This window comes from Callorhinus ursinus, unplaced genomic scaffold (assembly GCF_003265705.2).
Source record: "Callorhinus ursinus isolate GAN/ISIS: 27379988/994484 unplaced genomic scaffold, GSC_fseal_2.0 scaffold22, whole genome shotgun sequence".
Lineage (NCBI taxonomy): Eukaryota > Metazoa > Chordata > Mammalia > Carnivora > Otariidae > Callorhinus > Callorhinus ursinus.
Genome location: NW_027397084.1, coordinates 11,318,039 through 11,389,678, shown reverse-complemented (window position 1 = coordinate 11,389,678; position 71,640 = coordinate 11,318,039). Strand labels below are relative to the sequence as shown.

General features: G+C 44.8%; 2 protein-coding genes and 1 long non-coding RNA gene across 4 annotated transcripts in view; 2 read left to right on the top strand and 1 right to left on the bottom strand.

The window, feature by feature from the left end:
* Nucleotides 1–5,560, top strand: part of ELOVL5 (ELOVL fatty acid elongase 5) — an 83,661-nt gene extending 78,101 nt beyond the window's left edge. For both annotated transcript variants that reach the window (XM_025890366.2, XM_073905100.1), the window contains 2 exons: nt 2,278–2,412; nt 3,702–5,560. In XM_025890366.2, the coding sequence (XP_025746151.1) occupies nt 2,278–2,412; nt 3,702–3,842 (276 nt within the window). In that variant the 3' untranslated portion in view covers nt 3,843–5,560. The remainder of the gene's footprint in view (nt 1–2,277; nt 2,413–3,701) is intronic.
* A 6,163-nt stretch (nt 5,561–11,723) lies between these two features.
* Nucleotides 11,724–44,460, bottom strand: LOC141374839 (uncharacterized). Its single transcript, XR_012381980.1, has 4 exons — nt 44,347–44,460; nt 19,707–19,813; nt 16,540–16,675; nt 11,724–12,168 (listed from the first exon to the last, which is right to left on the bottom strand). It is a non-coding gene; the product is annotated as an uncharacterized lncRNA (long non-coding RNA).
* Nucleotides 44,461–65,673: 21,213 nt separating this feature from the next.
* Nucleotides 65,674–71,640, top strand: part of GCM1 (glial cells missing transcription factor 1) — a 42,894-nt gene continuing 36,927 nt past the window's right edge. Inside the window, exon 1 of the mRNA XM_025890627.2 lies at nt 65,674–65,803. The gene's annotated coding sequence lies outside the window, so the exon portion shown is untranslated. The remainder of the gene's footprint in view (nt 65,804–71,640) is intronic.

Here is a 71,640-nt window from a genome sequence, read left to right as displayed (position 1 = left end):
GAAGGAGCTGTGGGGTAGCAGGAGTCCTGGGTGCTTGTAGCTATGAGGCAACGAGGATGTCAGTAAGATAGGTGCCTGGCAACCTCTCAGCCCCCATGCAGTGAAGCACCTGTTGGCTAGGAGGGCACCTGCTCTGCTTCCCGAGGTTGACCGTGCCAGGGTCACCCAGCAGCTGTTGGCACCCGGTGATCATGTCCTACCGTCCTTTCTGAAGCTTCCCTGAGTTGTCAGGATATGACGGACGCCTGTTTCTCTCCCGTTGTGAATTCTTTCGTGAACTAATTGCTATTACTACGGATGTGAAACACTGACCTTGGTTGAGTGTATTCTGTGTCAGGCACTCATGCTAAGTAAGCAGGTTTATGTGGACTATTCCAGTAGCTGGATTTCATGTTGTTATCCCCACTCTGTGGATGGGGACACTGAGGCAGTAGTCCAAAGCCAGCTGACTAAGGGGTTTAGACAGTAAAGCCTTAGCCCTAGCCTTGCTTTATCAGCGTATTTCTCTAAAGAAACCAAGCTCATTCCAGTCTTTCCAAGTCAACTGTGATTTTTCAATATTTAAAAATAACAGTCTGGGAAAAAAAATCTGAGAAGATCCTCTGAGCTACTTATGTGTTTGGCATTTCATTATCACCTCTTTGCCGGCTGCTCTGTAGTTCTTGTTAATTTTTTTTCCACCCACCTATGAGGCAGGAAAATTGTTCTCTAACCTTCTTGTTACACTTGAGAAGTGATGTGGAGATCGATTTATACCACACAGCCGTGGCCCTGCAAAAGCAGAATTTAAAAGAACAGACTGGGGAAGTTGGTTTCCCATTAAGCTCTGCCCTTTGAGGCAGAAGATTGCACCCAGTTTGCCTAGATTTATTGTAAGCATCACTCCTAGTTATTCCTTAGCTTAGAATACTTACCTTAAAAAAGAGAAGAAGGGGGGAAAAAAATAGTTCTATGGAGAAACCCTGGGGGCTGGGCCAGAAATCCAGTGGGCAGAACCCTTCCCCCTAGTATTGTTATTCCTCTTGAAGACTCACCCTTCAGTAGCCACACCTCATTTTAACACCTTTCAAGCAGTTGTTCTGTGATCTGTCATAAAAAAAAAAAAAAAAAAAAAAGATTTATTCATCAGAAATAATCTGGACTTAGCATTATATCTTGATAGAAGTTTAAATCTGTTGACCAGCCTTCTTCAAACCAAAAGGGTATATGGATAAGAAATAGGAAAAGTTGGGGCACCTGGGTGGCTCAGTCAGTTAAGTGTACGGCTCTTAGTTTCAGCTCAGGTCATGATCTCAGGGTTGTGGGGTCCAGCCCTGCGTTGGGCTCCATGCTCAGCGGGGGTTCTGTTTGAGAATTCTCTCCCGCTTCTTCTGTGCCCCTCTCCCTGCTCACACTCTCTCTCAAATAAATAAATCTTTAAAAAAAAGAGAGAGAGAAATAGGAATTGCACATCCCACAGCGACATCACTGGTTCTCTTTAAACATATACTGCAGGGGCCCCTGGGTTGCTCAGTCGTTAAGCGTCTGCCTTCAGCTCAGGTCATGATCCCAGGGTCCTGGGATCGAGCCCCACATCGGGCTCCCTGCTCGGCGGGAAGCCTGCTTCTCCCTCTCCCACTCCCCCTGCTTGTGTTCCCTCTCTCGCAGTGTCTCTCTCTGTCAAATAAATAAAATTAAAAAAAAATAAATAAACATATACTCCACACCCTTCCTTTCTCCCTTAAGAAGATAAAGCATACAAAAAAATACTTTGCATCTCTATACAAAGTCCCTAAAGTTTGCGTGTTTGGGGGCAGGGGGGAGATAAGTTTTCCTTTGTTCCCCAGCTTTACTGAGCTATACTAGACCTGTAACGTGCTGTGAAGTGTATGGCGTGCTGATCAGGCGTATGTATGGATTGTGACAGTAAGCTCAGGTCACAGCCACAGTCGCTCTACCTAGCTATAGGGTTTTTTCTTACAGTGAGAACTTTTAAGATCTACTCTTTGCAACTTTCACGTATACCATGTAGTATTGTTAACTGTTCTCGGAATTTTAGAGAAGGTGGTTTAAGTAGTAGGAAGGGGAGAAGAATGTATATGACAAAGGCACATATATAGTTTAGGAGAACTTTATGCATAAATGTCTGCTTCGTGTTTGTGAAGGGACTTTGCCTCCAGAAAGGCCTGTGAGTGTTCGTTCACGGACTCGGCGTGCTGGATGGAGAGCCCATCTGGCGTGGCGCCCTGTCCGTGGGCTGTGGCCGTGCTCCTCAGCTGTGGCCCTCTCTCCCACCAGCTGCAGTTTGTGCTGACAATCATCCAGACCAGCTGCGGGGTGCTCTGGCCGTGCACCTTCCCTCTTGGGTGGCTGTACTTCCAGATCGGATACATGATCTCCCTGATCACTCTCTTCACAAACTTCTACGTTCAGGTAGGTTTCACTCTTCCGTGGCAGTTGGGACTTGTGGCCTTTCCAGCAAAGGCCCTCCTCTGTTCGTTTAAGGGGGACGACCTGTAGAACCCCTGCTGTGTGGCAGGCCGCGGGCTCTAATTTAGTCACAGTGACAGTCAGCCCCTACCTTTGGGAGGGGGACTATTGCCAACATAGGAGATGTTGAAGTCTGTCCCACACTTCCGGGGTTCTAGATCTTTGGCAGGGGAGCTTGGGATTCATGTGGGAAAGCAGAGCTGTTCGGCAAGCTTTGTGTTGCTTTGCTCCCAGCCTAGTGCAGACATGTGATGGGTGAGTTCCATCAGGAGGGCCTCAGCCCTGCTGCCCTGAACTCTGGGGCTACATTAAATGTCCAGACATGTCCATCAACAGCCTTCAGCTGTAGTTCCGTCACACCTCCACTGCTCAGGTTTGGGGGCTCCGTTCATTCCCGAGTGTATGATGTAAGGTCAGTTTTACTCACAGAAGGGTCCAAGTAGGGCAGATTATCTCCATGGGTCACTTTGCAGTTCCCCATTACCCCTGGACGAGGTGTGTTCCTGCTCCCGTGGGCAGCGCCTGGTTCTGGGCAGGCACCAGAGGTCAGGAGCCCGGGCAGAGGCCACAGACGTGGTAGCAGTGAAGTCCACTTGGTTGAACAGCCACCTGGGGGCGTCACCACATTGCCATCCTTGTGCCCACCCGCACCTTTGGCCCCACATCCTTGGGTGTGGCGGCACGGTCGAGGGAGCTCCCGGATTGCCGCGCAGGCGGTGTATGCCCTTCTTTGGGACATTCATCAGGCGTGAGGGAGGGTAAAGGATAGGACCCGACAAAACTGAAATCATACTATTTTAACTGCTTATGGAAGCGTAGCACTTTGTACATACGGGCCAAAGCAGTTGCTGAAGTCGCGAGCAAATTCTGAAGGTGAGAGATATGAGTGATGGGGAGAGGTACCACAGGGAAACTGGTGTGGCCATGTAGCCCCAATCCTCTGCCATCCAGATACAGAGAGGGCACAGCCAAGTGAAGTACAATTTGAATTTTTCTACTTCGTTTGTAGAATAGCCCTTATGTTGCAGCCCATTCCCCTGTGAACTTACCTCAGGCTACGCCTCAAAAAGGGAGTGATTGAAACCAGTGGCAAAAACGTTCCCAGGGTTGCTTGATGGCAGACCTTACATCTCGGTGGCAGCAATCTAGGCTTAGAGTTAGGCAAGCGGGGTGCCCCGCAACCCCCAGCAGAGCACCCAGTCACACGGCCCATCTGCCCTGATGCATTTCAGACTTACAACAAGAAGGGAGCCTCTCGGAGGAAAGAGCACCCGAAGGACCACCAGAACGGGTCCGTGGCTGCTGTGAACGGACACACCAACAGCTTTTCCCTGGAAAACAACGTGAAGCCGAGGAAACAACGGAAGGATTGACGCCGAAGAGTTGAAAAACTTCCAAAACCCATCGTCTGATTGTAAGCACAGTATGAGTTGTGCCCAATGCTCGTTAACAGCTGCTGTAACTAGGCCAGCCTACAATAGCACGATTCATGTAGGACCTCTTTCATCAGTTCAAAACCCCTAGAAAATGTATACAGATTAGACACGTAGGCATAAGATTTTTAACATTTCTGGGCTCTCACCGACCCCTGCGCTAAACTGTGGAGGGCGTATTATTGTAGTATACAACACTGCTGTTGCCTTATTAGTTATAACATGATAGGTGCTGAATTGTGATTCACAATTTAAAAACACTGTAATCCACACTTTTTTTTTTTTTACTGTAGATCATGCATGTGATTGTAAATTTGTACAATGTTGTTACAGTAGACAAACACACATGCCTTAAAATTTAAAAAGCAGGGCCCAAAGCTTATTAATTTAAATTAGGTATGTTTCAAGTTTTTATTCATTTTTAATAGCTCTGTTTAGAAAAAAATCAAAGACCGTGATTTATGAAAATAGCGTGTGACACATAATTTCAAGTGACTTGTACATGTGAAATCAGAAACAGCACCTTCAGTTTTATAATATTGGCTTTAAATCAGGCAGACTCAAATCTAGTAGAAGGTCAGTTTAACTTTTTAACAGATCTTATTTTTTTATTTTGAGTGCCACTATTGATAATGTAAAGGGGGGGCTCTAAAGCAGTCTTGATGAAACCTAAATATATATTCTTTTGTCTTCAAGATTTTGGAAAGTATGTAGGATGCATAGGACATTTAAAATTTCTGAAGTGCTAAGTGTTTTTATACAGGAAACAATGCCCGCTTTGCTTTCCACTCGTGAGAGAGAGGATGTATACTTTTCAAAAGAGATAATTGAATATTTACCATTTGACAGAATTCCATAGATGAGCAATGGGTGCAAATTTGGGTTGGTTTCTGTGCTGCTCTCTGTTTTGACACAAACTTCTTTTAAAATGTGCCTAGCTTATAAAAATGAATGAAGGGGAAAAAAGGGACCTTAAAAAAAAATTAAGGTAAAATTAAACAGATAGCTACAATGTAAGAGAACTGGGATATTGGACAGAGATAATTTGTTTAGTGTAAATCTAATAGTACCTGTAATTTTCTTTTTCTGCTTAGGATCTAAAGACTGTGTAGAACTGCTTATTTAAAAAATGAGACTGCTTATCATAAAATCATGTCTATCACCCTTGAGGCCGTGGTCAAACAGATAAGGGGGCTATTGTGCGTGTCATTTTAAAGTGTTGGAATTTAGTCTCTGAATACCTTCTCCACTGGGAGAAAAAACAGTCATTGAACCACTCGTGACACATCTTAGAAGGTCATTGACAATGTATAAACTAATTGTTGGTTTGATATTTATGTAAATATCAGTTTACCATGCTTTAATTTTGCACATTCATATTACAGGGAGCTGATTGGTTCTCTTATTAGTTTTGTGGGTTTTCTGTTTGGAGGGAGTCACAGCATCTGTTTACATTTACCTTATCAAATCTAGAATGTGTATATTTGTAAATGTATGTCTTCCTAGGTACTAGTTTGCAAATGTCTTTACATATTTCAATACAGAAACTATAACATTCAGTAGTGTGCTGTCAAAGTGTGCTTTAGCTCATCTGGATATACCCACACTGTTAAATAATGTCTAAACATTAATCATTAAAATGTTTTTGATTACCTGTGCTCATGTGTTTATATGTTACTGTTTATATGCTGCCATTTCGGACAGGCAGGAGAAAAAGCCACTCTCTCCACCTTCTAGGAGCTCACCCCAGTGCTCACTTCGGCAGCACATATACTAAAACTGGAGCTCACCCCAATAGATGTAGGTAATTCAGTGGGAAAGGGTATTCTGTAGCTCAGCTCACACGAGGAGGGACCCCCACATAGTAAAACATGGTGGTGGTTCCACTCTAATTGTTTCCTCTCTGCCTTTTTCTGGCGCCCCAACCAAAGGTCCCAGCTTTCCAAACATACCCCTTCTTCCTCTTTTCTTCCCCCCTCCCCCCCCCCCCCACGCACACACCTTTAGGCTGTTGGTTGCTTTCCTTTCCTAGGTCCAGACCAGAGGTCTGCAAATTTTTTCTGTAAAGAGCCGGATAGTACGTGTTTTTGGCCTTGCAGTCCCTACGGTCTCCACCCCACTTTCGACTGTCGCCACTGTCGAGTGCAAGTCAGCCATAGACCGTATGTGTATGGATGGGCATGGCTGGGTTCCAATAAAGCTTTACTCGCAAAACAGAAGGGCTGTAGCCATAATTTGCTGACCCTTCTCTAAGGTAACAAGAGCCCATCTTATTCCCAAAGCTCTACCACTTTCTTTGCCAAAGACTGTTTTCTGCCCTTCCCTCCATCCCCCAGCCTTCCACAGTCTGACTTATGGTCCAACCATGTATGCATGAGCCATGACCTGAATGGCCCCCGTCCTTCCATCTCCTGCATAACACATGGTCCCTGGTGTAGGCCGGATCTTATATTTTGAGTGCCTTCTAATTTGTCAGTATCACCTTAAAAATGTCACGTGAAACTGCATTTAATTTTGGGGGTGCTGTCTGAAAAGTACAGAGGACTCCTGGGGTTTTGGTGGTGATAGTCATATCCTTGCCCTTCCTCTCTTAAGTCCAGCACACATTGAAAAAACAGGACCTAAAAAAAGAAAGAAAGAAAGGAAAAACAGGACCTAGAAATCAGATAAATGAAAATCAAAATAGTTCATCTCTTACTGGAAAGACTGGATTGGTGATGCTAATACCACAACAGCGTTTATTACCCTAGCCAATAACCCTATTGACGCAAACTGACCAGGGCTGGCCCTCGCACACCAGTGGTTTGTGGCGTTTGTTGGTCTGGTTGATGAACTGGTTATTAAAGTATTTTGATTATCAGCCCAGTAATGGACCCGCCATACACTTCAAGCTCCCCTTACAGTGTCGTATTCTGTCCTGATGACGTTGCTGTGCCAAGAAAATGCCGTGCCGAGAAAATTGTATCTCCCCATGTTGGCAACCAGAAGGTCGCCCTCCTCCCCTCAGAGAAGTGAGTGGGTCAGAGGGCAGAGCAAGACCGGATGGGTTCCCATCCTTTTCTCTCTCTTACAGGGAAGCAGAAGGGAAGGTTTGCCACCTGTATGGGAAGGGGAGGATTCACATCTCCCCTCTTTTTAACAGCCTTGCCGTGCATGCGGAAAGGCATTGTAGCCTAATGTGAAAAGCACAACTTGGGGGCCTGATTACCTGGTTGGACTTCTACCTGTGTAACTTGTAGGCAAATACAATACAGAAGCCCTTGGAGCCACATCAAGCACAGAGTAAACTCTCAGTGTTAGTTATCGCCTTCAAGATTGTGTTCTGTTCAATCCACCCCACCGGTCTCTTAAAACTCTCGACTATTGTTTTGTTATTTCCTGGGTTGGCTGCTGTAGTAATCCTGTCAAGAAAAACAAAAAAGGAGGTTACTCTGGTGTGACACTACATTGAATCAAGAGCTGGAAAGAAACCAGCAATTGTTAGGAGTCGGAATGTTTATCATCTATATCATTCCAGATTTTGCCAGCGTTTTACATAAAGTTCACCATTCTGGAGTTCCTAGAAGCTACTTTATTTCCCCCTTGGGAAGGTAGGGCAGTGCTTCTCAGGATCTGGTCCTCTGTTGTTCATGGTTTCTCCCGAGTTCTGCCACGTGATCTTCTTTGAAACAAGTGTCTCCCACGATCCTCCCACTATCTCCCCTATCAAGTACCATGCAGATGTTTCTCTGCGCTCTCAATTTGGAAGATCCTGCCCTCGTTGGAGAAAATAGGACCAAGATAGTGGTTACCTTAGTCGTTTGCTCTCTGCTTTCATAGCACTGCACCATCGGCCACTAGTTCTCATTCTAGACACCAACTGAAAGCTCAGTTTTTGTCATCTTTGACATTTTTATGAGCTTCATTTCCTCTTTTCCAGCATAGGGATGGCACTCACCCAAAGGGAGAAATTTCCCCGGGACCAATTTTTGCTATCGTTTTCGAATGATATCTGGACCCGCCCTGTGGTCTAGGGTTGTGGCAGATGGCTCAGGCTCTGCGGTGGATGTTGTAGGAACAAGCAGAGTGGAACCCAGTACCTGATGAGGTAGTGATGGCAGAGAACCAATCACACGGTCGTCAGGGGTTGTCCCCTTTTTCAGATCATCCAGACTCTCGTGAATGGTGCTTACTGCCCCCTCTGTTGCCCGTTGGTGTTCTCGTGTTGACCAGACCTCTGAAGAATGTTAACCTGGCTCACTGGGAGAGTGCTTGGTGCACAGGGATCTGTGAGATAAGGCTTCCGTTCCTAAAGGAGCCTTTGTTAGATTGGGATCAAACACCCGCACAGATGATTTCACAGGGGGCTCTTAGGTGAGTTCCCATGAGGTGGATGTATCCAACTACTGTGATAGTCCACGGAGAGAGAACTCTTCTAGCAGGGTGACCGAGAAGCGCTCTGGGAGGGTGGGGGCTTTGTCCGAGCCTTCGCAGACCATCGAAATTTCAGGAGGTGGTGACAGGGTCATCTGGGAGACAGAGTTGTGGCTGTAGGAAAGTACAGGAGTCCATGGTTGACACTGCGAAATGGCACGGCTGATGGAACACAGTGTGTGAGAGAAAGTGCTTATTCTTCCAGTAAGGTCAAGTGGGAAGAGGGTGGAATTTGGGTGTTCCCATGGATGAAATGTGTAGAATGTGGCTAAGAGTTCCCACAGGGAGGGAGTAACTAGACCTTCTAAGGATTATCCCTAGCTATGCCTCCTGCCCACCTGCCTTCCTGTTCTCCCTTACCAGCACTGAGGAGGAGCCCGAAGTGCTTCTAAGGAGCCTTGGGACTCACCTGTTAGTTAGAAACCGATGGGAGTCTGTCGAGCAGATTCAAAGGGGGCCTCTGTCCTTGTGAAAAGTCCTTCTAGCCAAAGAACTGGCATTTGAAGTCTGAAAACTTGGGATACCTAAGGGAGTGGATCACAGGCGGGATTCCATGTTGGCTTGGAAACAAATTCTTAAGTCATTGTGTCAGCACATATTACGACTGGCATTCTATGTTCAAATAACAAGCATAGATGAGGGTTTCCTGTGACTGATGAATGTGACAATGTTTCAGCCAAGCTAGCACTTTCCAGCAATTTGTATGCCTTCCCCTTGACAGTGTTCCCGGTGAAACAGGTACCTATTTGGAACAAATCATCAAAACCAGGTTCCCACAACCTCATGCCCTCCTGCACCCCCTCATGAAGTGCTCCAGCTGGTGGTCCTTTGTAAGGCTATGTGACCAGGTGTATCAGAGCCCCTCCTGCCTGCCCGTGGGTGCCCTCTGCTCTCGGGGCACTGGGTAAAACGGATGAGAAGACCAAGGTCAGGAGTCATGTGATGCCCTTACAAGAGAGCAGTCAGATCCAAATCTTCAGCTTTCCTAAGGGATTGGGAAGAGGGAATTGTGGTGGCCCCAAGCTACACTCTAAATCCCACCCTTATTTTAGAACTGGGTGCAATAGGACACATGTCTTAGAGCACAGAAGGCACTCTTGCCTGTGCTAGAAGGGGTCCGTGTGTATTTGGAAGCGGCACAGCGGATGTGTTGGAATCCAGGCTTTGCCATTTAGTGTGGGATTGTAAGCAAGTGACCTCACTCTCCTGAACTTCCGTTTCCCGCACTGTAAAGAGAGAGAAAGATGCTTAGCACAGATGGCTGAGGTGAACTGCAGAGATGAAATAGGTTCTAGCACAGAGCTTTACAGTAATAGTCACTTATTATCAAGGATGAAAGACCACACAGGTAAGTAAACCAGAAGAAGGTGCACGCTGATCAATTTTGTATCAGATTTTAAATCTATTCAACACAAATTATTTGCACTAAGTTATCCTTGGTTGAAGCTCAGTTAATAATAGCTTTTGGTAAGAGGACTCAAATTTCTTTAAAAAGTAGATGAATTGGACATTTAAATTTAGTGGCATCACAAAACGATATTAAATAGGAAAATTGTCTTTTACAGCATGTTTTAAATTTACTACAATACTGAAACTAATTCATGATTTAAATGTGGCTTTTTATGAAATGAGATCAAGGAATTCGGCAACCTCTCTGGCCCCAGACCCAAGTGGGCGCCGACTGTGTCCCTGGACCTGTGGTGGGATTTGCAGTGAGGTTTCTGAAGAAGCAGAGGCAGGGAAAGATTAGGAGAAAGCCCAAAGTTCAGATAAAAGGATTAAAAGTGAACCATGGGGGCGCCTCCCTGGCTGTCATTAAGTGGCTGCCTTCGGCTCGGGTCATGATCCCAGGGTCCTGGGATGGATCCCTGCATCGGGCTCCCTGCTCCGCGGGGAGCCTGCTTCTCCCTCTCCCTCTCCCCCTGCTTGTGTTCCCTCTCTCTGTGTCTATCTCTGTCAAATAAATAAAATCTTTAATATAAACAAACAAACAAATAAATAAATAACAGTGAACCATGGGTACAAGGAAAGCACCAGAGGAGCACTGTTCTGGAGATAGCAGTTTTTCTTTTGATCAGAGTGAAGTAGAAGTGGGGCTCTCACCAGCCTTCCAAATCCCTGAGGGCATTCCCTGCTGGTTCAGGTGTCCTGGAAGGGAGTCAGGTGGGGACAGGGCCATGGTCTGAATGTGCGTGTCCCTTCTCCCTGCCCCCACCCCCATCCCTGCCAAATTCCTGTGTTGAAGCCTAATGCCCAATGTGATGGTACCAGGAGGTCGGGCCTTTTTGGAGGTGATACTGTCAGGAGGGACAGCTCCTGGGATTGGGATGACTGCCTTGTGCAAGAGACCCCCGGGAGCTAGCTCCTCCCTTCTGCCACGTGGACAGTGAGAAAATGACCATCTGTGAGGAAGTAGACCCTCCCCAGACACCTCATCTGCTGGTGCCTTGGTTGTGGACTCCCCAGCCTCCAGAACTGTGAGCAATACATGTTTATTGTTTAAAAGCCACCCAGTCTGCTGCGTTCTGTTAACCCCAGCCTGAACGACCTAGGCCACGTGCCGAGCACCAAGCAGCAGACTGAGTGAGGCCAGAGGCGCTTTCCTCCCTCTATCGAGGTATTGACAGCCATCATTCTCCAGATGAAGCAGCGTCCCAGAGACGATAGGTGACCCTCCCTTCTGAGGGAAGCCGGGCCTCTGGTAGGAATGGGCTCTCCTGTTCCCAAGTGGATGCTGGCCCTTAGAGCTCACTATGCAGGGAGAGGCCCCTGCCCAACAGCAGCCCCTCAGACCAGCTCTTCTCAGCCGCAATTAACGGCTGCATGTATTCGAATCGTGCTGGCTACTTCCTTTCCAACCAGGTGAGAATTTGCCCACAAGTTATACCCGTGTGGTTTATATTATTTGGAAAATACCCATTGTCTAGTGAGGGTTTTCAGTTAATGGATTAATGTTGGGAGAGTCACTCAAAGAGATCCCCAAATATTAAAATGTCTCATTTAAAGCTTTGGAATAGTTAAAGGGCTTTTACTTATTTGTACCATTTCTTTCATTCTGGGATGCCACTGAGTAAAAGAAACCGCCAAGTCATAAAAGTTAACACCAAGTAACATCTGTGAATTTAATAAAATTTTTTTCCGGATAAAATATGTTCATAAAACCTTTTTTAAGATTCTATTTATTTGGGGCGCCTGGGTGGCTCAGTTGTTGGGTGTCTGCCTTCGGCTCAGGTCATGGTCCCGGGGTCCTGGGATCGAGCCCTGCATCGGGCTCCCTGCTCCACGGGAAGCCTGCTTCTCCCTCTCCCACTCCCCCTGCTTGTGTTCCCTCTCTCACCACGTTTCTCTCTGTCAAATAAATAAATAAAATCTTTTAAAAAAAAAGATTTTATTTATCTATTTGAGAGAGAGAGCATTGGGGAGGGGAAAGGGGAGGAAGAGGGACAAGCTGACTCCTCCCTAAGCAGGGAGCCCGATGTGAGGCTCCATCCCACAACCCTGAGATCATGACCTGAGCTGAAATCAAGAGTCAGCCGCTTAACCGACTGCACCACCTAGGCGTCCCCTGTTCATAAAACCTTTTTTAAAAAACTAACAGTAACATATATTTCCTTAGACAACTACATAGCATTTATCTTTTTCAGCATCACAGTAAAACTTTTGAGTCTAAACTTCTCCTGGACACTGAAGAAAGACAGTTCCAAATCATTCCGGCCACAGGTAGGTATACAGCATCTTGGCCATGGACTCCTGCTTCCTCCAACCCCTCCAGATTCTTCCTCTGCATGTGCCCACTCCGCTCTAGGCATTTTGCCCGTTGCTGGGGAAACAACAATGAAAAGATCACCTCATTCTGGAAGAAAGACAAAGACAAAATAATTACAAACTGTGGTGACTCTTCTGAAGGAAACAACCAAGGTACTGTCGTTGAGAATAATCTCTGTTATAACCGAGATCATTTTGAGGCATATGGAAGAATATTGGCATATTTACCTATGTGTTTAAATCGGCGATTTGTATTTTCCTGAGCTGAATAACCTATCACTGGATGTTTCATGCCTTCTCTAGAAAGTCATCTGGAAGCTTGTGATAGCACTATGTGTTCCCCTGAGCCGTAGTCCTTCCCTGCGCATGCGTGAGTCCAACGCCGGGCTCTGATGATTCTGTAAGCACTCACTCCAAGACTGGCCCATTCCTGCTGCCCTCAGTTGCGTTGCCGCTGAGTGACAGATGGGCTTCTACACTGACAACGTGTCATTTTAGCCCTGCATCACAGGCTGATCTCTCTGAAGATTTTTTTTTGTTTTTTAAGATTTATTTCTTTATTTCCGTGGCGGGGAGTAGCAGAGGGAGAGGGAGAGAGAATCTCAAGCAGACTGCCGGCTGAGTGCAGAGCCCAGTGCGGGGCTTGATCTCACAACCCTGAGCCGAAATCAAGAGCCAGATGCTTCTCCAACTGAGCCACCCAGTCACCCTCCCCCTGAAGATTTTTTAAAGTCACAATTTAGGATCCAAATTAAAGTGAAATCCAACGTGAACAGGTAGTGCCGATGTGAACCAATGATAAATGGGTCAACAGGTGCTATTCGTGCATGGCACAACCTGCTCGGCCACTGGCAAGTTTCTTTAATGAGAAGAATAAGACAAATCTCCATTTCAGAAAGTCCAAAACGGTGTGTGTATTTGTGGCAGGGGTGCCTGCATGATCTCCATTCTGGGAGATGCAGTATAGATTCCAGAGAGCCCACTCATTTCTAAGACACTGGAGGGCGGGAACGGCCTCTCATCTGTGTCTACATCGCCAGTACATCTCCAAACACAGCAGGTGTTTGATAAATGCTGTGATGAATGAAAGTACTCAGGAAGGATTAGTCAGTGTGATAGTAAAAACAGGCTTTCCAGCCAGCTGGATCTGAATTTAAATCCCACCACCACTCAATAATCATGTGTCATGGATTGAATGTTTGGGCCCCCCCCAAATTCATGTTGAAACCCTGCCCCCCAATATGATGGTATTAAGAGGTGGGCTTTGGGAGGTAATTAGGAGGAGAGGAGGTCACAGGTGGAGCCCTCATGAATGGGATTAGTGTCCTTAGAAGAGTCATGTCTCTCTGCTGTCTGCCACATGAGGATACACCAAGAAGTTGTGCAACCCAGAAGAGGGTCTGCAACCAGAACCTGACCATGCTGGCACTCTGGTCCCAGACTTCCAGCGTCCAGAACTATAAGAAAGAAATGTCTGTCTGTAAGCCACCTAGTGTATGGTACCTTGGTACAGCAGCCTGAATTAAGACACAATGTGACCTTATCAAATTATCTAACCTCCTCTAAAACTCAGCATAGTTCTCTAGGGTTGGAGAAAATACATATTGTTCACATGGTCTACAGGGGGTACTCAGAAGGAATTATCGCCACATAACAGTTGATGGTTATGTGAGGTGGCAGTGTGGCAGAAATAAAGTCTGCTTTCCTTAAAAATCTCATCTGTTTCCACAGTCTACAAAGCCGAAAGGCAACCGACGGAATGGGAGAAGATATTTGCAAATGTCTTCTCAGATAAAGAGCTAGTATCCAAAATCTATAAAGAACTTTTCAAAGCCAACACCCAATTAATCCAATCAAGAAATGGGCAGAAGACATGAACAAACATTTCTCCAAAGAAGACATACAAATGGCCAACAGACACATGAAAAGATGTTCCACATCACTCAGCATCAGGAAAATACAAATCAAAACCACAATGAGATACCACCTCACACCAGTGAGAATGGCTAAAATTGACAAGTCAGGAAACGACAGATGTTGGCGGAGATGCGGAGAAAGGGGAACCCTCCTACACTGTTGGTGGGAATGCAAGCTGGGGCAGCCACTCTGGAAAACAGTAGGGAGGTTCCTCAAAAAGTTGAAAACAGAGCTACCCTACGGCCCAGCAATTGCACTACTGGGTATTTACCCCAAAGATACAAATGTAGGGATCCGAAGGGGCACGTGCATCCCAATGTTCATAGCAGCTACAGCCACAATCACCAAACTATGGAAAGAGGCCAGATGTCCATCATCAGATGAATGGATAAAGAAAATGTGGTGTATATATACATACATATATATATATACATATATATACACATATACACAATGGAATATTATGCAGCCATCAAAAAAATGAAATCTTGCCATTTACAATGACATGGATGGAACTAGAGGGTATAATGCTAAGCGAAATAAGTCTACCAGAGAAAGACAATTATCATATGATCTCACTCATATGTGGAATTTAAGAAACAAAACAGAGGGTCATAGGGGAAGAGAGGAAAAAATAAAACAAGATGAAATCAGGGAGGGAGACAAACCATAAGAGACTTTTTTTTTTTTCGACCCAGAGAAAGAGACAGTGAGAGAGGGAACACAAGCAGGGGGAGTGGGAGAGGGAGAAGCAGGCTTCCCGCCGAGCAGGGAGCCCGATGCGGGGCTCGATCCGAGGACCCTGGGATCATGACCTGAGCCGAAGGCAGATGCTTAATGACTGAGGCACTCAGGCGCTCCCATAAGAGACTCTTAATCATAGGAAACAAACTGAGGGTTGCTGGAGGGGAGGTGAGTGGGGGGATGGGGAACTGGGTGATGGACATTAAGGAGGGCACATGATATAATGAGCACTGGGTATTATATAAGACTGGTGAATCACTGACCTACCTCTGAAAATAATAATACATTATATGTTAATTGATTGAATTTATTTTTTTTAAAGATTTTATTTATTTGTCAGAGAGAGAGCACAAGCAGGGGGAGCGGCAGGCAGAGGGAGAGGGAGAAACAGGTTCCCCGCTGAGCAAGGGGAGCACAATATGGGGCTTGATCCCAGGACCCTGGGACCATGACCTGAGCCCAAGGCAGACGTTTAACCGACTGAGCCACCCAGAGGTCCCGAATCTGTTTCCAATAGACCTAGGATTCCAGAGCAGCTCATCTGAATTATAAAACCACCAAGACAGTGGACCTGACAGCCGTAGTGACCAGGGTACAGAGACTCTCCCCAGAATGCCTCAATGCTTCCAGCCTGCTGGGACCTGAAGTAGTCTGCTGGGCTCAGGGACCGGAGAGTCTGTAGTGAATCAGCACATGGGAAAGAGCACAGTAGAGCAGACTAAGGGTCACTAACTTCCCCCTGCCTTCGGGCCACCTCTGGACAACAGCTTCACAGTGAATAAAATGCTAAGTCTTCCTAATGACTGATAGGCCCTCCCTGAGCTGGCCCCCAGCCTCCTCAAATTTTCCCCCACCCTCCAACAATGCATTCAGCCACCCTCGAGTCTTTGCCAGCTCTCTAATGGATCCTCTCCCATCTTGAGGTTTTTGTCCTTGCTGCTCATCCCCACATAGTTATTTCCATGACTGGTTCCCGCACTTAAATACCACCTCCCCAAAGAGGCCTTCTCTAACTACCAGGTCTAAAATATCACCGCCCCCCACTCCTCCCCTCTGACACATATACTCCATTCTCTTACTTGGCTTTATTTTGCTTTGTAACATTTTCATTATATTAAATATTTATTTGTCTCCCTCCTGGAAGGCAAAGACTTTTTCTCTTGCCGGGCACCTAGGAAAGTCTCACATGTTTGAATAAATGAACTTGTGAACGAATGAACCTGAGATGATTAGTGTCGTTGTCACCCACACCCTCCCGTGGGGGGGCTATAACCTTGTCTCACACAGGAAGGGCACTGTGTTGTTGAGAGCCCTCAGGTTATCAATACGACATCTTAATCATCTCAGAAAAGCGGGCCAGATATATTTTGGAACGGAGCATATGACAGCGAACAGTCAAATCCCACCAATGTTAAGAATTAATGAGCTGTCTGTTCCCTTATGAACTTAATGTACAAATTCTGCTGCTCTGTACCATTCAGATTTAGAACGGAAGACTAAAATAATTGTGAAGGTGAAGGACAGCATTGGGATCTATTTTTGGAATCCTGAAACAAAGATGTTTTGTTTTGTTTTTTTTAAAGCACTCAGTTGAGCATGATTTGATTTTATGAACTTTCTCATCTGCTTCTCAAATTCTAGCTTGGGAATTATGATCATCCCAATTTTTCTAGTTATTAGAACTCACGCACACTTAGTGCCTGATGAGAAAGGAATGGAGGGATGGTCGGTTTGTCCAGCAAAGAAATTAAAGAAATCCAGAGGTCACACTATCGTTAATTTTCTTTGAGCTTCTTACCACTTCCCCGGTCAGGCAGAGCCGGGCGGTGCGGTGCACCCACAGGCAAAGCAGTGCAGTGGGCTGCCGAAGAGTTTTATAGGCACAACTTCAGATATTCGAATGCTGATCCTTCATTCGCTGCTCCTAGAAAGAACTTTTCAGACACCGAGTCAAGACGCAGCACTCAGCTGCAGCCAGAGGGACCAGGGAGGGTCTGAAGTGAGTTCTGGGGTGGCCATGACGGGTGGCAGGGCAGGGCAGGGCAGAGAGAAGCCTGAGGAGCCACAGGGACGGGGAGGTGACAAGTTGGAAGAACAGAATTAAGAGCTCAGGGGAGGGAAACAGCCTTTACAGTGGGGACTCTGGAAATCCTGGCTTCACTTCTTTCCCTTCTCCGGCAGACGGATGCAAATCAAGCTAAAGCCTATCAACATACTCTGTTTCTTTCCCTGTTTTCCATCTTTTCTCAAACCAAGGCCCAGACAGACCACGGGGTGGAAACATCGCTGTATTTTTATAAGACCAAGCATTCCCATTGTGATGGTGTTTATAATTTAAAAAAAGGGTGACAACCTAAAAGTCCAAATGAGTAGATTGAGGGACCCCTAGGATGATGAAAACATTTTATGATGTGAGAAAATAATGACGGAAATAGTATTAAATGAAAAAACAAATTAAAAAAAACAAGTTATCAATCAGCTTATACCACATTTTCTTCCAATTTGTTAAAATACAGTCATCTGTATACGGAAAAAAACAGGAAGGAAACATCAAAATGTCAACAGCAATTACATCTCAGTGGGAGGATTACAGGTGATATTTATGGTCCCCTTTGTGTTTTTCTAACTTTTCCAAAGTTTCTGCAGTAAACATTTATTATTCGTATAATGGGGGAGTCATTACATTTTTGGGGAAGAATCGACCAGTTCACCAGCAAGTGATTCAACCTGTCTGAAAGAAATGCCTTTGCAACAATGGGAGAAACCCCCTTCCCTCTTGAAGATACTGTCTTGTTTTCTAAACCATGGTTTTCTAGAAAAAGAACCTGTTTATTTTAACGTTTTATTTATTTAAGTAATCTCGATGCCCAACGTGGGGCTCGAACTCATGACCTCAAGATCAAGAGCCACACACTCTTCCAACTGAGCCAGGCACCCCTAACATTTTTGTTTTAGAGGGCAGCAAGCAGCTATGAGATCTTGCACAAGTCATTAAATCATTTTCCAATGAATTGACAGCCCCTCCTGCGTGAGAGAAGATACAAGACAGTAGTCCACACTCTGTCACTTGGACCTGGGGCTGCTTTTCTGTTTACCTCACAAGATTATTTTTGGGTCTGCAAACCCCACATTCCATGGAAAGTTAGGTAGGGCTATTCTGTTCTCACAGAAATACAGTCAAGCCTCCTTCTTCAGCATAGGGCCTCTTTTACCAGAAGGCCAGAGAAGAGGCTGGTTGGGAGAGAGAAATCTCTGCAAGGAACGAACTGCTGGAGATGAGCCATGAGTCACTCAGTGAGTCACTGAGGAAAATGGCAGAGGCGGCAGGAAACATTCTCAGACCGGAGCCCACCGAGGTCTGCTGCAGGAATGTAAGTTCAGCCTTTACCCAAACACAGTGTGGGCTTCACAGCACAATATTTTGACTGCTCTGCCATCTGGCAGTATTGGTTTGCCGCCAGCCTGGCTCTGAATATCTCTTCCACGAGAGATTCTTGGCCATCTAGATACAGAGAAGGGTGACAGTTTGGTTCCAATACTCCTTGGCCGGCACTCAGGGTCATAGGTACGCAAGCTAGTCACACTGCCGGTGCTTGACGTGAGCACCCTCAAATTCCCCCCTTCATATTTTTGCCATCCTCCCCTGACTCCTGCTACATGCCATTCGTCACTTTCCAAACACTTTCTGGTAGTCATTTACAGACTAGTCAGAATTTGAGTCCCTGAATCTCTTCCCTCGGTAGTGTCAGCTCATTCCTTATGGTAGGATGAAAGACTTTGTCCAGTGCTAGGAAAACTGAAGGCAGTAGTGAATGAGGAAGAAGGATGAGGTCAAGCAAATTTAGGGGAAACATTGCTCACTTTCCCCCAGGGCAGAAGCACCTACTCTCCTGTTCACCTACTCTCCTACTCTCCTAGTCTGGTCTTAAAAGCAATGCCAGTGGTGTCTGCTTTGGGAAACACAATACCCAACTGAAACATTCATGGAAACGAGTAATTGCAGTGCTGAGGGCTTTCCTTGAAATTCCACAGATGAGGGGCTCCTGGGTGGCTCGGTTGGTTAAGCATCCAACTCTTGGTTTCGGCTCAGGGTCCTGGGATGGAGCCCCTGGTCAGGTGCTCAGCGGGGAGTCTGCTTCCCCGCTCCCTCTCCCGCACGTGCACGCGTGTGCTCTCTCTCTCTCTCAAGTAAATAAATAAATCTTTTTAAAAATCCCACAGGTGAGAATAAAATACAAACTTTTCACATGTGCCTGTGGCTCCACATGATCTGGCCCCTGCCCACCTCTCTGGGGTCCCCCCTATTCCAACCACATGGGGCTCCCTGAACAAAGCCAGCCCATTTCTGCCTGGAAATCTTTGCCCTTCCTGCTTTCTCTCCTGGAACTCTCCCTCACCTTATTCACGGGGGTCTCGTGGGCTAGCGTTACAAGACAAAATGCAGGACACCCAGTTAAATGTGAACTCCAGATAAATGATGCATAATTTTTTTAGTACTTGTATGTCCCAAATATTGCATGGGATACACTTAGGCTGAAAAAGTTGTCATCGCTTCTCTCAAACTCAAATGCAATTGGGTGTCCTGTATTTTTTTTTAAGATTTTATTTTATTTATTTGAGAGGGAGTGAGAAAGAGAGAGAGAACATGAGAGGGGGAAGGGTCAGAGGGAGAAGCAGGCTCCCTGCCGATCAGGGAGTCCGATGTGGGACTCGATCCTGGGACTCCAGGATCACGCATGACCTGAGCCGAAGGCAGTCGCTCAACCAATTGAGCCACCCAGGCGCCCTGGGTGTCCTGTATTTTTATTTGCGAAATCTGGAAACGCGACCTAGACAGCCTGACCTGCCTCCTCATCTAAACACCCCCGCCCCACGCACCCTCCTTGCCGCTCTCTTATTTCCTTACCCTGTTTTGTCTTTTCAAAGCACTTCGAACCCCGTGAAATTATATGTTATTAGCCTCACCCTGCTAGCTGGAGAGAAAGTTCCATTGTCCCAGGTAGAGAGAGGTCTTCTGTATCTCGTTCATGGCTCTCTCTCTACTGCTTCTCTGATAGCAAAGACCATTTCATCTGAATGAATGAATGAAAGTATAAATAAATGAGTGGGCTTTACCTCTATTTTCTGTAGGAAAAAGCAGATAACTTCCAGCACAGAGTTTTGAGCTCAAGGTTTTCTGCTCTTTGCCTCCTTAGCTCCCATGGCCGCCTCCCCCCGCCCGCCCCCGGAGCCCTGTCTTAGGGTAGGACGAAAGACTTCGTCTCTGGAAATGCCTGTCCTGCTCGCACCCCGACCTTCCTGCACACCTGCACCATTGCCTGCCCCCCAGAGCCGGCCGCGCCGCTCTTACCTGTCTTCCCTGACCTCAGAAATTGCACGGAGACTCATTAGTTTTGCATTAGGTCCTCAAAATGCATATGCTCCTGGGAAGATAAGAGGTTGTCCATTCTCCTGATGCAAAAGAATTGATCAGATCCTTCCCTGGGAGCGGGTTTTGGTTTAGAGAAAGGAGAAAGGAGGGAAGCTCCAGGGGGAGATTGTGTACAGGACACCTGGACAGAAGGCAGGGACTCAGAAAAGTGAGATCGGGAGTGACCTTCCGTTGGTCGCGGCCAGCACCTTCCGTCCGCACTAGCGCCTCCGAGCGCCGGCCTGTCCGCTGCCCGGCTCTCCGGTCCTTCCCCCGCCAGCCCCTCAAGAGAACAAGGGTTTCTAACCTCTTAGCTAGTGTTGCTTAGACCAGTGCAAAGCCATCTCTGGGAGCGAGGTTAGATGAGCATCTCTTGCTGTTTGGAGAGAACAACGACCCCAAGTCGTCCCCGGGCCTGGCTCTGGACTCAGGTCCCCCTCTGCACAGTCTCGGGGGACGGGGGGGGGGGGAGGGGGGCAGGGTCCTAAGTGGAACAGCAAGTGATTCCCAAGTGAGGAAGCACTGCAGTGGCTGAAAGATGAGGGGCACATTCCCTGAATCAACCAAAGTGCTCATGTAGGGCCTCCTTACTGATTTTGGTTTTCTTTGTGCACAACTTTGAATCTCTGTCTCATATTTGGGTCAGAGCAACGGGAGAGACACATGACTTGCTTTAAAAATTAGCCTCTGAACTCATTGTATAACAGCTCTGGTGTTCACTAAATGGAAGGGCTTCTTGAGAGGACAAGCAGAGCATTTGTAATTAAGTCTATCTGGTTGAATTATCTTGGAGAAAATCCTTTCGAGTCACCGAGACTCAATGTTTCCACCTGTAAAATGGGATAGATTTTGTTTGAAAGAAAAGAAATAAAGGGTAACAAAATAAAAGTAACCACCTCAACCGGACCTTCTTCCCCCAACCACCACCACCACCATCACCACACACACACACACACACACACACACACACACACACACACACACACACAGTATTTGGGTTTGTCAGCAGGTGGAGAACAGTCCCTTCTAATCCCCAAAAGACAAGACAAAAGTAGAGAAGGAAAGAAATGCTTGTTTCCAAAATCACACCGTCACCAGAGTCCAGTGTTAAAGTTCTGATAGCTAGCTTACGTGAGCTCAGAGAATATATTTTAAGTCTCAAGAACACAAACTTTTCTGTTTTTCCTGGGACAGTGAGATAGTCTTAACACAAATTCAAAATCAGCAAAAAGAAAGTAACAAGAATCCATCCCTACTACTGTCCTTCTCCAAGGACAAAGAGTTTCCCCAGATTTTTGATTCATCTTGGCAACATCTACAAATAAACCCGAATGACCCAGAGGCTAAATAGATGCAAAGAACTATGAGTGATTGTGTATGCCTAAAATGTTTCTTTATGACACAGAAACAGTGTTCCAATGGTCCACTGAGTTAGAAGAGTGGCCCATTGTAATTTATATCTCATTTCTGAGGCGGTGGTAAAGAGCCCAGAGTTGAGGAGAGGGTGCTCAAAGAATCAGGCCCCCCCCTTTTTAAGATTTTATTTATTTATTTGTCAGAGTGAGCGAGAGAGAACACAAGCAGGGGGAGCGGCAGGCAGAGGGAGAGGGAGAACAGGCTCTCCACTGAGCAAGGAGTCTGATGCGGGACTCGATCCCAGGACCCTGGGATCATGACCTGAGCTGAAGGGAAACGCTTAACTGACTGAGCCACCAAGGCACCCTAATCAGGCCCCTTTTTAAGAAGGGGGAAAAAAAATAAGAAGGGGGACAAAGACCACATTGCACACACAAAGCCACCAAGTGTGGGGTGTGTCACCTTTACAGCTGGGTCCATGACACAGCAGGGAGGTTTCTCTGTGTGCTTAAAAGAGGTCTTTGGAATCAGAGAGACCTGGGTTCAAATCCCAACTTACCAGCCATGTGGCCTTGGGCAAGCTACTTTGACCCCTTTGAACCTCAGTTTGCTCATCTATAAGATGGGGATGATAATAGCACCTATCTCTTGAGACCGTTGTGAGGTCTAAATGAGATAATGCTTGTGAAAGGGGTTTAGTAAAGGGCCTGGCATGTAATCAGTCCTAATAAATGTTCAACATTACCAGTAATTGTTGTAATTAGCCTAAATTCCTAAGGCTGCCATAACTAATCACCATAAATTTGGTGGCTGAAAACAAAAGAAATGGATCCTCTCAGAGCTCTAGGGGCCAGAAGTCTGAAATCAAGTTTTCGGCAGGGCAGTGCTCCCTCTGAAAGCTCTAGGGGAGAAACCTTCCCTGCCTCCCCCAGCTTCTGGTGGCTGTCAGCTCTCCTTGGCTTGTGGCCACAGTACTCCCCTCTCCGCCTCCATGTTCACATGACCTTCTCTTCTCCTTCTGACTCTCCTCTATTTGTCCCCTCCAAGGACACTTGTCATGGTACGGAGGGCCCACCTGGATCATCCAGAATGATTTATCTTGAGATCCCTAATTTAACACATCTGTTGAGACCCTTTTTCCAAATAAGGCCACATTCACAGGTTCTAGGGATGAGGATATGAGCATATCTGTTGGGGGCCATCATTCAACCCACTACAGTAATATCTATATGGTGACTTAGCAAGTAACACCGTGCTGGCCACAGACCCATGCTGTGGGGGGGTGGGGGGGGTCCAGGGCCTGGCCCTTTAAAAGGCTCTCTGTCACGTGGCTCTGAGCACTGGCTCAGTCCCACCTGTAATCCTGAAGGTCGGCAGTCAGCTAACACCATTCTGCTCCCTGCAAACCTCTATCGCTTGCCCTGTGTTCTGCAAACTAAAGGTAAGCACACCCAAAGCTGCAGACGTCTGTAGGGGGTTTTACTGCTGACATCAGATACAGACACTGCCTTGGAGAGGGTGGAGGATCCGGGCAGCAGAAGCTCCTGGGACGGTAGGGGGAGGAAAGATAACTTAGCTCTCCAGACCTTTGTCACCCACGGATTCTTGTTCTTCTCATTTTGTATATGGTTCTACAGTTTCTCGTGAATTAGCACAATATTCACAAACGGCTCATGTTACCCTCAAATGTGTGTGCATGTAGGTGCACACATAATGTGCATGAAACACGACATCAACCCTTTACAATATTATAGAAACCTAGATTTTTTAAATGATATTGTTCTAAAGGATTTTTCAAATCATGACAAATTAATTTATAGGATGAACTTTAAATATTCGTGTCTGTGATAATGGCACTATATCATCGGGTGACCCCATTACAATGCTTGATATTTAAGATTAAGAGTTTTATTGACAATTTCAGGGGCACCTGGGTGGCTCAGCTGGTTAGCGACCGACTCTTGATTTTGGCTCAGGTGGTAGTCTCAGGAAGATCAAGCTCCGCATTGGCAACGTGCTCCACGTGGAGCCTGCTTAAGATTCTCTCTCCCTCTTCCTCTGCCCCTCCCCACCACACTTGCTCTCTCTCAAATAAATAAATCTTTAAAATAAAAAAAGAATTTTATTGACAATTTCAATTGCCACTGCCTCTGCAGAGCAAAACTTACCCGAATTGAAATTTTTAAAAAACCTAAGATACAAGAAAGTAAATCTAGTTGGGTTTTACTGTCAACAGCACACAAATTATGTGAAAATATTGATTATAAGAATATAATGATTTTGTTGAGATTAAAGCAAAAAATATTAATTTTATGGATAAACATGTAATCATACATGAATTGTGTATGCCTTTAATGCTCATCAATTTAATTTATTTATTTGACAGAGAGAGCCAGAGAGCACAAGCGGGGCGTGGAGGCCAGAATGGCAGAGGGCGAGGGAGAAGCAGGCTCCCCACTGAGCAGGGAGTCCAATGCGGGGCTCGATCCCAGAATCCTGGGATCATGACCTGAGCCGAAGGCAGACGCTTAACCAACTGAGCCACCCAGGCGCCCCTTTAATGCTCATTTAAACGTGTCATAACAGAATGCCCACAAGTGTGCAATAATCGCAAAATTGTCATTTTTAAAATTTTTGCAAACTTTCAGTCATATAAAACCCATAGATTTCACTTTTTCCCCCCAATTTTGTTGCTATGAAGATATATTTGCCCAGGGGCAAGGATGGAACAAATTTTATTTAAATATCAGACCTGGGCTCTTTGAGCCTCCATGGGTACTCCAGCCCCAGGCCCTGCAAATGGTAACAGCTGGCCTGACTCTGTGTTTCAGGGTCTTCGTCTATAACAGGGGAACATCTGCATTTAATGAAGGTTTTCTTGATTCAGAATCTCTCTGTCCTGGGGCACCTAGGTGGCGCAGTCGGTTGAGCATCCAACTCTTGGTTTTGGCTCAGCTCCTGATCTCAGGGTCCTGAGATGGAACCCTGTGTCTGGCTCAACGGCGAGTCTGCTTAAGATTCTCCCTCCCTCTCCCTCTGCCCCACCCCACCCTACCTGCCCTCTCTCAAAAAAAAAAAAAAAAAAAAAAAGACTCTCCCTGTCCCTCGGCAGAATGACAGCTAGCCCATCCAGGAAGAGGGTTAACGCTGCTGGTCTTCCCAGGTCCTTGAAGGAAGTTCACCAGAATGCAGGTAGTAGATCACGGTTTGCTTTGCGGGATGGCATCTCCTAAACTAGAGGCCTTGGACCACCAGTGTTTAATAGTTTGGAGTGCTGTCAGAGGTCTGCCCTCACTCAAAAAGCACATCTCCCTTATTTGTCTCTGCATCCACTTCACCACTTAGGACCTAAATTTATAAGTGAGTAGTCCAGACACAAAAAGGCAAACAGGTACAACTTCTAGCTATCCATTCTGCTTTTTTCTCCCTTAGAACATTCCTAAACCACCTTTCACTCACTGCTTCATAATCTACTGCCTCTGTTTCTGACAATGAGTTGTAGGAAAATTCTAATTCTGATGGTAAGAAAGTTCAGGACCTGTCATAGCTAGGGGATCCCAATGTCCTGTCTGATTCCAAGGCTAACGTGTGTCTCCTGTGATACGTAAAACGCAGCATGCGACACAGAGCTTGACCTTGCAGCCCAGGGGCTCGGCAGGTGCTCACTGTGCAGGGTGCCATGCTGAGGGGGGGCAAGGCTGCAGATTAGGTGCACCTGCTCTCCTAGCCCTGCTCCTAACCCACCCAGAGGGACACCCCCTTTTTTTTAATTCATCCACCAGGGGTACACCTCTTCTAAATTGCAGAAGATCATTTGTATAGGTTTGAGATGGCCCAGCTTGCATCCAGAGTCCACAGTCCTTCTTTTCTCCCTCTTCTACAAATCAGAGGTCCTAGAGGACTGGCAATTAATCCACGAGTAAAAGAAGTTAAGAGATCCCAGGCTGTTTATATTACAAACAAGTATATCACCTGCCCAGGTGAATTACCTTTTCTTTTTTAAAGATTTTATTTATTTATTTGACAGAGAGAGACACAGCGAGAGAGGGAACACAAGCAGGGGGAGTGGGAGAGGGAGAAGCAGGCTTCCCGTGGAGCAGGGAGCCTGATGCGGGCCCGATCCCAGGACCCTGGGATCATGACCTGGGCCGAAGGCAGACACTTAACCACTGAGCCACCCAGGCGCCCCGTGAATTACCTTTTTAAAGTCTGTGCTTGCATAACAAATAGACAATAGCCAGAGTGCAATACCTAAACAAATTATGCTTGAGCTTTTCTGACCTGGAGGCTGCCACGGCCAAGTTAGAGACCAATGTGCAAACAAACTGGATGTTCCTGGTGGCTCCCTGCCAGTCCCCCAAGGTCTGGCAAAAGGCCCTGGAGAATGTTCCCTTGGTTCATGTCCTGAAAAATCTCTCCAGGCTCTCAGGTTCCACCCACTGGCTCACTGCTTCCCCTTACCTGTTCTCAGTCTATACCAGTAGTTCTCAGGTGGGGCAATTTTGCCTCCTTAAGGGACACTTTTGGCTGTTGCAACCTGAGGCAGGGGCTCTCCTGGCATCAGATGGGTAGAATCTGGAGATGCTGCTAACCTTCCTACAATGCACAGGATAGTCCCCCACATCAAAGAATGATCTGGTCCAAAATGCCAATTGTGCCAAGGCTGAGAAAGCCATGGCGTACACTCTTCACTTGGATACTTTTACTTGAATTTGGTTCTTACCATCTTACTGACCCTTGCATGATGCTTTAGCCACCCTTGGCCCCAAGCCCACTCTCACCTTGACTGTAAATGCCATGTTTCTTGCAGCCACTAAACAAAGACAAGGCTGTCTTCCCCTCACCATTTCCTATCAATTCTTTCAAACACTATCTGGGGCTCTGTGATGACCATTCCACCATCTTCCACCCCTGAAAGTCAAGCAAAGCCATGTAGGACCAACTTCGTTAATGCTAATGAAGTTTTGCTTTTTAAATGGTGTGAGTTTTAGGTTTTTAGTTCTGTTTTGTGAAGGTATGCTATATAACAGCGACAAGCAATCCCATGCTAAGCCTCCAGTCTTTGCTCTGGCTTTTTCACAAAGGATTAATGTGTATCTAACACAGTTTATTTTTGTTCATGTTGTAACTTATCAGCTTCCTTGGATTTTTTTTTTCTGTATCAATCCTGTCTACTCCTTTTTACGCCATAAATTATGAAGCCTAATTTCAATTTTCCAGGAACATGCTTTAGTTTCTCAACACCTACACTTCTTTATTTTTTTATTTTTTATTTTTGGGAAGTAAGAACAGTTTATTAAAGATATAGAGAAGTGTAGATACAGACAGAACTTCAGGGAGACTCAGAAAGGAAGGAGAGTGAGTCTTCTCAACACCTACACTTCTGGGGCGCCTGGGTGGCTCAGTCATTGGGCATCTGCCTTTGGCTCAGGTCATGATCCCAGGGTCCTGGGATCGAGCCCACTTCGGGCTCCCTGCTCAGCACCTCTCCCACTCCCCCCTGCTTGTGTTCCCTCTCTCACTGTGTCTCTCTCTGTCAAATAAATGAATAAAATCTTAAAAAAAAACCCTACACTTCTTTTTTTAAAAAATACCTACACTTCATTAAACAAAACATTTCATCCATGTAGAAGGCAGAATAATGTTCCCCTGGCCCCCAAAGAGCACCCTAATCCCCAGAACTTGTAAATACGTCACCTTACATGGCAAAGGGGACTCTACAGATGTTAAATTCAGAGGGGAGTTAACCCTGAACTATCTGGGTGAGTTCAACCTAATCACAGGGTTCCTTAAAAGGGGAGAACCTTTCCCAGCTGTGGTCAGAGAGGAAGATGTGACAAGGGAGAATGGTCAGGGCAGTGTTGCTGGTTTTCAAGATGGAGGGCGGGAGCCATGAGCCAACGAATGTGCGCAGCCTTCAGAAACCAGAATATACATGGAGGTGGATTCTTTCCTAGGACATCCAGAGAGGAATACAATCTTGCTGACACCTTGGTTGAGCCCAATGAGACCCATATCAGACCTCTGACCTCCCAAAACTGATAAAAATTTGTTGTTCCTTTGAAGCCACCAAGTTTATGGTAACTGGTTAGAGCAATCATAGGAAATTAATGCAATCCCACATTCTCCATCCCTCATATTCATTAAGGTATTTTTCCCCCATAAAACTATTCTCTTTAAGATTTTATTTATTTATTTGACAGAGAGAGACACAAGCAGGGGGAGTCGAAGGCAGGGGAGAGGGAGAAACAGGCTCCTGGCTGAACAGGGAGCCCGATGCGGGGCTCCATCCCAGGACCCCAGGATCATGACCTGAGCCGAAGGCAGATGCTTAACTGACAGAGCCACCCAGATGGCCCCGCTCCTCATAAAACTATTCTTGGCTTCTAGGGACACCTGGCTGGCTCCATCAATAGAGCATGCAACTCTTAATGTAGGGGTTGTAAGTTCAAGCCCCATGTTGGGTGTAGAGATTGCTTAAAAATAAAATCTTAAAAAAAAAACCTATTCTTGATTTCTAAAAGAATTTTTCTTATCTTAAATTATTCTCCATACTTCCCATGTCTCCTATTAACAAAGATAATTCAGACATCCCTTCCAGATGTTTCTAGGAGCTGTGAAGTAGCAAACATTTTAGTTTGTTGGGATGCAGCCTGATCTCCTACAGATCTTACTTTGCAAATAAGAACAGGACACCTCTGAGAGGGCAAGGGGCTTGTCAAGTTCATGGAGTTACCAGACAGCAGACAGGCACCACACCCCATGTCCTGACTCACCAGCTGTTCCTTTTCTTTTTTTTTTTTTTAAGATTTTATTTATTTATTTGACAGAAAGAGACACAGTGAGAGAGGGAAAACAAGCAGGGGGAATGGGAGAGGGAGAAACAGGCTTCCCGCTGAGCAGGGAGCCCGATGCGGGGGCGTCGATCCCAGCCATGACCTGAGGGGAAGGCAGACGCTTAACCACTGAGCCAGCTGTTCCTATATTCATTTCCTTCCTCTTAAAAAAAGAGAGGACTATCCCACTGATTCAAGAAGAGCCTATTTGCTTTTTCCATTTTGGGGGGATCTGATAGTTGATGCTGAATAGATCAAAGTTTCCTGGCAAAAGTCTGGTGGAACTTAATTCAGGGAGATACTCCAGGGAAATGTTTAAAAAGCTTCTGTGGTCAAATAAGCTTGGGAAATGCAGCATGTTTATCCCCATCTTGGAAAGTCATTACGCGTACCTAAACATAGAAGACTCCTCAAAAGTCCTGTTAGAAAGAATCAAGTTCTTTTTTTTTCTTTTAAGATTTTATTTATTTATTTGACAGAGAGTGAGCACAAGCAGGGAGAGTGTCAGGCAGAGGGAGAGGGAGAAGCAGGCTCCCTGCAGAGCAAGGGAAGCCCATTGTGGGGCTTGATCCCAGGACCCCGGGACCATGAGACCACGATCCGAGCCAAAGGCAGTCACTTAACTAACTGAACCACTCAGGCGCCCAGAAAGAATCAAGTTCTAACCTAGAGCTTGCCCTTTTCATATAATATGTATGGGCATGAAACAAGAAATGCCAGTAGAGATAATCTCTCCATGTCCTTTGGCCCTTCACCTGTTGTGTGGTTGCTTTAGACCATATATGGACTTGGCCTGAGTACACTGTGTGGGATCCTTTGAGAATCAAGCAGGTGAATGCTGAAACAGAGCCTACTGGTTTCCACCCATTCTCCCCTTCTTCCTCATTAACAGAAGCTCATTTTATTTGGGTAAACAAGTGTTGAACTAAAACTATTTGATTTCTTAGGCTCCTTTGAGGCTGAGTGTGGCCATGGGACATAGTTCTGGCCAATGAGGATGGAACATAAGTCTATAAAGGGACTTTCAGGAAACCTCCCACATGTATTTCCTATTTATCTGAGAAAGAGAGAGAGCGCAAGGAAGGAGCAGAGGGAGAGGGACAAGGAGACCACCTGCTAAGCACGAAACCAGACGCAGGGCTTGATCCCATGACCCTGAGATCATGACCTAAACCAAAACCAAGAGCTGGTTGCTCAATCCACTGAGCCACCCAGAAAGCTACCCCTGCATTTCCTTGTTATCTTCCCTCTTTTTCCTGCCTACAGTGACAGCGGCAATACCTAAGGTGCAGCAACCATCTCCTGACCATGAGGTCTATAGCCATTTACCAAGGGTGGCAGAGAAGAAAGGAAGAGCCTGAGCCTCTGATCATGTGATGTCATCTCACTAGCCCTGGACAGCTTCTGGTCTTCCTGAGAATGTGAGAAAAATAATTAACTGCTCTCTGGTCAAGTTCTGGTAGCCAACACTATTCCGTGCATCTAAATATCTTTCTGACTGAAATCGTGTTTCAATATTTATTTCTGAGTACCATGGAATCTGGCTCTATGAGTATTGTCTTGGCTTTCTTTATGAAAGGCTATCATTAGGAAGAGTATACGTTTATGAAGCAGTCCAGCACCAGCCCCATGTCACCCAAGTCAGTGGTTTTCGAAGTGTAGTCTCGGACCAACAGCATCAGCACCACCTGATCTTACTAGAAATGCTCATCCTCAGGCCCCACCCCAGCCTTACTAAAACAGAGGATCTGGGGCTGAGGCCCAGCCATCTGTGTTTTAGCAAGCATTCCTGGTGATCCTCACGTACAGTAAAATCTGAGAATCACTGACAAGTTAACCGCATCAACCTCAGTGAGTTCAAACCCAACCTGGGTGAAACCCTTTGAATGAAATAATTGAGTCTGAATAGTAAGACCCATGCCAACAGCTAACAAAGCAGAGGCTCTCGGGGAAGAGGTGTCTGGCCATGCCTTGACAATTCAAACGGAGAGAAAAGTAAGGTAATAAAGACACTCATAGGAGCTGCCACCAGTTAGTGTGATTAATGGTGGTTCATATCAGGGTACCAAGAGGCCAGGGTTGAAATTTTCGCAGGAGGCTTTCGCTTTTCCTAATTAGTCACATACTGTTCCCTTGCCTCCAACTCTGCCACAGGACAACCAAATCAGAGTGGAGATAGGAGTTGTATAAAACTCAGCAAATTAAAAATGTGTACATGTGCTCACTACAAAAAAAAAAAAAAAAGGATAATTATGTGGGGAAATGGAGGTGCTAACTAACCCTACCATGGCTAATAATTTTGCAGTATACACATGTATGAAATCATCACTTTGTACACCTTAAATGTACACAATTATATCTCAGTAAAGCTGGAAACACACAGAATGTGTACATGTGTATAGGAGCGGGGGCTGGGTAAGGGTGTGATTAGAAGTGATCACTGTGGGCGCCTGGGTGGCTCAGATGCTTAAGCGTCTGCCTTCGGCTCAGGTCATGATCCAAGGGTCCTGGGATCGAGTCCCGCATCAAGCTTCCTGCTCCTTGGGAGCCTGCTTCTCCCTCTGCTTCTCTCTCTCTCTCTCTCTCTCTCCCTCTGTCTCTCATGAATAAATAAATAAAATCTTTAAAAAAAAAAAAGAAGTGATCACTGTGTCTGGACACATTATGAGGATGCTTCAGAGGCTAAGACAAGATCCCTCACCACCTGAGGTCTCTGCACCCACTTGATGCCAATGCCACCCTGAGGTCTATTAAACAACGAATTACTGATGACTCTCAATTTTCCAAAGACTCATATATTGTTCAGTCTTCACGAGCATCCCAAGAGGCCTGGATTTGCAATGGACCTTTGTTGAGTTCTTGGAAGCAGAAGGGGCCAGACCCTCCTGTCCCCACTCTGCTGGTGCAGTGGAACCTTTAGGACGCAGAAGCAGTTGATCGTGACCCACAGCAACAGCCATGGTGCTGGGAATTCAGCTCTGGCAGAAATATCCAGTGTCAAGGGGAGGTTTCTCCAGCAAACCATTGACCTTGTATGTCATTTCCTGCTCCCAGGCCTCCTCCTATTGTGTGAGTTGCCCTAAATATATCCAGTAAATTCCCCTTTTGTCTCAGTAAGCCAGAATCATTTCCCGTTGCTTGTGACTGAGAGGTCTGACTACCATAATATTATTACCATCTTTTTCAGATGAAGAAACTGAGACATGGAGGTTAAGTAATTTCTCAAATGTGTGGTAACCAGCCATTAAGATGAGCTCCAATGATCTTCACCTCTTAGGTGTTTACATGCTGGTGTAGTTTCCTCCCATGTTTAATCAAGACTAGTCCTGATTATAGTGCAAGTCTGGCAGAGGTGATGGTTTGTGACTTCTGAGTCTAGATCACAAAGAGCATTGCAGCTTCTGCCTTGCTCTCTTGGACTGCTTACTCAGGGCAAAGCCAGCCACCATGCTGTGAGGATGTATTAATCATGTCTTTTATGTTTGTATTTTCATGCTTTGACATCTAGGGCCTTAATGGCCTGGAGGGACTGCCCTCCAAGGGCTAGCCAATTCCTAGAGGTAACAAACACCTTGTCTGTGAGCACACTTTCCAAATGCAGGCCAACCAGTCCAGGGCCCACATCCCCTCCTTTATCAAGCTTCCACACTCTGGGCCACTGTCCACTTGCCCTAATCACCCCATGGCCAGGCACTAGACAATGAGGGAACAGCCATTATGCCCCAGGGCCTGCTGAAATAATTCAAACTAGCCCATCGTAAGCCTACTTAGCCTATTTTACCCATTCCTTCACATGGAAACCCCTTATTGTGGCTCTTGCCTCATCTTCTCCCTACTGCCTCTGCTTCCAGACCTTTCCCAGTGCGTTCCTAGGGATGTGGATGTGCCCTCCTCTTGTGATCTGGGAGTATAACCAACTATCTTTTCATTAGCAGTCATTCCTGATCTGTTGGCCTTGCCACATCAAAATAACAATAAGACATCTATTTATTTATTGATTGATTGATTGATTTACTCATTCACTCACTCATTTATTTATTTAGTTATTTTTAAGCAGGCTCCATGCTGGGCATGGAGCCCAATGCAGGGTCCAAACTTACGACCCTGAAATCAAGACCTGAGCTGAAATCAAGTCAGACACTTAACCGACTGCACCACCCAGTCCTTTAATAAGGACTTTATAGACCTAGTAAGACCTTTATTGAAAACAGAGGATGCTCAAGCCACCCTATGGGGAAGCCCAGGTAGGGAGGAACAGAGGCCTCCCAGCAGCCACCTGAGTAAGCCCCCTGAAAAGCAGACCCACCAGCCCCAGTTAAGCCATCAGATGACTGTAGCCCCAGCCAATACCTGTTTACAATCTCATGAGAGAAGAAAAATCTAAGCCATCCCCAGAGTAGCAACACACAGAATCTGAGAGATGATACATGCTTAGTGTTTTTTTAAGTCACTAAATTTTATTTTTTATTTTTATTATTTTTTTAAAGATTTTATTTGTCGGCGAGAAAGAGAGCACGCGCACAAGCAGGGGGAGTGGCAGGCAGAGGGAGAAGCAGACTCCCTCCTGAGCGAGGAGCCCGATGTAGGACTCAATCCCAGGACCCTGAAATCACGACCCGAGCCAAAAGCAGATGTCCAACCGATTGAGCCATGCAGGCATCCCAGTCACTAAGTTTTAAAGTAATTTGGTCCTCAGCAACAACCTCTAAGTGGAGGAACTGAGACTTGAAATTGGGTCCAAATAATTCTAAAGCCCAGGGGTTTCCTCGTTGCCTTGCCAGTGTGCTGGCATGAACTGTATTAAAATGTTTGTGGCTTCTGACTCAAGCAGTGAGAAAAAAGTTATCTCATATAGCAAGAATTCAAGAGGTGGTTGGGTTCCAGGGTTGATTAAGCAACTCACCAAATCACCAAGGACCCAGACAATTCTTCCCATTTCTCTACTCAACCAAATTCATTCAGCCTGTCATCTTATCTTTCTCATTTTCAGAAGATGGCCATGACATTCAAGGCATTGCATGCAGACATCACAGTGTGAGTTTTCCCCAAAGTCTCTCAACTGATCTCCCCAACATTGGCCAGAACTATAAGACTTGCCCATACCCAAACCAATCACTAGTGAGGATAACAGGCAAATGGGAGCACATTGCCTTGCTCACACCAGTCCGGGTTTTCCTCTGGAGCTCAGTCTTTGGAGCCCTGCCCTTAGCTACATGGGCTCGGGGCACCCTTGATCCCAATCAGGGTTCTGGCACCAAGGAAGAGTTAGGGTAGTGGTGAATGGCTTAGGTACATTATCTTCTCTATAAGCCAACGAGAATCCAGCTGCACTAATGAGAAGGGAAATCAAGATCCAGAGAAGGTGTGGGAAAAGAAAGAGGCAAAGCAAGCATACTGAGGCCAGTTGAAGGGATTGGGCCCTCACGCAGAGCAAATAACCTGAATGAGGCTTTCCCCAGAACCGTGGCTCGCTCACCCCATTCTCCCTCCCGAGGATGGGTCATGTAACTGCTGGCACATCAGACTGCTCTCTCGCTTTGCCAGTTTGGGTCAGAGAACACGACCGAACTGCCTCCAAAAGCCCCCCACCCAGTGGAGCGGGAACAGGTTGTAGACATATCGGTCAGCTGGGGCCCGCTGATTGGAATCCATGTGCATTTCCCAGGGTGGAAGGCAGCAGGGCATGTGTATAACCTCCCCCTTCATTGAGACAAGGGAGGGTTATTTGTGTAAATGGTAGTTGGTAGAGCCAAAAACATGCGGCCTCCTTTATCTGGATATGGAATAATCCAACACAGATCATCAGAGATGTAAGGAGCCTGAAAGTCCAACTCCTTTATTCAGTAGCTGTGGAAATCCAAGTTCACACTGAAGTGACTTGGCCATGGTCACAGAAGCAAAACTGGAACTAAAACTCAGTCTTAAGTCTCATTACACCTTATGGAAAAAGAATCTATGCCAAATTCCAGGCCAGATCTCTAACCTCATCTCTCTGGAATACAGAATTGCGAGGCAGAATATTCTAACAGTCTTTCATGTCCATTGAAAAACACAAACTATGCTTGAAATTGAGATATTTATTTTGAATGCTGTCTAATTAGACTTTCAAACTCCACCCTCAAAACATTTTATCTGGTGTTTACCAAACAGGCCAAAATTCCAGCTAATAATAATGTCAGCCACTTTTGTTGCTCTCTAATAAATTACATTAAAAATTATCAAGAGTAATTCTTTTCCAAGTGACAGCAAAAATTAAGGACTGCAAATCTCCAGTTCAAGAGTTCACTGGACTCATTACTTCAAAGAGAATATAAATAAGCTTCCTGAGATGATCTTTCTAAAATAACTCTTCTGTCCACCAGCTGACTTGCAGAACGACTTTGACTCAGCACAGGTCCACATGACTGGGTGCAAAGGGCTTCGGGAGAAGATTTCAAGTTTTGCTTCCTGATACGATTTTCACTCTTGATTTCTTGGTTTGTTTGAAGAGGTCAAAGGGGAGCCACATATGCCAACTGAATGGGTCTTCTTATCATCATTTTCTATTTTCCTTTATGAGATCCATTCCGACTTTGGAAATGTGGCAACATTTTTCTTAAAGAACACTACTAAAGATGCAATCTGATGAGGTGGCTCTAGGGGACTGTGTGTGTGTCTTCGTCTGGGTGTGTGTGTTGGGGGTTGGCTGGCTGGAGGAGAAAGATAAATTTTGGAGTTGCAATTATAGCACTTGGAAAACAACAAAAAAAGATGTTTAGCCTATATCCATAATAAATGTGGTCTTCATTATTTTTAGTTAGTATTGTTATCCCCACAAACGTAATTTAAAGCCTTCATTGGTTAAATAGATGATGCACAGAAGATAATCAAAGGCAGCCTGTTCAGAAACTATTGTTTACTTCCCCCACTAATTTTTGGGTTGCCAAATCACTCTCAGAAAAATATTCTTAGTCAAGCAAACTATATAAAATTTCGTTGTCCTTCCCCACTTAGGCATACAGGTGAGTACGTGAACTCTGATTAAACAATTCACCCATCAGATATACAAAGGACACTCGCCACGGAACAGCTTTTGTGCTATTATAAAAGCAACAGTAAATAGGAAGACAAACGGTTCCATTTGGTGTAATACTGTTGTAGAGGCCCAGACAGATGCATGAAAACTCACTGGGGGAGTACCAGCCTGATTTGAGCAAATAGATAGTCCTGGAAGGTTTTCAGGACTATCACTAGTGAGGATAACTCCTACTCAGCACTAGGATAACTAGTGCTAGTGAGCTAAATGTGGAATGACCTATCAGAATCGGGCAGACATGGAGGTAAAGAGAAATGGTAAAACAAAGGCTTGGATGTGTGAGGAGCGAGTGTGGTGCTTTCAAGAACCTCAGAGTTAGTGTGGCAGAGGCGTTGGGAGGGAAAGAAGAGGTAGATAGATGCAGAGGCCCTGGGGACCAGCTCCGAGTGGCTGCTAAATCCTGAGAGAAGTGGGAGTTACTGAAGGAATTATTTGAAGCAGAACAGACTCGTTTGGGTTCAGTGAAGAAGTGGGGAGGTTGATGTTTGTGCACATGCGCACATGCGTGTGTGTGTGAGAGAGAGAGAGAGATGAAGCTTGTTTGGACAAACTTTAAGCTCAGTAAAGGACAATACCAGGTACTTGAGGTCAAAAGAACCAATACACTGTGTCATTCACTATTGCAACATCCTCTTCATTTACTTAGCACATTAGGATGAATGTGTTCTCCACAAATATTTCCTTCTTTAACAGGCAGGCAGAGAGATGTTTGGTGGGAGACAGGGCAAATAAAAGAGACGCCCAGTTTTGATGATCTTTTTTTATGTCCCAGGATCTCACCACCACTGATGTTTCATCTGAGAATTTCACACTGGCTTCCTCAAACTTTTTTTCATTAAAACGTTAACAACCATCGTGTCTACATGTGATCTTGAAAACTGTACACAAGGCACCTTTCTGGGACAATGTATTCAGGGGAGAGAAAACTCTCCCTTTGTCCCCCCTCCCCTGGCCCATGTGTGCTTGTGCCTGAGTCCTTCGAATTTCAGAGTTTACCAGTGTGTTCTTGAGATCGCAGATTTTATTTCTAGGAGCCATAACTGAGAAATTCCTCTTATGACTTGACTACTTGAAACTTTGTAAAGAATGAATAGTAAGATTTCTTGTCAGATTCAGGCTTATTTAAAACCTGCTCTAGGGGTGCCTGGCTGGCTCAGTCAGTGGAGCATGAGACTCTTGATCTTGGGGTCATGAGCTCAAGCCCCACGTTGGGTGTAGAGATTACTTAAATAAATAAATACATAAATAAACTTATGAACAAATTAATTAATTAATTAAAACCTACTTTAGAGAATTAAAGGACAAGTTATGTTTATTTAAAATCTTAATCATTGGGACGCCTGGGTGGCTCAGTTGTTAAGCATCTGCCTTCGGCTCAGGTCATGATCCCAGGGTCCTGGGATCGAGCCCCGCATCGGGCTCCCTGCTCAGCGGGAGCCTGCTTCTCCCTCTCCCACTCCCCCTGCTTGTGTTCCTTCTCTTGCTGTGTTTCTCTGTGTCAAATAAATGAATAAAATCTTAAAAAAAATAATAAAAATAAAATAAAATTTTAATCATTACATCTCATGAGCCACCATATCAGACTCGATACAACTTTATTTTTTTTCAAAGATTTTTATTTATTTATTAGAGAGAGAGAGAGCACAAGCAGGGGGAGGGGCAGGCAGAGGGAGAGGGAGAAGCAGATTCCCCACTGAGCAGGGAGTCTGATGCAGGACTCGATCCCAGGACCCCAGGATCATGACCTGAGTTGAAGCCTGATGCTTAACTGACTAAGCCACCCAGGCGTCCCTCGATACAACTTTAAACACATTACACCCACACACAGAGAAACACACACCCATGATTTTCGCAGGGTCACCAAGTCCATCCATTTTTCATTGCAAGTTCAAATTCACTTCAAGTTTTTGCATTTGAAGTCAAACATTGGGGCTCCTAGGTGGCTCAGTCAGTTAAGTATCCAACTCTTTATCTCGGCTCAGGTGTTGATCTCAGGGTCATGAGTTCAAGCCCCACTTTGGGCTCCACCCTGGGTGTAGAGCCTACTTAAAAAAAAAAGTCAAACATCTTTGGGGCATCTGGCTGGCTCAAACAGTAAAGCATGTGACTCTTGATCTCAAGATCATAGTAGGTGTGGAGGCTACTTTAAAAAAATATAGAAATAGGGAGCCTGGGTGGTTCAGTTGGTTAAGCGACTGCCTTCGGCTCAAGTCATGATCCTGGAGTCCCGGGATCGAGTCCTGCATCAGGCTCCCTGCTCAGCGGGGAGTCTGCTTCTCCCTCTGACCCTCTTCCCTCTCATGCTCTCTCTCTCTCATTCTCTCTTGAATAAATAAATAATATATATATATATAGAAATATTTAAAAAAGTAACAGTCAAAAAAGGCTCTTTTTCTGGTCACCACAGTCCCATGTTTTAAAAAAGAAATAATACATTTAGTCAGATAAGTCAGTATTAGGAACTACTCCCTACTCACATAGAGCATGTTCTTTTGTTTTAGGCACAAATATTCCCCCAAATTGCTATTTGCATCTATTTTCCTCTTAAGAAAATTTATCTGAAAGATGCTCATAGATTTTGATTTGCATCTAACTTTGAAAACTGTAGTTTTCCCTCTGAGACTTCTTTTTTTAAATCGGTAAAGGATTGGGGTGCCTGGGTGGCTCAGTTGGTTAAGCATCATTCTGCCTTCGGCTCAGGTCATGATCCTGGAAGTCCCCGGATCAAGCCCCATGTCAGGCTTCTTGCTCAGTGGGGGAGTCTGCTTCTCACTCTCCCTCTGCCTCTCCCAGCTTGTGCTCTCTCATGCGCTCGCTCTCTCTCGAAGAAATAAATAAAATCTTTATAAATAAATAAAATTAGTAAAGGATAATTTAGCAAAAACAAACCACAGAGTGAAGTTACATTTTGGAAAGTATTTTGTGGATTTGTAAGTAAACAGTGGCTGCATCTGTCTACTCCATGAAAGACCGTAGGAGTTTTAAATATCCCCCACTCCGACAAAGGCAGAGCTGTGTGCTTCCCTTATCCCTTCACCCCGACCTCTGTATTTTAATGCCCTAAGTCAAGTGACGCTATCATCTGTTTGAAGATCCATGAAGTCACTTTTTCTAGATACCAGAAGAGTTAAACTGGACTTTAAACATTGTGAACGGGGGGGGGGGGGGGGCGCCTGGGTGGCTCAGTCGTTGAGTGTCTGTGTTTGGCTCAGGTCATGATCCCAGGGTCCTGGGATCGAGCCCCATATCGGGCTCCCTCCTCGGCGGGAAGCCTGCTTTCCCTCTCCCACTACCCCTGCTTGTGTTCCCTCTCTGACAAATAAATAAATAAATAAATAAATAAATAAATAAATAAATAAATATTGTGAACAGTTTTGCTCACCATGTTAGCACCTCCCACACAAGCCACTATTCTGGAGACCAGATGGTGGTGATTTTAATGGGGGGGGTGGAGGCAGAAGATGGAGAGTTGGAGGGTTGGAGTGGGCAGATTGAAAATGATTTTAAAAAAAAAGGTGGGGGCATCCAGTCTCTGGGTTGAAAGCTCGCTTGCTTCCCCAGGAGCAACTGGAGAGGAAACACTAGGGAGTTCATCCTCCAAGGCACAGGATGAATGCAAGAAGGAATTCCAAAAATAATGCCTTCTCCTTCCAAACCGAAGCTGTCTGCAAGAAGCAGAATTGGAGAGCTTATTAGCATGACTCCTTTGCCCTCTGCAGCCGAGGCTCCCTGTTTAAATCCTGGCACGATCCTAAAGTGGGAGTTTGCTCTGCAAAGGTCAGAAGAATTGAGGTCACCAAACAACACTTATCAGCTGAAGTTTGGTGGCACCAAAAAATCAAGTTGCCATTCCGCATGTGTGTTAAGGGCTCCTTGGACCTCTGCATTCTTGTTGCCACCTACAGACATAACTAGAAAGGAAAGTGTCCGGACAGAGCTGTCGCTGACTGCCGTCCGTCCTCTTGTTGGTGCCGCTTGTCATCTTGTGGTATCAGTTGCTTTGGGAGGAACCAGGAAAGGGAAGGTTGCCAAGGCATTTGCCTGTATGTACGTGTCAACTCCATCTTCTGTGCCCTTTCTGCAGAAGAGGCCCTTGCTACATCTCCCCTCTCCTCCTAAAAAGCTTGCCACCCAGGTCCACCTGTCTTTCAACAAACACTGCACATTTCTTTTTATCATATAGCTGATCCCATGACCAGTATTACATGATAAATCCCTTCCTTCTTTCTTCTCCCTCTTCCTGTTTTTCTTTTTTTTTTTATCATTTTATTTATTTATCTGGCAGAGAGAGACACAGCGAGAGGGAACACAAGCAGGGGGAGTGAGGGAGGAAGAAGCAGGCTTCCCGCAGAGCAGGGAGCCTGATGCGGGGCTCCATCCCAGGACCCTGGGATCATGACCTGAGCTGAAGGCGGATGGTTAATGACTGAGCCATCCAGGCGCCCCTTCCTATTTCTTTCTACCCTCAACCATCTTGAGGGCCCTGTACAAGATGTTAGAGATAAGAAGAAGACCAAAACATTCCCTGCCCTCAAATTATTCTCAGTCCAGTGGAGGAGACAGAAACTGAGATCTGAAGGGTGCCTGGGAGTTAGTTAAGTGACTAACTTGATTTTGGCTCAGGTCATGATCTCAGGGTCGTGAGATGGAGCCCCATGTCAGGCTCTGTGCTCAGTGCAGAGTCTGCTTGAGATCCTCTCCCTCTTCCACTACCCCCTCAAAATAAATAAATAATAAACCTAAAAAAAAGAAACTGAGATCTGAAAAATCTGAATAGTAAAACAATTTGTCACAGAGTTTCAGCTCATATGGGAAGTAGAACTTATATCTTCTGACTCACAATGAAGACCTCTGTGCTCAATGCCACATACAAAACACGTGCTATGAGAGACTCTGGACTCTGAGAAACAAACTGAGGGTTCTAGAGGGGAGGCGGGTGGGGGATGGGTTAGCCTGGTGATGGGTATTAAAGAGGGCACGTACTGAATGGAGCACTGGGTGTTATATGCAAACAATGAATCATGGAACACTACATCAAAAACTAAAGATGTAATGTATGGTGATTAACATAACATAATTTAAAAAAATTTTTAAAAGAAAAAAAAAGAAAACCAAGTTAAAAAAAAAAACATGTGCTATTTATAAATTGATGAATCCCATTAATAAATAGATAAATCATTCCAGAAAAGGCCATTTGTGTCAAGGAAGCAGAATTTCAAGTACTGACTTTTCTTCCTCCCACTCTGTAAACAGAGACCTTCTCTGAAAGAACATGCGTGTCCCACCAACAGAGAAGTTGCCCAAAGAACTCAGGCCTTGAGTACTGAACGGTTTGGAGCACATGTGGGGAGGTCCCTCCCTCTTCAAAGGGCACATTCCCAGCCCTGCCCCACCAGCAGTGCAAATGCGGACCCGCTCTCCCATCATCTGAGCCTCAGGTCTCACATCTGCATCGGAGGGATCATTGTTCCCTCTTCACAGGTTGTTGTGATATTTAGCATGGCGTACTGGCACACCAAAAGTGTGCAGGAAGGGCACATCCTTGTCACTGGCCTCTCCTCTTATTGTAAGCCTCCTTCCTGAGGAAGACAGCGAGAGAAGGCCTGGCGGGCGAGTGTTGCTTTCTGGGGCCCTGCAGGTATTGTGGCTGGTGATGCAGAAACATTGCCAAGAAATTCCTCCATTTTTTTTAAAGATTTTATTTATTCATTTGAGACAGAGAGATACAGAGAAAGAGAGTATGAGCAGGGGGAGAGGCAGAAGCAGGCTCCCTGCTGAGCCAGGAGCCTGATGCGGAGCTCGATCCCAAGACCCTGGGATCATGACCTGAGCCGAAGGTAGATGTTGAACAATCTGAGCCACCCAGGTGCCCCAAAATTCCTCCATTTGTGTACAACGATGTGCCGCCAGGCTTCTGGGGGTAATAGGCACAAAGCAGCACCAGGAAATTCGGGTTGAAGGGATGGATGCCAGAGGCCAGGAAAGGTACCCAAAGGGATGAAAAGTTGACAAGTGTATAGATAGGCTGGTGACACATAATCAGAGGGCACATTGGGTAGGTTTATTTATTCCCTATGAGCAATTCTCACATCTTTCCGCTTTCAGACGCTACAAATTCATCCCACTGCCACAGCACCCGTGAGTCCTAGAGAGAGCAAGACTCTGTTAATTAGTAAATACTACTCCTTCTGTTGCCTCTCAACCCTACCTTCTGGTGAGCTGTCAGGCCCTGCCACGCTGCCATGGTGCCTTGTTGGGAATCTTGTGCTAAAGCTAGGTGCTCAAGTCCAAACATCACTTTGTTTCAGTCAAAGATTGTTTCCCCCGATGTTTTGGTTAGCAATAGCTGTGTAACGAACTACCTAAAACATAGTGGCTCAAAACAACAATGATTTTATTTGCTGGTGATTCTATGAGACGGGTGTCAGGCACAGTTCAGCTGGGTCCTTCTGCTTATGCGGGGTCAGCTGGGGTCATCTACTCAGCTTGCCTTCATCTGGTGGCTGGCAGGGCTAGACTAGAAGGTCCAAGAAGACTTCACTTCCAGGGCTGGTGCTTGGGTGCTCCTCCTTGTGGCCTCTCTCTGTCCACATGCTTAATTTGAACTTCCTCACAACATGGCGGTCTTAGGGTAGTCAGACTTCTTATATGATGGCTGGCTTCCAGGGGAAAACATTTCAAGCAACAAAGGCAGGAACTAAGGGCCTCTTAGGGCCCAGCCTCAGGGGATACACAGCCTCACTTCCACTGCACCCAATTGGTTAACACAAGTCACAGGACCAGTCTAGATTCAGAGGAAGGGTCTCCCCGTGGGGAGAAGGGCAAAGAATTGGCAGCCATCTTGAATCTACTATAGTCAGGGTAGCCTTCTAGACCTCCAGCCTCAGATCCGGTCACAGTCTCTCCTTGACTCTTGAATTTCTTTTCATGACACTTATCACAAGTTAGTTGTGGGATGAACTGTCTACTTCACAGGAGCCTTATGACCAGAGAATGAGATGAATCTGTGAGGTTCACCACTGTATACCCATTGCCTCGGGCAGTGCCTCACATACTATAGGCTCTTAAAAAAATTCTTTTTAGAGAATTGGATAAAACATTATCAGGATAATAGAAAAACACACAGGGAAAGTCAAGACAGCATAATGTAGTTCATATGACACAGTTCTTTGGAGACAAAAGGATGAAATAGTGCACCAAGCCTTTGAAATCTGTCTGTTTTGATATCAAAACCACCTAGAAATCTCATATTTCCTCTCTCTTCCCCCATGGAAGAAAACATCTGATATGTTCAACCTAAGCACCTCTCTGTGGGAGTTTTCAGGACTATCTATAAAATTTTTTTAATTAAAAAAATTTGGGGGCACCTAGGTGGCTCAGTCAATTAAGCAAGAACTCTTGATTTCGGCTCCTGTCATGATCTCAGGATTGTGAGATGGAGCCCTGCATGGGGCTCCAAGCTGAGTGTGGAGTCTGCTGAAGATTCTCTCTCACTTGGACTGCCTGGGTGGATCAGTCCGTTAAGCATCTGACTTCAACTCAAGTCATGATCTCAAGGACCTCGGATTGCCCCGAAGTCCAGCCCCACATAAAGCCCCACACTGGGCTCTTCACTCAGCAAGGAGTCTACTTGTCCCTCTCCCTCTGCTTGTCCCCCCACCAGCACATGCACTCTCTCCCCCTCTCTCTTGAATAAAAAAAAAAGATTCTCTCTCCCTCTCCCCCTGCTTGTACACATGCTCTCTCTGGCTCTCATATGTGTGTGTGTGTGTGTGTGTGTGTGTGTGTGTGTGTGTATTAACTGTGGTAAAATACACAAGCATAAAATTACCATCTTAACCATTTCTAAGTGTAGTGTTTAATATGTTCACATTGCTGGGCAACAAATCTCCAGAACTCTTTCATCTTGCAAAACTAAAACTCTATACCCATTAAACAACTCCCATTTCCCCATCCCCCCAGCCTCTGGAAAGCACAATTTCATTGTCAGTCTCTGTGAATTTGACTACTCTAGACACTTCATATAAGTGGAATCACACAGTACCTGTTTTTTTGTGACTGGCTTATTTCAGTTAGCACAAGGTCCTCAAGGTTCATCCATTTTGTAGCATTTGTGAGAATTCCTTTTCTTATTAAGGCTGAATAATATTCAGAAATGTCTATAATTTTTAACACATTTTTCCTTTTATTTGTAAAATTAAGGACATCTGTCCTAAGAAGACCTAAGAGAACAGTAATGCCTAGAAATGCTAAACTTATCTATGCATCCATGCTGGGAAGTCTTATTCTTGCTCACAACCAACAACATACTGATATAGCCTTCTTTAATCTCTTAAGAATTTATCCATATTTGATAGAAAAATGCCTGCCTTAGAGATGAACCCTAACCTACACTCTAGGCAATAATTTGTGGAGCTCAGCGCAAAATGAAAATACAGGGGACCCTGCTAAAAAATTATTAAGAATTTTAAGATAGTGATAGCAATGCATTAAAACAAGTGTGTAGCCCTGGACAACTGCAAAGAGCGAAGACCCACGAAGCTGGCTCAGTCTATACTGCAGGGCTGCCCCCGAAAAACACTGCCTTATCATTTCTGCCTATGTCTGAAACCCTGATTTTCTTTTAACCACCACACCACTCATTAATTCAAACTTTCCAAAGTACACCTAAGCCCACAATCTGAACAAAAATATTCTCATTTCTCAATGTCCCTTTCTAGCTCTCTCAGGCAATTCTGGTCAAAAAGGCATAGCTTTACCCTCTTTTCTCTCCACATGGGAGGCTCTCACCCAGTATGATTAAGATTGCCCCCTTGCCACCAGCTTCAGGGCCCAGCCATGTCACTCTCCAAGCCTGCCCTGGAGCTCTGGTGAGAGGTCCAAGGGTAGGGCAGCCTCTTCCTCTTAGAAGATCTTCCCCAAACTCACCCTCAGAACTTGGTCTTTTCTTCTCTGGCCCTGGTACCTCCCAGAAGCAGACAGGGAGTCTGGGGGCAATTTTCTCAGTAGCTCTGATCTTCTAGTCCAAGTGCTAACTATTACTGTTTTGAATCAAGTTACTGGCAATCTCAGAATCAGGTGATACTGTAACGCAACTATCTTTTTAAATTTGAGGAGTGTTTAATTTCCATCAGTGCTCCATAGAAGAGAACTCTTAGTTACGAATCAAATGTCATGAACTTGAATTCTAGTCTAAGCACCAAACTGGGCTCCACTCATCTCTGAAGAGTTGACTGTGGTTGCTTTGTCCACATCTTCACTCCCATTTTCTCTCAGTCCACTCCAGTCAGGCTTCCCATACCTACCCTCTACTCAATGGCTCTTAACTGAGGTCACCAATGATCTACGTCTTGCCAGAGTCAGCGGCCAGTTCTCTGTGCTAATCTTACAGGGCTGGCTAGCAGCCTTTGGCCAGACAGACGACTCTCTCCTTCTGGAAACTCTTTCTTCTTGAGGTTTCAGTGAAACCCCTCTCTTGGAGTCCTCTCTCCCTGGTTCCCTTTTCCCTCCCCTGAAAGTCCCGTCCTCAGATGGAAATCCAAGTGATGTTTCATGAACATTTGCTTAATCACATCACTATCCATCTGATGGCTTCCCATGACATGTTGGGTGATATACAAACCCTTAGCATTATCTATGGTTTGACTCTGACTTCCTTGCCCAACCATCAGGGTAGTAGGAGCCCTTCTTTTCGGCTCATCCACCACGCTCCAGCCACACTGACCTCCTGCTAGCCCTCACACTCCCTAGGGGCTTTGTGAATTGTTGTAACTTCTTGGAATCCTCTTTGCACACTCATCAGGCAGCTGCCTCCTCTTTGTGAGGACTTCAGCTGAGCATCAATTTCTCGGGAAACCTCCCCTAACACACAAGTAGAGTAGCCTCTTCCTTCAAGTCACTTTCTATTCTGTTTTTGTCTTCAGAGCCCATAATATCTGAAATTCTCTTTTTGTTTGTTTACTGGAATGTATGTTCACTGAATTGATTTATCTCATCACAGTGTCCCTAGTACCTAGAACAGCACATAGTAGGACCTCAATAAATATTTGTAGACTAACTAGCTGACTCTTAATTATATTATTGCCCCTTAGACACACGTGCATGCACAAGCACACACACACACCTCACTCAGGGTCACACATAACCTCTGACCTTATCTCTCACCGCTCTTTCCTTGCTCACTCTGCTATAGTGAAAACAGGCCTGAACCCCATTGCAACCTTTGTTCTGGCTGTCCTCACTGCCTGAAACGCTCTCCTCTCACAATTCCCTAAGGTGAACCCCCTTTTTTGAATCTTTGTTCAAATATCATATTCCTAAAGAGGCCTACTTAGTGATTTGTATTTAAAATTGTGGCTCAGTCTACAGAGTGTGCAACTCTTGATCTCAGGGTTGTGAGTTCAAGCCCCATGTTGGGTGTAGAGATTACTTAAAAAAAAAAAATCTTTAAAAGAAAAAAGAACTTCACCTATAAGGGGTACCTGGCTGGCTCAGTCAGTAGAAAATGTGACTCTTGATCTCGGAGTTGTAAGTTCAAACCCCATGTTTGGTGTAGAAATTACTTAGAAATAAAAAAAAATTTTAAAAAAACTGCAATTTAGGAGTGCCTGGGTGGCTCAGTCAGATAAGCATCTGCCTTCGGCTCAGGTCATGATCCCAGGGTCCTGGGATTGAGCCCCACATCGGGCTCCCTGCTCAGCGGGGAGCCTTCTTCTCCCTCTCCCACTCCCCCTGCTTGTGTTCCCTCTCTCTCTGTCTCTCTCCCTGTCAAATAAATAAAATCTTAAAAAATAAATAAATAAATAAATATTAAAAAACTGCAATTTACTGCTGTCCAACAGTGGCTTCCAGAAAATACCAGAGAAACAACCTCTTACTAAGGCAAGGCTGAGTTATTCTTACTGCAATAAAAGAGAAAGAGGGCATACTACTGTGACAGAGTCTTGGAGCTCAGAGGGTGATGTTGGAATATTTATGAGGCCTGAGAAGCTGGGCTGAAGGCAGGTCTCTCATTATGGGGGCTTAATTACGGTGGTATAAAGATAATGGTATATTTTAGAATTGGTAGACACAGCAGACTGCAGGTGAATATTTCAAAGCATCTTGGGGAGTAAGCACTCATTTGATCAGACTGTTCAAATGGGTTTCTAGGAGAACAGAGATAAGAAAGTTTGTGATAATATTTGTTTATGTAGGTGGAAGTGATCCTTCTCTTTTTCATGGCCATAAAAATCTCCCAGAGAAGAGATTTATGGTATGTTTACCCTTGATCTGTTTCCTAGGAGTAGATCAGAATAGTCCCTAGAGTATAGTAAGTCTTCAATAAATAACTGTTGGATGGATGAATAATATTGGCAGTATTTTTATTCCCCAAAATGAAAACTGCCATTCCAACAAAAAAATTTTCATGCCATAATGGAAAAAAATTATTTTAGTTTTACCATCTTGTAGTCAGTTCTATTGTAGAACTCACTTTGCTTCTCCAACCAAAAGAATTACAAGTGGTTCCTGTTTAAAAGTTAGTGAATGAAAGAAAATATTTGCAAAAGGCATATCTAATAAAGGACATACATCCAAAATATACAAAGAACTCTAAAAACTCAATGAAAACAACCAACTCAATTTAGAAGTGAGCAAAGACCTGAACAGACACCTTACCAAGGAATATATAGATGGCAAATAAGCATATAAAAAGATGCCCTACACCATATGTCATTAGGGAAATACAAATTAAAACAACGAGATACCACTAAAGTTACTGGAATGGCCAAAGTACGGAACACTGACACTACCCACTGGTGGTAAGATGTGGAATAACAGGAACTCTCGGTCATTGCTGGTGGAAATGCAAAATAGTACAGCCACTTTGAAACGCAGTTTGTAGGGGCACCTGAGTGGCTCAGTCAGTTGAGCATCTGCCTTCAGCTCGGGTCGCAATCCCGGGGTCCTGGGATGGAGCCCCTGTCAGTCTCCCTGCTTAGTGGGGAGTCTGCTTCTCCCTCTCTCTCTGCCACTCCCTCTGCTTGTGTTCTCTCTCTCAAATAAAAAAAATTAAAAATAAACTTAAAAAAGGGAGATAGTTTGTCGGCTTCTTACAAAAGTAAACATATTCTTACCATATGATCCAGCTATTGTGCTCCTTAGTATTTCCCTGAGTGAGTTGAAAACATATCCACATAAAAACCTGCACACAAATATTCACAGAGGCTTATTTTATACTTGCCAAAACTTGGCAGCAACCAAGATGTCCCTTAGTAGGTGAATGGATAAACCGTGGTACATCCAGACAATGGAATATTATTCAGCATTAAAAAGAAATGAGCTGGGGCGCCTGGGTGGCTCAGTCGTTAAGCGTCTGCCTTTGGCTCAGGTCACAATCCCAGGGTCCTGGGATCAAGCCCAGCATCGGGCTCCCTGCTCAGCGGGAAGCCTGCTTCTCCCACTCCCACTCCCCTTGCTTGTGTTCCTTCTCTCACTTTCTCTCTATGTCAAATAAATAAATAAAATCTTTAAAAAAATAAAAGAAATAAAAAGAAATGAGCTAGAACTAACAAATTAATTCAGTAAAGTTGCAGGATACAAAATCAATCAACACAAGTTACATTTCTATATACCAACAGCGACCTATCAGGAAGAGAAATTAAGAAAACAATCCCATTTCCAATAGCATTAAAATGATACTTACAAGAGCATTAAATCATACTTCCTGATTTCAAACCATATTATGAAGCAATAGTAATCAAAACAGTGTGGTATTGGGGTGCTTAGCTGGCTGTCTGTGAAGCATGCAACTCTGGATCTCAGGGTCGTGAGTTCAAGTCCCACACTGGGTGTAGAGTTTACTTAACAAACAAACAAATAAACAAAAACAGTGTGGTATTGGCATAAACACAGACACATAGATCAATGGAACAGACTAGAGAGCCCAAATATGGTCAATTAATTTACCACAAAGGAGCCAAGAACATATTAAAAGGAAAGGACTGTGTCTTCAATAGTGGTGTTGGGAAAACTGGACAGCCACATGCAAAAGAATGAAACTGGACTCCTATCTTACACCATATACAAAAATCAACTCAAAATGGATCAAGACCTGGCGTGTGTGGCTGGTGCAGTTGGTAGAGCATGCAACTCTTTATCTCAGGGTCATGAGTACAAGCCCCATGTCGGGTGTAGAGCTTACTGAAAAAATAAATTGGTGGGGGGGGGCGCTGGGTGGCTCAGTCGGTTGGTCATCCAACTCTTGATTTCAGCTCAGGTCATGATCTCGGGGTCATGGGATGGAGCCCCTCATCAGGCTCTGCACTCGGTGCCAAATCTGCTTGTCCCTCTCCCTCTGCTCCTCATCCCTCTTTCTCTCTCTCTCTCAAATAAATAAATAAAATCATTTAAAAAAATTTTTTTAATGGATTAAGACCTGAAACCACAAAACTCCTAGAAGAACACAGAGGAGTAACTCTTTGACATTGGTCTTAGCGATGACTTCTGGCTATGACACCAAAAGCAACCACAACAAAAGCAAAAATAAACAAACAGGACTACATCAGACTTAAAAGCTTTTGTACAAGGGAAACCATCAATGAAATTAAAAGGCAACATACAGAATGGGAAATATATTTTCAAATCATAGTCTGATAAGGGGTTAATATCCAAAATATACAAGGAACTCATATAATTTATTTTTTTAAAGACATTTATTTGAGAGAGAGAGAGAGAGAGAGAGCAAGCATACAAGCAGGGGGAGCAGCAGAGGGAGGGGGAGAGAGAGAGAGAGAGAGAGAGAGAAGCAGGCTCTCGACTGAGCAGGGAGCCCAAGGCAGGGCTTGATCCCAGGACCCTGGGATCAGGACCTGAGCCAAAGGCAGACACTTAACCATATGATCCAGCTATTGTGCTCCTTAGTATTTCCCTGAGTGAGTTGAAAACATATCCACATAAAAACCTGCACACAAATATTCACAGAGGCTTATTTCATACTTGCCAAAACTTGGCAGCAACCAAGATATCCTTTAGTAGATGAATGGATAAACCGTGGTACATCCAGACAATGGAATATTATTCAGCATTAAAAAGAAACTAAGCCACCAGGTGCCCAGGAACTCAGATAATTTAATGTCAAAAAAACAAATAACCCTATTTAAAAATAGGCAAAAGATCAGCATAGGCCTTTTTCCAAAGAAGACATACAAATGGCCCACAGGTACATGAAAAGGCACTCAGCATCACTAATCATCAGGAAAATGCAAGTCAGAACCACAATGAGTTATCACTTCACACCTGTTCGAATGGTCATCATCAAAACAATTAACATAACAAATGTTGGCAAGGATGTGGAGAAAAAGGAAACTTCCTTCACTTTCGGTGGGAATGTAAACTGCTACAGCCACTATGGAAACCAGTATGGAGGTCCCCAAAAAATTAAAAACTAATAAAAAAAATTAATTTTTAATTAAAAAATTAAAGAACTACCATATGCTCTAGCTATCCCACTTCTGGGTATATAGCCAAAGGAAATGAAATCATTATGTTGAAGAGGTACCTGCACTCCCATGTTCATTGCAGCACTATTTATAATAGTCAAGGTATGGAACAACCTAAGTGTCCAGCAACAGATGAATGAATAAAGAAAATGTGATATATATAGTCCATATATATATATAATGGACTGTTATTCAGCTTTAAAAAAGAGGGAAATCCTGTCATTTGTGACAACATGGATAAACGTGGAAGGCATTATACTAAGTGAAATAAACCTGACAGAGAATGACAAATACTGCATGGTATCACTTATGTGTGGAACCAAAAAAAATTTTTTTTGAACTCATAGAAACAGAGAGTAGAAAAGTGGTTGACGGAGTAGAGGGTGGGGAAAAAATAAGCTATCAAATCATGAGAAGAAATAGAAGAACCCTAAGTGCATATTACTTAGTGAAAAAAGCCCATCTTAAAAGACTACATACTGTATGATACCCACTATAGAACATTCTGGAGGGGCACCTGGGTGGCTCAGTCGTTGGGCGTCTGCCTTCGGCTCAGGTCATGATCCCAGGGTCCTGGGATTGAACCCCGCATCGGGCTCCCTGCTCTGCGGGAAGCCTGCTTCTCCCTCTCCCACTCCCCCTGCTTGTGTTCCCTCTCTCGCTGTGTCTCTGTCAAATAAATAAATAAAATCTTAAAAAAAAAAAGAACATTCTGGAAAAGGCAGTAAAAAAAAACAAGGGTTGCGGGGGATAGGGGGAGGGAGAGATAAATAAACAGAACATGGAAGACTTTTAGTGCCATGAAATTATTCAGTATGATACTATAACGGTGGATACATGTGCTTATACATTTGTCAAAATCCATAGATTGTACCATGCCAAGAGTGAACTCTAATAAAACTATGGACTTTGGGTAATGATGATATGTCAATGTAGGTACATCAGTTTTAACAAATGTACCACTCTGGTGTGGAATATTGAAAGTGGAGTATGTTGGGTGGGGGGAAAAGGGGGGCAGAGGTTATACAGGAACTTTGTATAATACCCTCACTCTTGCTGTGAACCTAAGCCTACTCTAAAAAACAAAGTCTATTAAAAGGAAACAAAAAGAGAATGAATGAATTTGGGAGTATTTGACATCCGGTGATATGTTACTAGCTTATCTCAAGATAGCCTAAAACAATCAAAACCACATCTTGTTCCATAATCAGGAAGTAAATAAACTGAGCCTGTAAAGGTGTCCTGTTTACTTAAACAGATTTGTGAACTTTTGTCAACCTGAGCATAGATAGAAGAGCGGAGTCAGAAAGCTCCATAGCTGTAGGTGTTTCTAAATGCTGGGTGGCTCAGTTGGTTAAGTGACTGCCTTCGGCTCAGGTCATGATCCTGAAGTCCCAGGATCGAGTCCCGCGTCGTCTCCCTGCTCGGCAGGGAGTCTGCTTCTCCCTCTGACCCTCTTCCCTCTCGTGCTCTCTATCTCTCATATAAATAAATAAAACCTTTTAAAAAAATAAAAAAAATAAAATCAAAAAAATTTTTGAAGTTAGGCTAAGTTATTACTAGGTGAGGGATGACATCATTCTGTGCTCATTTTTTGTACAGAGCCTTCCCGGGTTTTGCCATTATTGAGTACCACCTGCGTTATTACATACTTAATAACTTCTATTAAATTTATTCATATTCTTAAGAAGTTAAATAAATATATCTTAAAGAAAATCCCACATGATATAAAATGGAAAATGCATCTGCCACAAATATAAAGTCACTAAAAGTAAATACAGCAGAAATAAAACAATATTCTCCAGTCTGCTTTAATGCTATTGTGGCTGGAGGCTGGGATCCTTTGTTAAAAGGGTAATTAGCAAGTGTTAGGGATCTTCTCTTTTACTTAATCAGTATGATGGAAGGAGCATTAAGTCATTGTTAATTAATACAATGGCCCTCCTATCTTTTATTGGCTCCGTTTGCACTTTAATGAAGTAATCTCAGAGACAATACCTTGGTTGAAGGGGAAAGAATTCTCTCGAAGTTGTCTCTCAGATGGAGAGGACTGGTGGGGGTGGAAGGGGTCTGCGTGTGCGCACAGTAGGGTTAAGTTGAGTGAGCAGGTGGCCTTTTCCTGAAGGTCATGCATTCGATGACAACACACTACATTGTCTGCTCTTGGACACAGGCTCCACAGGCAGGGATTAAGGTACAGAGGTGACAGAGCCCTTATTCCCAGGCCTGGGTCTTTCAAGTCCTCTGCAAGGGCCTGACCACAGCTCCATGGCTATTCCTACAAATATTCACAGAGGGGAAAGCATGCATGTCTCTCTCTTTCTACTGGAAGCAAACTGGAGAGCAAACAAAGCTCCCCAGAAGCCAACTCCCTGCAACACTGGAGTTGCAGCTTTTTTTCCCCTTTCGCTTTATTCTTTGCTCATCGCTGCACTTGCTGGTGTTACCGGACTCGGGTCCTTGGACCCAGCAAAGCTAGAAACGAGGCTGGACCCCAAATTTGAAAGCACAGGCGAGGCTTCATTGCGACTTATGCTCGAGTACAAGAGGGGCAGCAGGTTGACTCCGCGGACAGGTCAGGGAGAGTTTTTTAAAGAAACTTGGGTGGGGGGCACCTGGGTGGCTTAGTCGGTTAAGCGTCTGCCTTCGGCTCAGGTCATGATGCCAGGGTCCTGGGGTCAAGCCCCGTGTTGGGCTCCCTGCTCAGTGGGAAGCCTGCTTCTCCCTCTCCCTCGGCTCCTTCTCCCACTCGCACGCTCTCTCTCTCTCTCTCTCTCTCAAATAAATAAAATAATCTTTAAAAAAAAAAGGAAGGAAGGAAGGAAAAAAAAGGGTGCCGTCTAAGCAAGTAAAGGTGGGAATTTATTGGCACCTTGCACTTCAAGGTCATGGTCTTTGAGTCTAATTAATGTGTCTAATTAACATGTTAAATCTCCACCCCTAGGCGTGATTTCTAATATTATAATGAGGGGGAGAGTCGGTGAAAGTTCAGGACTAGGGTTCATCTTGGTGCAGACTGGTTGGGACTGGTCCGGGTTTGCTCCTTAGCTGGTGCTTTCCTTTGCAAAAAAAGTGGTATTACAGCCGGCGGGCTGCAGGGAGTTTTTCCCGTGCTCAGGAGCTTGTGCCCAAGGTCCCCTCCTGGCTCACTGTCACTAATTACATCTGAAGATTTAAGAGCACATAAATCTATTAACATGTAGTAAAAGGAGCTCTAGATTTGGAAGCAGGGAACCTGAGATCTGACCCTCTTTCAACCCTCCTTTGCTGTCTGATTACCATGAGCGATTTATCCCATCACAGATCGTATCTCTTCTTCAGTAAATCTTCAAGTCTCTTCCCCGTTGTCTGAATGGATTAGCCTCAGAGGGCCGCAGTTAGCTCCTGTGTAAGATGAAAACCGTAATACCTATCCGGTCGTGGAAGTCCAGGGTCTGGACGAGGTCAGCTCTTGCACCCACCAGTTTGATGACCACAGAATCTTATGAACCAGAGAAAACCAGCCATAAGCTGGTGCCTCATTCCTGAGCACGAGCTAGACCAACGTTTGAGCAAGTGGCAGCCGAGAGGACGGTTATTTACGGAAAACCACTAAGCACGATAAGGATGCTGAAGATCATTTTTACCCAGTACGGTCACACCTCAGAAATACTGCAGATTCAGTACCAGACCACGGCAATAAAGTAAATATCTCAATAAAGCGAGCCAAAGGAGTGTTTTGGTTTTCTGGTACATGTAAAAGTTATGTTTACACTATTCTGTAGTCCATTAAGTTTGCAAAAGCATTAGATCTAAAAAAAAAAAAAAAAGCCCATAACATAATTAAGAAGTATTGCTAAAAAATGCTAACCATTTTCTGAGGTTTCAGGGAGTCATAATCACTGATCACAGAGAGCGCCATAACAAATGTAATAATAATTAAAAAGTTTGTGGGGCACCTGGCTCACTGAGTCAGAAGAGCATATGACTTGATCTTAGGGTCATGAGCCCCACTTCATGTGTAGAGATTACTATAAATAAATAAATAAATGAAAAAACTTTTTATTTTATTTATTTTTTTAAAGATTTCTGTATTTATTTATTTGACAGAGAGAGAGCACGAGCACAAGTAGGCAGAGCAGCAGGCAGAGGGAGAGGGAGAAGCCAGCTCCCCACTGAGCAGAGAGCCTGATACGGGGCTCGATCCTGGCACCCTGGGATCATGACCTGAGCTGAAGGCAGACACTTAACCAACTGAACCACCCAGGCGCCCCTAAAAAAATTTTGAATACTAGGAGAACTACCTGCAATTTGTAAAAAATGCAATTGTCTGGAAAATGCAATAAAGTGAGACACAGTAAGAGTTATGCCTGTATTTACTCCTCACAACAGCGCCATGAATTCATGTCTATCACTACCCCCACTTAAAGGTGTAGAAACCAAGGCACAGACAATCTAGGTCATTTGTTCCTAACTCACGATCAATAAGCAGTAGAGAAGATTTTGAACAGAGGCAGTCCAACTCAGGAGCTGTGCTCCTTGCACTAACTAACACACCACCTAGGGAAACAGGAGTAAGAAGATACACAAACCACTGCCTTGCCCTTGAAACCTTGCACCCTAAAGTGCGGGCCGAGGAAGGGGCACAAACACGGACACTAAACCAGGTAGAATGCAGTCAGAGCCCAATAAGGCTATTTATTAGGAGAAAGGGTTCCTTCTGCATGGGGATGTATAGGCAAGAGCCGGGACTAGAGGGCCCAGGCATCCACATCTGTACAAGTGAATCCCTGGGAGGGAACAGAGAGGGTCAGGCAAACACAGCAGCACGGCTTCCAAAGATGGCTTGATGGTCCCTTTCATGCCTGATCTGCCATGTGTGTTCTGACATTGATCACATTCAACATCCCTAATCGGGGTCGGTGGACAGGGAGCTCCTGATGTGATGGAACAGGAAGCCCACCGCCCTCCTATGGAGGAGTCTTGCCCCTGCCAAATTAATTAAACAGGAAGGTCATTAGACAGCAGTGGTCTCCATTAACAAAACAAAATCTAAGCCTGAAAGTGCCTCCGGGTTACAAAATAGAAACTTAAGGACAGCCAATCACAAGCGGTCAACCAGACTTTAAGCTCTAGCCAATCAATAATTTCCTTGCTTTACTTTTGCCTTTTCTCTATACAAGTCTCTCCCCACCCGTACTAGTGGAGCACTCCTGACCACTTTCAGTTTGCCACTGCCCAGTTATGCCTCCCTTTATCTTTTAATACCCCAAGAATCTAATCATGTCCTCAGAACGAACTTACATGAAATGCAAGAAATAGAGGAGAAAGTTAAATGACTCCCACAAAGGAGGTAAAGAGACAAACCCAAAATATGGAAATGCTTTATAGGAAAACAGACCTGTTTTCTGTAAGTCGATGGCATGGGGGTCAAACACTAAACAGACAGAACCTCATGTAAGGTAGATTCTAGTTCAAAGAAACTGACTGTAGAAAGACACTGTTGAGAGAATCAGGGAAGTCTGAAGATGGGTGATTCAGTAGATTATACCAAGAAAAAGTCATTTAGTCGGGAGTGATAATGGCACTGTGGTTGTATGAGAAAATGTGATGCTGGAGAGATCTATCATGCTTTTAGAGATTTGATACGACTTCAATTACCTTCTTTAAAATACTTGAGCAAGGGGCGCCTGGGTGGCTCAGTCAGTTAAGCCTCTGCCTTTGGCTCAGGTCATGGTCCTGGAGTCTCAGGATCAAGCCTGGCATCCGGCTCCCTGCTCAGCGGGAAGTCCGCTTCTCCCTCTGCCTCTGCCTGCCTCTCCCCCTTCTTGTGCTCGCTCGCGCTCTCTCGCTCTCTCTGTGTCACGAAAGAAGAAAAAGAAAGAAAGAAAGAGAGAGAGAGAGAAAGAAAGAAAGAAAGAGTCTTTACAGAAGACACAGCACAATTTTGATACTGTTTAATTTTGGCAATGAGTATGGGCAGGGTTACTCTACTAGTCTCTTTCAACCTTTATGTATGTTTCAATATTCATAACTAACAGGAATACATGGAAATCTGTTTGCAAATGTTTATGACAGCCTCATTCATAACTGCTCCAAACTGGAAACAACCCAAACATTCAACAGCAGGTGAATGGATAAACCAACAACCATACGGTGGAATACTGCTCAGCAGTAAAAAGGAATAAAGTACTGATATATGCCACCGCATGGAAGAATTATAAAAGCATTCTGAGCGGAAGGAGCAGGCTGTATATTTTTTTTTTTAAAGATTATTTATTCATGAGAGACAGAGAGAGAGAGAGAGAGGCAGAGGGAGAAGCAGGCCTCCCGCCGAGCGGGGAGCCCGATGCGGGACTCGATCCCAGGACCCCGGGATCATGACCTGAGCCGAAGGCAGATGCTTAACCATCTGAGCCACCCAGGCGCCCCGCAGGCTGTATATTTATATGACATTTTGGAAAAGATTAAAGGGACAGGAAATTGATCAGTGGTTCACGGGGCCTGGAAGGAGGGTGACTACAGAGGTGAGGGGAATTTGCGGGGGGATAGAAATAGTCTGTATCAGGGGCTCCTGGGTGGCTCAGTCAGTTAAGTGTCTGCCTTCGGCTCAGATCGTGATCTCAGGGTCCTGGGATCAAGCCCTGAGTCTGGCTCCCGGCTCAGTGGGGAGTCGGCTTCTCCCTCTCCCTCCACCCTTCCCCCACCCCCCACTTAGGCTCTCTCTCTCTCTCTCTCTCTCTCTCTCTCTCGTTCTATCTCTCAAATAAATAAATAAAATCTTTAAAAAAATGTTCTATATCTTGGTGATTACATAACTGTTTACCTTTGTCAAAATTCATAGATCTATGCAACAACAAAAAAAGGGAATTTTACTCCATGTAAATTATACCTTAATAAGCCTGTCTTTAAAAACAAATAAAACAGGATGAGACCCAGAGCTAAAGAAGAGAGGGAGGGACAGAGGGTGGGAGGAGAGGAGGAAGAAGGATACTCTGCAGAGCAGGCTTGGAACCTGGAGACCGAGAAAAACTCCTTGCGAACACTGACCCGTGGAAGGTCATAAGCCCTCTTGAGAACCACCACCTCCCCGTGTCTGTTTCCACAGCCTCAGGGGGAAAAACCAAAAAGATAAATCCTGCCTCCATTTCTCCCGGGTTCGTCCTGCTGTTTCTGAGTGCTCTCGGCTGTCTCCCCTTCTCCTCGCCTCTTTCAGACTCTTGGGAAGAGAGTCTCATTTCTTCTGGTTTCGGTGCTGGCTGCTGAAAGCAGGGGCTGAAATACTTGATATCACCTTGATATATAACTAGAATAGCCTGTCCTGGGGAGAAACGGCTAGCAGTGACTCCGAGATTTTTGTTAAAGAATCTGGCGGTATTGATCCAAGTAAATGAAAGAATGGGTAAGTACTGGGCGCCTGGGCGGCTCAGTTGGTTAAGCAACTGCCTTCGGCTCGGGTCATGATCCTGGAGTCCCGGGATCGAGTCCCACATCGGGCTCCCTGCTCAGCAGGGAGTCTGCTTCTCCCTCGGATCCTCTTCCCTCTCGTGCTCTCTGTCTCTCATTCTCTCTCTCTCAAATAAATAAATAAAATCTTAAAAAAAAAAAAAGAATGCGTAAGTACTGTTGCTGCTGCCAGTAGTCTGGCTAAGAAGTGATGAGAAAATATTCAGGAAGAGTTAAGTGGAAAACAGTGGGGTCCCCTTTCCAGCATCCTTCCCAGTTGGTGGAGACTTCTTCCTGATTTTCATTTTGGCAAATAGGTCTCATATCTCACTGGGGGGGGGTGCCCCAGACCCCCTCGGGACACCTCCCAGACAGGGGGAGTTACCTAATCACAACCTGCTTATTTCATCCTAAATGACAGTATTAAATCCTTTGTGGAGCTGTCTTTTTCTTGAGAAAGTACATTTGTTAAAGAATGAACGTTGAGGGGCACCTGGGTGGCTCAGTTGGTTGAGCGTCTGCCTTCAGCTCGGGTCGTGATCCCAGGGTCCTGGGATTGAGCCCCACATCCTTGGTCTCCTTGCTCGGCGGGGAGTCTGCTTCTCCGTCTGTGTCCCCCCCACTCCGCTCATGTTCTCTCTCTCACTCTCTCAAGTAAATAAATAAAATCTTTTTTTTTTTTTAAAGATTTTTTATTTATTTATTTGAGAGAGAGAGAATGAGAGATAGAGAGCACGAGAGGGGAGAGGGTCAGAGGGAGAAGCAGACTCCCTGCCGAGCAGGGAGCCCGATGCGGGACTCGATCCCGGGACTCCAGGATCATGACCTGAGCCGAAGGCAGTCGCTTAACCAACTGAGCCACCCAGGCGCCCCCGTAAATAAATAAAATCTTAAAAAAAGATTTAAGACTGAAAGTTGATTAGTGGTAAAATAATCAACTATCTTGTCTTCCTATGTACACCTTCAATTTTCATAGTTAGTTGCTCATTTCTTGTAACAAGAGTTTTTGGGACTCAAGTAATCGAAATATTTGGATTTTGGAAGTGTTGTTTTCATTTCATATCTTAAATTTTTATTTTTATTTTTAAAGTTTACTTTTTAAATGTCAGAATGGGTGATCTACTCCAATGGGTCAAGAAGTAGGAGGGGTGCCTGGCTGGCTCAGTGGATAGAGCATGTGACTCTTGACCCCAGGGTTCTGAGTTCGAGCCCACATTTTGGTGTAGAGATTACTTAAATAAATGAAAGTAGGAAAAAATTAGAATGAAAGGTTTATCTCCCCATCTACCTAGCTCCCCCTTCCTAAGAACAAGTTTCTTTGTAGTCTTCCAGGGATTTTAATGCATATGAATATGAATATTTGCTTACTCCATTTTAAAGTGTAAACTTTCTATCCCTGGAGGAAAAAAGTGCACAAATCATAAGTGATCAGCTCAATGTTTTTTTCCTCAAAGCGGACATACTCATGTAACCCTGGATCAACAAAGAAAACTTTACCAGAATCTCAAAACCATATCCAGTCATTAACCAGACTACGGCTCATACCTTCCCACATGCTATCCTAATTTCTACCACTGTAGATTGAATACAGTGTGTATTCCAATGTATCTAGTTCTTTCCTTCAACAGTATGTCTGTGAGACTCAACCCATGTTGTTATACGTAGTAGTAGTTGATTTATTTTTGTTACTAAATAGTGTTCCATCTTATAAATAATATACCTCACTTCATCCATTCTACTATGTGTGGACATCTGGATATAGGGCTATAATGAATGGTGTTGCTATAATTGATCCTGTCTTTTATTTTTTTAAGATTTTATTTATTGATTTGTCAGAGAGAGAGAGCGCGCACAAGAGGGGGGAGGGGCAGAGGGAGAAGCAGGCTCTCCGCCGAGCAAGGAGGCCTATTGGGAACTCTATCCCACAACCCTGGGATCATGACCTGAGCTGAAGTCAGATGCTTAACTGACTGAACCACCCAGGCCTCCCTCTTTTTTTTTTTATTAAAGATTTTATTTTTTAAGTAATCTCTCAACCCAATGTGGGGTTTAACTCACCACCCCGAGATCAAGAGTTGCAGGCTGGTTCCACCGACTGAGCCAGCCGGGTGACCCATGTTCTTGTCTTTTGGTGAATACCATGCAAGCATTTCTGTTGCATCCCTAGGAACGGACTCGCTGGATCACAGGATGCATGTATTTGGCTTCCGTATATGTTGGCAAACTGGACCTGCAGTTTATTTATACAACCCATTAGGGCTGTATGCGTTCTAATTGCTCTATCTGCTCAACAATACTTGATGTTGACTAGTTTTTGATTTTAGTCATGCTTCTGAGTGGTTTCCATACCTTTTCTTAAAGAATAATAGCCATGGAGCGCTTGGGTGGCTGTCGTTAAGCATCTGCCTTCGGCTCAGGTCATGGTCCCAGGGTCCTGGGATGGAGCCCGGCATCGGTCTCCCTGCTCCGCGGGAAGCCTGCTTCTCCCTCTCCCACTCCCCCTGCTTGTGTTCCCTCTCTCGCTGTGTATCTCTCTGTCAAATAAATAAATAAAATCTTTCAAAAAAAAAAAAGAATAGCCAAACAACTTTTCACATTTGCTGGTCATTTGGATAGCCTCTTAGTAAATAGGTATTTATTTAGGTTTTCCAACCATTAAAAAAAAAAAAAAACTTTTTTTTTTTTTTTTTATTAAACTGACCAGTTCTTTACATTCCTGGCTATGAATCCTTTGTTTCTTACATATCTTACAGTTTTTCTGCTCCGTGGCCTCCATCTTACTCACTTAACAGTGTCCTCTGATGAAGAAACATCCTTGGTTTTAATGTGGTCCAACTGTAAATTTTATTATTTTGTAGTTAGCACTTTTCATTCCCTGCTTTAAAAATCTTTGCCTTACTGGGGCATCTGGGTGGCTTAGTTGGTTAAGCGTCTGCCTTCAGCTCAGGCTCAGGTCATGATCCCAGGATCCTGGGATCGAGTCCCCCATCGGGCTCCCAGCTCAGCAGGGAGCCTGCTTCTCCCTCTGCTCCTCCCCCTGCTTGTGCTCTCTCTCTCTCTGTCAAATAAATAAATAAAATCTTAAAAAAAAAAAATCTTTGCCTTCCCCAAGCTTATGAAGATATTTATCTGTGTTTCTTCTATTAGCTCAATTGTTTTCTTTTCAATTCTCTAATCTTTCCCAGTTGAGGAGGGGTTTTCCCAAGTTAATTTTTATGTATTTTTTTTAAAGATTTTATTTTATTTATTTACTTGTCAGAGAGACAGAGCACAAGCAGGGGGAGAGGCAGGTAGAGGGAGAAGCAGGCTCCCCGATGAGCAAGGAGCCCAATGCAGGACTCTATCCCAGGAACCTGGGATCAGGGCCCGAGCGGAAGGCAGCTGTTTAACCGACTGAGCCACCCAGGCATCCTGATTTTTATGTATGTTTTAAACTAGGCGTCAAGATTCATTTTTCTTTCCATCCGGTTAACTTAGCACCGTTTTTTGAAAGGGTTGTCTTTTTTCTACCACGCTACAGCAACACCTTTGTTATAAATCAGTTGCCTGTATGTGTGTGCATTTCTGGACTCTACTCGGTTTTATTGGTCTATTTGCCTTTTGTTGCACCGATAACACAAGGATTTCACTACTGGAATTTCACAGTAAGTCTCTTTTCCCCAGCTTTATTGAGGTATAATTGATAAATAAAATTGTAAGATATTTAAAGTGTGCAATGTGATGATTTGACATATATTTTATCAATTAGCACATCCATCCTCACATATTCACCTTTCTTTATTCGTTTATTTGGTGAGTGGTGAGAATATTTAAGTGCTACTCTCTTAGCAAATTTCAATCATACAACAGAGCATGTTATCCACTAGTCGCCATGTTACACATCTGATCGTCAGACTGTATCCATCTTATACTGAAAGTCTGTATGCTTTTACTAGCCTTTCCCTATTTCCCCCACCTCCCAGCCCCTGGCAACCCCTTTTCTACTCTCTGATTCAGTGAGTTGAACTTTTTTCCATAATAAGTCTGGATAGCTGATAGTTTAAATCCCTTACCTTTGTTCTGCTTCAGGATTGCCATGGCTCTACTTGGCCCTTTGCATTTTCATATACATTTTAGAGCAGTTTGTCCCTTTCCCTGATCCCCTTTTAACCTAAATCGTAGCAGAACAAATATATAGGTCTGCATTTGGGGTTTTTTCCATTTACGATATGTCAGGTTTTTATATAACTACCTAACGAGCTTCCCTATTTTTTTTTGAAAACTTAATAGTATTCTGTAGGATGGATGAGACATAATTTATTCTATCAACCCCTGTTGAGAGACAGGTTGAGTCCAATCTTTTGCTCTTATTCATACCTCCAATGAAAACATTTAGACTTTGTGTAAATTGTTTTCTTTGGTGGTTATAAACATAAGTTCAAAGATATTAGTGAATTTTTCTTATTGTCGTTCTACTGGAAATAATAAAATATAACAATACAGGATATGGGGCACCTGGGTGGCTCAGTCGTTAAGCGTCTGCCTTCGGCTCAGGTCATGGCCCAGGGTCCTGGGATGGAGCCCCACATCGGGCTCCCAGCCTGCTTCTCCCTCTCTCACTCCCCCTGCTTGTGTTCCCTCTCACTGTGTCTCTCTCTGTCAAATAAATAAATAAAATCTTTAAAAAAAACCAAAAAAGATTAGGTTAGCAAACTTTGAACAGACTTGAAGCAAAAATATTCTCTTGATCCACCGAGGGTCAAAATAAAGATATGTGTTAAGGTTCTGATTCAATTAATATTTTCCACATCAAGTATAGAGTGGGCGAGAGCTTAGTTCTTAGATGACTACCCATTTATTTTGCTAAATAAATACTTAATTGTACTTAACTGTGTTTACGAGGTTGAGCGGCTTTAGCTTCTGTTGACTTTTATTTAAAAAAACACAGCGGACACACCAGGATCCTGGGTCCTGGGGCTTCAGTGGAGCTTCACCTTGGTTGAAGGAGTTGCGTAGGCATCTCATCCACAGCCAACTCCTGGAACAGGGGACTGGTTTTGCGTTCCGTAGGGTCAGTAATAGACCCAGGCTCATTCCCTTGAGAATCACTTCAATTCTTTTTCAAAAAGTCCGTATTTAACAATTTCAAGGAGCCCTTTAAATGCAATTATCTTAGGCAGGTGGGGCAGTTCAGTCTAAATGGCCCTGACCTGCCCCCCAACCTCCATTCCATTTGGTTATATGACTGCCTATTGTTTTTGCCAAACAAGTAAGCTTGGGAGCAACGAGGAAGAAAGACAGCCAGGGACTCTCCAGGCCCACTAACGTGTCCTATCTCTCCTTTTCCACAGTGCATTATTAATACAATAACAATGCTTACTTAGTTATCTGCAGCATATGATTTTTAAAAATGCATAATACTAATACCGCTGGATTGATGTTTCTTGTATTTAATTATTAACTAGTAGAGATTCTGCAGTTTTAATGAGAACTAATAGTAACATGAAACTGTCCTCCTCTCTCCCTACAAATCTTAGGGCCAATTCCAGCCATATCTACCTATTGGAGGGGTGAGTGTACCTTCGGGCCCAGCTGTCTGTCGGTTTATCAGGTTCCCCAGACTCCCTCCTCCAGAGCTCCTGATGCAAATTTGAGGGCTCCAGGGCGGAAGTGGGAGGACCTTGAGTTTGGAGTTAGTAGTGGCTTTTCTACTGGTTTTGTCCTGAACTTCTCTTCCAGGTAAGATCATCTTGATCTGGACTCTGGCATTAGGTTCTCCTGAAGGTGAAAGGCAGTGCAAGCTCTAAACAATTTTCAGATTTGCTAAAACAAAGAAAGCTTCTCTGAGATCATCAGCCTCTCGAGGTCTAGGGAATGTGATCTGTCCAAATTATTTAGGTAACATTTTTTTCTCTATTTTTTCCATCTCCCTTCCCCTCTTTTTTATTCTCCAGCACTTTCCTTTGCCCCAAATCTCCAGTCAGGCCTCATGAAGTTCATCTCCAGTCTCTTCAACAACTTCATCGAGGAAACCTTGAAACCTGACAAAAGTAAGTGATTTGTTATATCTTCACCAAGTGAATTTTTTAAAAAGATTCCTGCCTATTTAAATAATTCCATTTTTTAAAAATAATTTTAAGTTAATGTTATGTAAAGGTGTGAATTATTTTAGGAACAAGTGGAATTATGAGCAAGGGTCCACTCCTGATTTTTCCTTTGCTCTTATTTTGGGAAGTCCTGCTTTGCTTTACAGAAATTTGCTTTCCTTGTGGACTCCAAGAGTTCATGTTGGGTGTGAGTGAACTTGTCATTCTTCGGACCCTCACAAATGGGAACACTGTGGCCAGCCACATGGAACGCTGAAAACAACACTGTCTGTGGGGTGAAAAAAAAGACTGAGGTTCTCAATTTCACTTTCGAACAATAACTTGTGATTCATGCAAGTTACTTAAACTTTTTATACATTGGTATCCTTACAGGTTTATCAAAAGATAATTTATTTGACCAAAAATTGACTGATTTGGGCAGCCCCATACCAGAAGTGTTTAGAAGTGCTCTGCTGACCTGAGTCATTAGAATGGCATATGCAGGAAAAGGGGCTGAAGCAAAGAAAGGAAATTATTTGATTGGCTATCGCTTAAAGCCTAGTTGGCTGTGACTGATTATCTTTAGGTTTTGATTTCCTAACGTCCAGGCAATAGAGGCTTAGATTTTTGTCTGCTTCTGCAGGCCACCAAAGCATTAGGGCCATTTTGATCCAATGGCCTCCTTGTCTGATTAATTTAACAAGGTAAAAATGGAGAGAACACATAACTGTCAAGGTTATTGAAAAATTAAGTAAAAAAAAAACAAAGAAGAAATCATCTAGTAAGGAGACATTCAATTCATTCGACAAATATTTACTGAGTCTGTGTTAGTTTCAAGCACTTGGAACTAAATAATTGAGCAAAACTGCAAAAAACTGCCTCGTGCAGTTAACATTCTAGTAAATTGCATAATAAGTAAGTACCTAGGAAAATATGTCAGAAGTTAATAGAGCGATGTCCTATAGTAGAGCAGGGCCGAAGGATCAGAAGATCAAGGTAGGTCACACTGAAGAGGCAACATCTGAGCAGATTGGAAGGTGATAGAGGTTTGCCATGCTACTATATAGGGAAAAGCATGGCAGAGAGAGCCAGCACAAAAGTCCCAAGTGGGAGCAGCCCTGTCTTGTCCCAGAAGCTGCAAGCAGGCTGGTGTGTTGTACTGAGTCAGGAAGAGACGACAGGAGATGGGGTCAGAGAGGTGAGGCGTGGGGCGACAGCGAGCTAGATCAAGTAGAGCTTTGTAGGCCATTAAGGGGCTTTGGCTTTTGCTCTGAGTGATATGGGGAGCCACTGGAGGGTTTGAATGGACTTCCTTTGAAAAATATTTCCTGGGGCGCCTGGGTGGCTCAGTTGGTTGAGCAACTGCCTTCAGCTCAGGTCATGATCCTGGAGTCCCAAGATCGAGTCCCACATTGGGCTCCCTGCTCAGCGGGGAGTCTGCTTCTCCATCTGACCCTCCCCCCTCTCGTGCTCTCTCTCTCCAAATAAATAAATAAAATCTTAAAAAAAAAAAAAAGAAAAAAAGAAAAATATTTCCTGGCTGGGGCGCCTGGGTGGCTCAGTGGGTTAAGTGTGTCTGCCTTTGGCTCAGGTCATGATTCCAGGGTCCTGGGATCGAGCCCCACGTCGGGCTCCCTGCTCAGCAGGGAGTCTGCTTCTCCCTCTGCCTCTCCCCCTGGCTTGTGATCTTTCTCTCTCACTCACACACACTCTCTCTCTCAAATAAATAAATAAAATCTTAAAAAAAAAAAAAAAAGTTTCCTGGCGGCTGAGTGGAGAGGGAGAGTATCAGACAAGGTTGGAAGCAGGGAGAGCTCCCAGGAGAGTTTGCCTCACTCTAGGTGAGTGATGATGAGACCAGGTGAGGTCAGGTGAGAAATGGTCAGTTGCCAGACAAGTTGTGAAGGCAGAGCCAACAGACGTTCCGACAGATTCTAGGTGGAGTGTGAGAGACGAGTGGTTAAAGTGATGGCAAGGATTTAGGCCTGAAAGGAAGGGCAGGGTTGCCAGTCCCTGGGGGCGGGAAGAAAGGCTGGGGATGGAGAGGAACCTGGGTCTCAGCCCCCGTCTGACGTGCAGACTGCCTTGTTGATGTCGCTATGTCCGTTAGATGCTGGCCTGGCCATGCCGGTGGGCAGTTAGATAATGAAGCTCAGTTCTTAGGACGGAGGTCTGGGCTGGGGGGTATGCCTTTGGGAACATTAGCATAAGAGCCTGCAGGAGCCTGCGCAGGAGAGAGCAGGGGTAGGAACAGAGGTCCTGGGGCTGCCGGTGATAAGAGGAACCAGGAAAAGAGATGAGGAAGTGCCCAGGAGGTGGGAGAAAAATCTAGAGGGTATGGTGTCTCCGAAGTAAAGTGAAAAGGAGCTTTGGGGCCGTGAGAGCGATCACCGCGTCCTGCTGCCCACCCACCAGGTAGGAGGCTCTGGGGATCCGCCACAGGTGCACCTTCGCAGTGGCCGTGGGGCCAAGGTGCGCGCAGAGCGATCTTGGTGGAGTGAAAGGCGAAAGTTTAAGTGAGATTTGGGGGAAAAGGAGTGGGGTCTTCACATGCAGATAATTCTTTGGGGATTTTTGCTGTAAATGAGAGCAGTAACCAGTAGGGGCAGAAGGAGGCCAGAAGAGGTTTTGTTTTTTGTTTGTTTGGTTTTGTTGTTGTTTTTTTGTTTTTTGGGTTTTTTTTTTTAAGATTGGAGAAACAACAGCCTTTTGGTACGCTCATAGGCCTGATTTTAGCAGACGGAAAAATTGATGGCAGGGTTGGGTGGAATTAGCAAGGCCATATTCCTGAGTCGGAAGGAGGGATGGGATTAAGTGGTTTTGGTTTGGAGCGCAGCTGGATGAGGGGTCAGCAAACTTTTTTACAAAGGACCAGAAAGTAAATATTTTAGTAGTTGCGGACATACAGTTTCTGTTGCAACTATTCTTCTTGTCTCTAGAGCCGACACACAGCACATAAATGAGTGGGCGTGGCGTGTTCCAATAAAACTTGATTTAGGTTTGCTGAAATGTTAATTTCATATACTTTTCACATGTTACAAAACGTATTCTTGTGATTCCCTGTCCCCCGCCCTAATTATTTAAAAACTAAAAACCGGGCGCCTGGGTGGCTCAGGCTTTAAGCATTTGCCTTCGGCTCAGGTCATCACCCCTGAGTCTCTGTCTTTCTCAAATAAGTAAATAAAATCTAAAAATAAAAATAAAATAAAAATAAATAAATAAAATAAAAACTAAAAACCATCCTTAGCCAGCATGCCGTACAGACGTGGGTAGTGGGCTGGATGGCCCACAGGCCATGGTTTGCCGACCCCCAATCTAGGTGACAGGAGGTTAACATGGATGAATACAGGGCGCCTGGGTGGCTCAGGCGTTAAGCGTCTGCCTTCGGCTCAGGTCATGATCCCGGGGTCCTGGGATCGAGCCCCGCATCGGGCTCCCTGCTCGGCCGGAAGCCTGCTTCTCCCTCTCCCACTCCCCCTGCTTGTGTTCCCTCTCTTGCTGTCTCTCTCTCTGTCAAATAAGTAAATAAAATCTTTAAAAAAAAATGGATGAATACAAATACAGTGGAGATAAAGTGAGGGGAATCCAGGAATTCTCCCAAGGGCTTCGATTTTCTGTTCGGTTGGACCCTGAGAATGAGGAGAAAGTACAGTACCACAAGCACCTGCATGAAAGGGACACAGAGTTGTCAGAAAGTTGAGCCTTCCCAAGCTGTGGTCTTGCCAAGGGAGTTTCAAGTAGGAGGAGGCCAAAGAAGCTGCATTTATGTAGGAGAGTGATTATTATGGTTGTTGGGTTGTGAGGTCTAGCAAATAAAACAACAGGACTCCCAGTTACATTTGAATTTCAGGTAAACAACAAATAATGTTTTAGTAGAATAACGTCACACGGTTAGGAGGGAGGGAGAACGTAAAGCAGATGAGGGAGTGTTACGAGGGGGAGTCATGAGTGGATTGGAGGTTCTAATGTGGGGAAGAATGTTGGAGAGGGCTACTGGGAAGGGGAAGGTAGAATCAAATGCTTGACCTTGAGATGAGGAGCAGTTGCAGCTACTGGCCCTGACGAGGTTCAGGGTTCAGCTATTGGGATAAGCCAGTAGTAGTGGGCGGAGGACAAGACCAGTGGGGGTAGCATACTGCTGATGCCCTAAGAGGGCTGAAATGATTGTACTCTTCCCATGTGTCCAGCACCGTGTTGGGACATGAAATAAAGATTAATCAGTGTTCCAGTCCGGAGTGACATGGAAAGGTCATTTAGAACTGGGTCAGGGAGGCCCTTGAATGTTACGCTAAGAAATTTAGGAACATGGGTTTAAGATCCCTCCCCTATGTTGAGAAATAGTGAAATCAATACAACTCATCCATTTGACATACCTGAATATGGAGGTTTTAAATATGGACTTGAAACATATTATCTTACAGTATTATATAAACTGGGATTGGATCAACTGCAGTTGGTTCTTAAGCTTTCACAATCTTCTGTTACTTCTAAGATGAAAGTAATTTAGAAAATACTTTAAGGACTCCCCCCCCACCCCACCCCCCAGCAAGTGAGTAAAATCAGACTGAATAGAAAGAGGAAGGTTGAGCTCCTAAAATATGCATTGGACCTGTGGTTGGTGCCTGGAGGTTGTCCTAAGGAGGGGTTAGGGAGGGGCCAGCGTGGGCTGGGTCGTGATCTGAACAGAGGTGTCAGGTCAGACCTTTGAGAAAGGGAAGGAGCCAGCAAGCACTTCTTTGCTAATTAATGTCTCTGCACTGCTTCAGTAAGCACACAGTCCCCCACCCCCACCCCACCGTATAGTATGCACAAGCTGTAACTGGGATCTGGAAACTAACTGGAAGTCAGAGGAGACATAGAGAGGCCTTCCGAGGTGCCGGGTTCTCAAGCTACAGTCCGCCCTCCGTAAGATGCTGGCTAAGATGTACGGCCGCTGCTTAAGGAAAAGTAAGCTCCACCTCGTTATCCAATCAGAAATGGAAAATGACTGGCTTATTTGCACAACTGGGATAGAGTAAGTTCAGGGGAAGGCTGCGGTGTCTGTAGAGAAGCCGAAGCCGCAACCCAACCACATCTATACAGACCCTTATCGGGGACTGGAGGGGATGCCAAAGCCTTCAGTGAAAGGGAACAGGTCAGGCGACGGCTAAAAAAGCCCTCTAACCAGGGGCGCCTGGGTGGCTCAGTCAGTTAAGCGTCTGCCTTGTGCTCAGGTCATGAACCCGGGGTCCTGGGACCAGGATCGAGCCCCGCATCCGGGCTCCCTGCTCGCCAGGGAGCCTACTTCTCCTTCTGACCCTCCCCCCTCTCATGCTCTACACTCTCTCTCACAAGTAGAAGAAAAGCTTTAAAAAAATAAAAAATAAAAAGCCTTCTAACCCAACCAGGGCTCAGTCACAGAAAGCAGAGAAGGGGTTTGTGTAGAGCATGTCCTCCGTTCCTAGCAGAGCTCCTGGCACACACAGATCAATAAATACTTGTTGAGTGAGTGAATGAGTACAGAACAACAAAAAATTCTTTGGAACTTTCTAGGTTATGTTTGACCACTTAACCAGATATGTGGCCTTGGGCAAGTTAATTAACATCCCTGAGCTTCAATTTCCTCATCTGAATAATGAGACTAGTTCTGGTCAACACCTCCACACCTTTTGCAAAGATGAAATGAGATAGCACTTAACAGTTAAAAGGAGTGATGGGTACCGTTGCCTATAGGAAAAGACATAGGGAGGAGTAGTCATTGTGAGGTGGGAGCAGGTTTTTAGAAATAACTTGAGAATTAAAGGGGGGAGGACTTTTACCATTTTTGGAAATTCTGGAAATTTTCTAGGAGAAAATTTTCCAAGTAAAGGTAGAAAAAAGTATTTGCTTTCTATTACATGTCAACTTGTATGGAAGACAGTGGTACGTATATTACCTGGAAGCAAATCCCTGGAGATAGATAACATCCTGCAAAAATAAAACAAGCATGCAAATAGCAGCACGTAAACCGGGGAATAAAACTTCAACCAGACTGTCGGATATCAAAACCCCTATTACTGGAGCACCTGACTGGCTCAGTCAGAGCAGGCAATTCTCGATCTCAGGGTTGTGAGTTCGAGCCCCATATTGGGTGTAGACTTGACTTAAAAATAAAATCTAAAAACAAATCCATATTATTTCTGCTACACCAACAATTTAGGCTCAAGTATCTTAGAATGTTAAAGGTAACTTTGGAGGTTTAGTTCAACCCCCAGTACAGAGCCCACATCTCAGCAAGAGTGACTTCTAGATTGGGGACCATAATGAGATCTCTTAAGACAGTCCCATTCTTTTTGAATGGTGCTGATTATTCAAAGGTTCTTTCCAATTAGTCAATTTCAATTAGACAAATTGAAATTAGTCTCTATCCATTTGCCCCACTTTGACACTGGCTCTGGCCTCCAGAGCTGCCCAGAGGAAATCCAGGCCTTGCTGAAGGACATGGGGTCACATCCTTATGGTCATTGTGTTACCACTCCCCATAGCCGTGCACACAGTGGACACAAAATGCTTGCTGCATTGAACCTATCCTTGCCTTTTCTTGCAATGATTGCTAACAGAGGAAATAGCTTCCGTTTCAGTCACTCCCAAGATGAGAGCTGCTGGTGCACAGTGTGAGATGCTGGCTCCAAGCCCTGACCCGAGAACCCTCACGGGATAAAGTTATGCTCTCAGTTCATTCAGTCAAGAAGCTTTTATTGAGTGCCTACTACATACCAGGCGCTGGGAACATGTCACTCAACAAAATAGGCAGCTGCCCTTGTGGAGCTTTTCTTGTGTGAGAAAATAGAGAATACTTAATGAATATGTGATCTTTTAGAAGGTGATAAGTGCTAGGGGAAAGAAATTGAAGCAGGTAGAAGGAATTGGGAGTGTCAGAATGGGAAGTGTGCTGGTTTCAGTTTAAGTGGGATGGCCATGTAAGTGAAGGCAAGGAGGTGAAAAGGCATCTGTGAGATTATCAGGGGGAAAGAGCAAGGATGGCAGAGGGAACATGGCTGTGCAAAGGTCCTGAGGTGCAAGCCTGCCCAGTGGGCAGGAGCTGAGTCAGCCAGGTGAAGGGGAGCCAGAGGCCCCTCAGAGAGACGTGGGCTCGAGCTGCATTGTCCGCCACAGTGGCCTCTAGCAACGTGTGACTCTCAAGCTCTTGAAATGTGCCTAGTCCAAACTGAGACTTGCTGTATGACTACATGACCTGCCACATTTCAAAGACTTTGAATGAAAACAAGAACGCAAAATTTCCCAATTTTTATATGGAGCCCATGGTGAAATAATAATACTTTATAGAGATACCGCATTTAAAAATATACTGTTAAAATTCATTTCACCTGTTTCTTTTTACCTTTTTATTCATGACTACAGAAAATTTTAAATGTCACATGTGGCTCCTATTTCTGTTAGATAGTGCTGGTCATCTATACCTTCCCAAGGACTTTGCTTTTATTCTGATTAAAATGGGGAGCTCTTGGGGAGTTCAGAGCAGAGGAATGACATGGTCTGGCTTTTTGTGAAAGGATCGGTCTGGCTGCTATATTGAGATAAAATTGCAGAAGCTCATGCATGGAAGCAGGGACACCATGAGGAGGTACTGGCAGTAACTCAGGGGAGGGGTGAGGGTGGCTTAGCCCAGGGTGCTAGTGATGGAGGTGGTGAGATGCGGCTGGGATCTGGATATATTTTGAAGGTGGAGACTGTAGGACTTCCTGCAGGAATAGACGTGGGATATGGGAGAAAGGAAGGAGTCAAAGATGTTTGAATATTTTGGCCTGAGAAACTGGAAGAACGAGGCTGCCATTAACTGAGATAGGAAGACCACGGGCAGAGCAGTGGAACATCAGGATATCAATTGGGGTGTCAATTTAATGGTCATGGGGATGTTGAGTAGGCCACTGGATGTGTAAAGTATGGCACTCAAGGGAGAAGTCTGAGCCAGCGGTGTCTATTTGGGAGCTGTAATATCTAAGTGGTATTTAAAGTCAGGAGAGTAGAGGAGCTTGCCAAGGAAGTGAGATTATGTTTAGAAAAGAAGACCGGGCGACTGGGTGGCTCAGTAGGTTAAGCAGTGGACTCTGGATTTTGGCTCAGGTCATGATCTCAGGGGTCGTCAGATGGAGCCCAGCGTCCAGCTCCGTGATGAGCTTGGAGCCTGCTTAATTCTCTCTCTCTTGCCCTCTGCTCACCCCCCACCCCCGCTTGCGCACGTGCACTCCCTCTCTTAAAAAAAAAAAGTCCAA